Genomic DNA, 60,696 nt, shown 5'->3' with positions numbered 1-60,696 from the left:
AACATGAGAAAAATAGAGCCTTTAATGTGACGCAGTCAGTTTTCTTCAAAAAATGATTTATCGGTATAAAAATAACGAATTAATGCGCAAAATGACCTAAAGCAGTTGAACATAAGGATTTGCAAACTGTTCTCAGAATTGAATTATTAGTTTTTTTTGTAATAAATTCCGGTAATTCAGGTTATTTTCCCTTCGGACGGTTAAGAGGACGTCATCCTCGTTCCTAGCACCTGTTGTCTCTTCTCTATAACCGGTAGCGATGTCAGAAAAGATGCCCTGGGGGCAAGGTCGAGAGGACGGAGCAGTTAGGCTCATATAAACTTGTAAGGTCGTTTTATCTGTCGTTGAACAGGCGAAGGCTTTTTGAGAAACCTGGTAATTAGCCAAAGTTGCATCTAAATTTTTTTCGAAACCGTAGTGTACGCTCTCTTGGTGAAACTCCAAATTTAGTAATTGTGTTTCGCCTCAGTACAATTTTATTTTTGTTCACCCCTAAATAGTAAATGTGACCGCAAATTCTTCAAAAACCTGGCGCTTTTTCGACCCAAAAGTTCTTTGAGATAAACCTCGGGATTTTGTCTCAAAGAGATCAGCACAAGGCCTTTTTACCTGGTACGGCAAGTGAAAATTATTAGAAGTTTTACTACCTCGCCATTAAGATTACATGTTTGGATGTTACTTAGGTTAAATGTTGTTACTTGCAGGATAAGTTTTACTTAAAAAAAGCTTAGTGAGTTACTTTCTTTGTTAACTACAAGAGTCTTGTCGGTTAAGGTAAAATATGCAGGCGGTATGCGATCTGTGTGGAACTGTTATGGCATAAGGCAACCTCCCATTATAAAAAAGAGACAACGAGCCCGGGGATCGAGGTTGGGCATAAGGTAGTGAGACTTGATCGTTTAAAAAGTAATTATTTCAGAATGGTTAGGTGAATGTATAATGCTAGTTTGAAAGAGCGGATTGAAAGTTCAGATGAGCTAAGAAGCGTTAAGTATTCGTAGTGTTAGAAGTGTTAACAAGAAGATTGAGATGGTCCGGGACTCTTGGAAACAATTTGGAAGATAACTGGGTAGAAAAAGTGTAGAGACTTCAAATTTCCTGTCAACAAGCCCAGGATTAAACCGCTTGGCAGGATGTAATAAAGACAAACTTGATATAGAGGAATCTGAGTTTAGAACTAACACGGTTTAGATAAGGTTTGAGTAGGTCATTAATATACCCCCGTCCAACCCGCGAAGATATAATAGATACACACTTCTGAATGAAATCTAAACTATTTTTAGATGCACTTTTCATACTCGTCGTTCTTGTTAAAGACGGTAACGAACCCACCGTCAAGTAGCGGTTTTTACAAGGTAGGGAGAAGAGGATTGTTGTTGAACGCGAACGAAGATGTATATATAAAAAACACTACCGAACCTGAATTTGATGTAGTGTAATGGAATTAAATTGTAATGCTTTGTGTCACCTAGGAATATAGAAAGAGAGAAGGAGACAAAACTCGAATTTAAAGCGCCACGAATCTTTTGAATTCTCCATTGTTTTTCAAAACAATAAACACATGAGCGCGAGGTGCTCGGCCTATTGTCCGAGCAAAATTGATAAAAGTAAGTAAGATTCTCTTGTTTAGATGGACATATTAAGCTGTGATGCTTTTTTCTTCTTTATTTTTTCCTTCTTCCAACCCCATCCCAAGGGCATCTTGTATCATCTTGTACTATTTTGAAGACAATACATCACCGTCCGGATGTTGTCTTTTTTCGACTCGGCCGGCCGCGGGCGCGGAGACACAGGATAAAAGCCCTGTCCTAATGGAAGCAATGTTATGATTTTTGCCGACACACCAATTAAATCTCTCAAGAGGAGGCCATCTTGATTGATGTATTTGCGTAAAGAAAGATCAGACACTTAAAAATGGACAAGAAATGAAGAAGATTCGTTGCTCGCTAGCTATCTACAAATTGACATTAGATTATAAATATATAACTAGCTAACTAATCTTTTCACTTATTAAACAGAAGGATTTAGCGTTATGTTGTTGCTAATTACTTCTTAACTTAAGAAATCAATGCTTGTATGATTATAAATTGTTGGCCAAATTGTTTGACATAATGGGCTGATATATCGTTGCTAACTAGCTGGAACAGGTTAAGATATTATGTAGCAAGATACTTCTTAAGCCAGATTTGCTATGAAGAAATGAAATTCGTAATCTTTTGGCTGATATAAGTGAAAAGGAAGGATTGAAAACTTTATATTAGTTAGCAAGCTTGCTAAAATTATTTAAACAGAAGAATAGGAATAAATAACATCTGACCATTAGCTTGATCTAAAATATTATGTTACAATATGGTACATTCTTTTTATTGAAAATGTAGCTTTAGGTGTTTTAAAGCTTTTTTGTCCCATTAAAAAAATGTATATAGCGTATGATCCGCCAACTCCATGAATCCGATAACTCCCTGAAACTGCTTTCAAAGCCTACAACAACTTACCACAGCTCTGTCTACCATTTTTAATGAATAAATTCAATTCGGAGGGTTTGATACTACAACTTAATCATTTTAGGGGTGTTGGAACTCGCGCATGACGAAAATATGGCGGTAAGTTCAGCCAGCTATACCTTTTTGTGATTTTCAAGTCAAGCACAATGGTGGTCATTTTTGATATATTTTGTTATCTCAGTTAATTGATTATAATTATGGTCATGTTATACCTTTTCTGAGGGCCCAATGAGAATTTTTAAATTATTTTTGCTAGTCATCAGAAAGCAAGAAAACGCGTTTTATAAATTTCACCGAGTTGAAGGATCCATCACAGCTTTACCGGATGATAGTACATGTCGGATCCGGGTTATTTGTCCACTAATAAATGTTTTTTTTTTCTTGTCATACCCCCAAACAGTTCGCGACAGATAGCACTACGATAATAAAAGTTTAAAATAACCGATATGTTGACGATATGGATATAAGGACGTTAAATGTGTTTTTTTTTACGGAGTTGGCGGATTATACGCTAAACATACTGTGTTCACAGTAATTATTTGATATTGAGATAGATTCCAAAACTACCAAAAAAATAGTTGAATTTTATTGTGATGTGATGTTGTTTACATTCCCAGACCCCTTTCATAAATTAACTTGCAGAAAATGACTAATAAGTCTGCAAATCCATCCACGTTTAAGGTTATTGTTTACATCAGTTTGTAATAGATGAATCTAAAGAATACACCTTTACGATAATTCAATTTTATATGCGCTCCTACGGCTCTCCATCGTTTTACAATATCGGAAAAAAGGAGGTAAAAACCGTGTTTTTATGTGAGTTTGTTAGAGACGAAAGCGTGTTTTCTCCAGTTTTTCAACTTTCGTCGTATCAATTTCCTTCAAATTTTCAGGAAACGTTAATAATAATAAGATACAACTTATGTGTACTTTTCATTAAAAACAAAACGCGGCAAGAAAAGTTATCACAAAAAAAATGTGTTTTCTCCTTAAACTCTTATAAAAGTGTGATGTTTACCTCCTCTGATCGCAAAATAAGCTGCGATGGAGTGTTATTTTTTCCGAATACTCGTAAAGGTGTATTAAGTGCAGATTTTTTTATTTATCATTAAATTATTATGCAAGTTTTGTTCTGTGTGCTTTCTATTAGAAATCAATTACTTTATATTGCTTACCTGTCTCTGTGTTCCAGTTGACATTTGCCAGTTTGTCATTTTGTTCAATATACTCAACTTATCTTAGTTTATAAATTCATTTTATAACAGATGTTTTTATTTATATTTCTATATATTTGAATAAAAGCAAAACAATTCTATTTTTCCTCACTCCAAGACAATATATGTCACTTGCCCATGCAATATTGCGTCCAGAACACACTGCAGTACTGCTAATGCAGAAACCCCAGGAAATGTTTCATCAAATCGAAGATGAAACCGTTTGATCTATTAACATGAAGCACGTGAGATCTTTGTTTTTATACGATTCATTATACATTCATTATCAACGGAAAGGGGCATCTAAAATTTTTCACTTATAGGGGACTCAGTCCTACGCTCCGCAACAAAAATGTTAAGTATATATATAGTTACTGATTAAAATTATATATATAGTCCATATATATAGTAAATTGGAATATCAGTAAAATGATGCTACTAGCCAGTGCAAAGAAAGTTCTTAACAAAAATTTGGCTTATTTCACCTAAAGTATATGTTTATACTGGAGGTTTAGTTGTTTGTCAATGTTTTTTATATTTTTCATGTGCGTACAAATCCCATTAAAACATTAAAACTTAATTATTCATCTATACTGAAAAATTTTTGCAATATGTCATGATAGAAATTTTTTGCACTGGGTAATTTCATATGGCAAGTAGAGTGTGAATACTGTGCTTTAGATTAACATCAATGGTATTATTAAGATTTCTAAAGCTTAACAACAACGGATAGAAAAACCTGAAACTTGCCTAAAAATAAATAGTGGAATTTCAATATGGGCGAGTGAATGTTTCCATAGCCCCAGGTTAACCCAAGACGTGAGGAAAATTAAGAAGATGGCACACTGTGTGGGCCATTGGATGTTGCATGAAGTTGTCTGGTAGAGCGTGGACCCTAATTGGGTATGCGTATAGCTTAAAATAAGCGTTATATACTCTAGGACTCCCCCATCTAAGTCATGGCCCTTCCTGGAAATAATAGACAGAGTATATTCCTCCATATTTGTGAAGTTGTCATGTAAAATATGCAAATCTGTCATAATATGATGCCATCAAACGCTTTTTGTAAGAGAGATGCAGTAGCATGCCTTTATGCTCACATGCAGGTAGGATGTTTGCATCAGCTTGCCTCCCTGCTTGGTTAACACATCGGTATTTGCATTGTCAGTTACCTATTGCTGACATGGGTCAGAAACGCTGCTGTATGTATATAATAAGTGCAAATTATATTGTTATATATTTAAAATCATTTTCTAGGGAAATGATGAACTTGTTCTAGGATGATATATTTGATTTTTTTGTGTTCTTTGCACATAATTGCTTTTTCAGTTTGATTAGTATCATCTTTATTAGGTACAATTGATTTCTAAATATATCCAATTTTTATTCCGATGTGTCACTGTATGTTGTTAAAAAAACTGTTGAACTACATTACTCAAAGGTGAATAGGGACAGAATTCTATAAAGCTAAACTATTAGTGTTATCTATATAAGAATTATTCTAGTCATTTTAAGAATACTAGTACTATCTTAAGGATAGGAGAAGATAATTTTTGTTATTAGCATTTTATTGGATAAATAAAAGTTTTTTATTGTAATTTTTGAAATATGCTACGCACAACACAAAAACTTTCTTAGGAATTTTACAAGTTCAGTCATCCACCTTGTAAGATTTTCGTAAAAAGAAATGGTTAATGAAAAATAACCAAATAGTGTACGCTAACTTTAACCTATACGTTTTATCAGTGCCATAGTACAGCGGCGATATGTTTTTTATATGCATAAACTAATGTTTAGGCCTTGTATAAAAGCAGTCTTAAACTTGCAAAATGCTTAACCTCTTTGTAGGAAGGATAGGTAACAAAGCATTTTTAAAGACAGCATTTTTGTTTTTTTGTTGTACTAGATGAAAAGTTATAAAAGGAGATGAAGATTCCTATAATTATGGATAGTGATCAGGAAAAAATCGAAACATTGGAAGCTGGCAATGGTAAAGTGAACAATGAAGTAAATGATCTTAGCAGTAAAGGTGTGTTCTTAGTTATCCTAAGTTACAACACTTATATCATTCTTATTTTACTGCAGTTTTACATGTTGTTAATTTTCTCTTATAACTCATATTTCTTTCTTTTTGTTCTTTTAAACTTCTATTTTGCTTTTTTATGAAAATTGAATTTTTTGTTACTTTAATTTAAATGATATCATATTCAACAAAATATAAAAGAAAGCTGCAAATTATAGTAAATGTAACAATAAAAAACGTTATTTGTTTAATTTTGAATTGAAATTATATAAACAGCAATCTTCTTTTAACCGTATCCTGTGTTGCATTTATAGGGTAGCTTTTCTGTCTTTATTTTTGTTGATCTCTGGTCAATGTTGATTTTATTTTATTTTTCCATCATTGTCTGAGTTCTATAAATGGCTAGTGTCTCATTTTATTATTACATCTCCTGAAGCTAGTATTACATATTTCCCCTTGTGTGAAAGATATCCTATATTCCCTTTTTTAATAATTTGTTTACTGCTGCATTGAATTTATAGAGATAAGTGAAACTATAACCAAAGATAAAATTTGGGGTTGAAGATTTTAATATTATATCTTAATGACCACTTTTAATGATCTGTCTAAAGTACTGTTAATCTATTTGGCTTGGAACAGATGGTGAAGTATTATTTCTTATCTCATGTTACGAAAACTAAAATCTGGAGCAGATTAAAATTTCTGTTTGATATTGTAAACAACATACACATCTTATATGGTCTTATCTTCTCTCTTTGGATTGGTGAAAAAAATTAATGAAACTTTTACTCTCAATACTTTTTACATTATGGTAAATTTCAATATCTTGTTAACCGTTTGTGGAAAAGTGTAAACTTAATTCACCAGGGCATACATTTTTAGGAAAAATAAAGGTATGTCTAGTCTCACAACATGAATTGATTGAGCATTCTAAATTAAATAACATCTTGGTGAGGCTAAATATTGTAACATCAGAGTTTAAGATCGTAAAATATTCATTTTTGAATAACATTAAACCGAACATAGGCATAATTTAAACGTTAAGCAATTTTTATTTGGTTTTAGATGAATTTTCAGTATCATTTACACCAAAACAAGCCCATATATTTGTAAGTATTTCATGCTTTCTTAATTTCTTTACATAAACTATAGGTTCTTGTAGCCTAACATTACAAATATATATTCTAAGACTAAGTTTACATTTTAAAGTTTTATGGTTGTCGTTGATGAATGTGTTTTTTACTGGGATTCATTATGTATATGACACTTTTTTGTTATGTTTTTTTTACCTCACCAGTTCTTTAATCCACAGTGATCAAAAATGAGAATGCATAGTTAGAATTTTGGTACTAATTAACACAAGAACAACTTGAGACTAAAAGTTAAAACGGACAGTAGCTACCGCATAACATGCAGTTAGGAGGTATTACGTAATCTGGTGCTGTCTTAAAAGGTTGACTATACATCATTTATGTACCTTTTTTTTTAGGGTGGTCTAAGTTTATTTTTTTCCTTCGTAAATGTTGACACACCATTGAGTGAAGAAACGCTATATTATGTCATATTTGAAGGTTCAAAGCTTCGCCACATAACATCTGCTAAAGTTCTTAATCCATACACTTTGCAAGTTGTTATTCCAGGTACGTGTTTCAAAATTTTATTATGGTATAGTTGCTCAGTTATATTTTAAATTTCTTTAAAAGCCTAATCTGTATCTGCTGATAATTTATTCTGCTGGGATGAAGGCAACTTTATTTAGTTGTTGTAGGGGCAGCGAATTAATTTTTTTGTTGGGTTCGCAAACTAAAAATAATAATAAAAAAAAGCTAAAAAATACTTGCATGTGTAAATGCTATGCAGCACAAGTTATTCTCATAGTATTTTGAAAGTTATTCTTGTCCTAATAAAAAATGATGGAAATATAAAATGTTTAATATTATTTTATCTGCATTGTGCAAATATAAAACATGCACATGCAAAATCTAAGAACTATTTTTGAAGCTGAAGTCTTCCCTAACATTGAAAAAATTAGTTATCATAATGGAAGAGGGTGTTAGGAAGAACGTATTAAATAGTATATTCTGCCTTGTTTTTGACATGTTTTATGGTTTTAGGGTGTATTACATTTTAATTAGCATTTTGTTTTCCGAAACAACAGATAAAAATCTTATCACCAGAAGGCCTTTTTTTTGGATGTACTATACTATTAAACAATGGTGTATATTTTTCAATGGTACATATTGTGATTTTCTTTTCAACTTCAAAAAAATCTGTATCTATTATTATTTTATGGTTTTTCGAAAATGTATATACAAACATTTAAATTGAATTACAGAAAGTTAAATGGTAATAGACCTATTTCCATATTCATTTTCTTTCCGTGAAATTTACATACCAAAATATCGGATAACATGAAAATAAGATTAGTTATGAGCAAATTTTTAGTTTGCAGCAAAGTAGTGCATTATAATGATTTGTTTATGTGCATTGTTTGCCGAAATAATGTGTCATACAATCTAATTATTAACATTTGGTAATAATATAGGATAATATCGTTAAGATGCTGGGCCATTCTAATGGTTTGTTTTTTATTCTTGGTTTGATATAAACGAAATTGGGTGATGTTGCTTGCATTATATCCTTTGTCTCCAGTTACTGACTGTATCTTTTTTTTAAAAAAATAACATCTATAAAATAACATTTACTAGGCTTGGTGGCAGTGCTTTAAAAATAACGGATATTTCTTCCACAATAGCTATAAGTCAAAGCTATTATGGAAGAAATATCTTACCGGTTTATCTTTTTCAAGTGAAAAAACTCACATTTTACACATTTGTGATTTCAGGATTAGGATACTAATTTGAGTTTTTTTATTGTGGTTGGACAAATTGGACTTTAAACCCCTTATTCTCAGTATTTTCTAAGTGATTCACAGCTTTCCTTTGGATGTTCTTGCGTCGTATTTTGTAAAAAAAATTACAATTTAAAGTATATAATTTGTAAATTATAACACAACATGAGGTTGACAGCAGGAATGATATCCTAATTCTATAATTTTGTATTAAAAATGAGTTATCATCATAAGTATTTTTTGGGAAAATTTTGCAGTGATTTTTTCTCAGTCAAAACAATTTTTTTCTTTGCAAGCTCACTTCACAAAGCATGTTTGCATTCTCTTATTCAATTTAAAAGTTTCTCCTTGAAAAAGAAACACGGGTGAGGCGGAAAGAAAGAAAGAGGTGGTTACTCAAACAGTTTTGACATACCGCCTAGCAGGAAAAAAGGACAATAAAATTTTGTCCATTTTGGTTTGACATTTTCATAAATTCCACAAAGATTATTTTTTGTTAACAAACAGTTAACTTAAGGGGGAAAAGAAATAACACATGAACCTAGTTTCCAAGAACATTGAGCCTAAGATTCTTCTAAAAATTGAGCATGTTCTTAGCCGAAATTCAGACGTTCATACAAGAAAAAGGTGTGTACAGGTCAAGTTATTTTTCATCTTATTTTCCCTTTATGGGATAAAAACAGTGTCATTTAAAAAGTACTTTTTCTATACAGGGGATTTATAATAAGATATGCACACAATCAATTCATATTACATTACACAAACTAACTGGGTTAGTTATAACAATGCTTGATACATATGTATGTTGTTATTAGCCAATTAGAGAGTAATGACAAAGGAAATATGCCAGATTACTTATCACAACAGCCAATCTGGAAATAATAAATTTTAAATATTATATTAATTATTCATGCAACTAAACTATAGTTACAACCCTAAAAAATGAGTTTTTGGAAAAATGTGATAAGAAAATAAAATCTGGCCTTTTCATTATTTTTGATGTTGGAACATTCTTTAGTGTTTCCTGTCCTTCCCCAAAGTCAATGTTTTTACCCCTACCACTGGAGTTCTGTTAGCATCAGCTAAGCACATTCAATTTCAACATTGATTTTTGGGAAAGGAGGAGCTCAGAATGGAATATATTTTTGCCAGAGTTTTAGCCTAGCTGGATACCTTCTATTTTGCCTTACTAGCTAATTTTTTATCAAAATGATCAGAGTGATGTAAAGTGCCACTGAAAGTTAGTAAACTCTACATAAAGTTTTAGTTCTAAGTTTACTATCAAACATTCAAATAAAAATGTATTTGTGTCATTCTTAAAACATAGGAAGGTTACGAAGGTTTTAGCTAGCATAGCTATACCAAAAGATTTTGACCCCTTTTTTGCACCACTACCAATACCATCTTTATAACTGTGATAACTACGATTTTGTGTAACTTCCAGTTAAAAGCTGTAAAAGTCAACATTTTGTTGATACATTCTTCAAACTTTCATGTGAACAACTAGCATCCTGAAGTTTGCTCATAATTAATCTTGTATTTATGTTATGCATTTTTGCATGTGTATTTCATGTGACAAAAACGGATGTGGAAATTATGGAGAGTAAAGTAACTTCTCCATCTTGCTGTTAGTCACCCAACCTGTCACCCTCACCTAAAACTTACCTAATTTATATTGCCAAATATTGTTCTTTCATTAAAAATAATATATCTTTTTCTTAGACCACGATGAAGCTGAATTGGTTATGTTGTCAGTTTGTTACGATGACGATAATTGCAAGGATGTCTCTGATAGAATAATGGCAACTGATACTTTTGTCTTTACAAGTGATTCGTCACAGTTTCTAGCTCAACAACTAGCTTCCAACTCCTTAAACTCATCCAGCTTGCAGCATATAGAAAACGTTTATTCATCCTTGCTGGATACTCCAGCCAATGAAAGGCCAATGCTGGATAAAAAAATAACAACCTCTTTTAGAAATATTGGTTTACCATTGAATTGGTCAATAGCTGTTGACACTGACACTGAGGAAGGTAAAGCTAAAATTGTAGCTATATGCAAACCTAAATGTTATCGACAAAGCTTTAATCCTGTCATTTTTTGTTGTTGCTAATATCTGGATATTAATTCTATTTTAGAGAATAAAAAGAGCTGGACTCTTTTGCATTTCTGTGCTAAACACACATTACCACAGCTGGCTGAATTCTTACTGACGAAACCAGGAGTCAAAAAAGCATTACAAACTGTAGATATCAATGGTCACACTCCCCTAGAAATATCTATCTTAAAAAACAATAAAAGAATGGTTGAAATCTTCTCAAGGTATGTTTCTTTAGTTAAGGGAGAACCTGGAGCTGTACCCTAAAAAAGAAGATTCTTTCCAAGTCCAAATTCATATTATTTAATTCTGATAAAATAAGGAATTTTTGAAAGTATCGTAATAATTTTTGACATATATGTAAATAGAACAGTTTGTGGGGTATTTAGTTCTAATGTTATGAAAATTTGTAAATTTTACTGCTTGTGATTTTTATCATAAGCGCAGCCTGCATGGGACACTTTTTATTATTACTTGATTTATATGCATTTGTGCTAAGCTACTTTAAGTTTAATTCTGTGAACTACACTAGGCAAAGGAAAGTTAATCTTCTGGTTAGTGTATCATGCTGTGAAAGACATTATAGATGTGATTAATTTTTTTCAATGTTATTTGTTATCATAAATCTTTCATCCTTCATTTTTCAATCATTCCATCTAATGTTGGCATTGACATATAATATTCTATCAAACTCTAAAGTCCTTTGGTGTAAGGCGTTAGAATTAGAAATTATTAAATTGCTAGTCATAGTGCATGATTATTGAACAATGAGGTGTGTGAAGATCATCTTCCTTTGGTCTTATCGAAACTTTCCAGTAACCTGAATTTTTTTATTTGACAATAAAAAATTCTTTAAGGTAGAAAAACATTATCTTTAAAGAAAAAAATCTACAGATTTTTAAAAGTACAAAAATAAATAGGATACTATTGTGAAAAATGAACATAGTGGGTACTGTATGGAAGATCTATTTGTTATAAATTTTACACATTTTTATCACCTACATTTGAAAAAATGAAATTGTTGAAAAGTTAAAAATGTGATGTTTTTGAACATCAAAACCTTTTTTTTTTTATATTTTTATAGTTAGTTAGTCTTGCCAAAAAGTTGGCTTGCACTCTTATCAATCATTCTGAAGTCATGTGTTAAAATTTATAAGCAAGTAGCATTTTTAATGATCTCTCACAAGAGAATATTGTGTGTTGAAATAAAAATATTGAAATATAAAGACAGAATTTGCAAGTTTATAACCACAATGAGTCTTTTGTTGTTGAAAATATGTTGTTTAAGTTTGAATGGAAAATGTGTTAAGAAAATTTTTAAGTAGACTTTTTTTCAATATTTTTTTTTCTTATGGATAGTGTAATTTCAAGTTAACATTTAAAAAGAAGTTTGTTTTGTTATAGTTTCCTTTTGTATTATATTTTGCAATTTATTTAGTATTTAAAAGGAAAGAAGAATGAAGAATAGGGAAATGATATAACAATTAAAAGGTTAGAAAGTTTTTAGCAGCAAGAACTTAAGAAAATATGTCTAGCTAGAAGTTTAACCTTAAATTTCAGGTAGTGGTTTAGCATTTGAGTTAGTTTTAAGTCTTGTAGAGACAACAAAAGAATAATTTTTGTAGTACATAAGAATTTTGGTTGAGTAGATGTTTAGATACTGGATTATTTGGGCACCATGTTGAAAGAATTTTGCTAATTAAATCATGGACATTTTATTCTATCCTGGAGTAATCTTAGTTAACCTATATTAATGACAGAAGAAGGCATAGGTCTGGTTGCACTTAAAAAGAACTTTACCCTTTTTACTGATTTTCTTGTTAGTTCATAACTTTTATTAAGTCTTTGTGTGAAACTGACAAATCCTGAAAAACCGTAAGATGGTTACTGGTTCACAAGATTTGAAAAGAAGCTTGTAAAAAGTTTAGAAAACAAATCATGCTAACTTTTTTTTATCCACAACAAAGAATATCTGATTAATTCTGATACCTTTTAACTTGCAGAAAAGGGAATTCTCAAACAGTTTTTCGGTTTTGTTTGTATATAACAATTTTGTTTTGCATACTTCTGGTATCTTATAATCATGTCACAAATAAAAATCTTAAAGAAAGACCTGTGTACTTAGTCAGGGTTATTTTACTTAAGAAAAGCCTTTGTCATAGTTAGATATATTAGAGTGGGTGAATTCAGGGAAAAATATATTACTGTTATGTCAACCTAAATGTTTAATTTTCAAGTGTCTTTAGGGCAATTGTTACCTTTCAAATATTACACAACCTTTGAAATGTATTACTGGATTTGTCAATGATTCTACGATGATCATTTTTTTGTGCACGAAACTTTAAAACTATGTGCAAAAAAGGTTTGTTGATCATGTCATGATGTAACGATATATTGGAAACCTCATATATGGAAACGTTTTGTTTTTATAGTTAAGAGCTTTTAATAGCATGTTTTAACCAAAATTATAAATGTAACTAGATTAGTGTTAACTAGTTGCATTTTAAAGCAAACAATATGGTAGAAGGTATATTTTTTTACTTATTTTTTGTGGCAGACAATAAGGCATTTTTAAACAGTCCCCTTCTCTATGTGCCTATTTGTTTTCTCGACATATATTAAAGCTAGTAGGTTTGTATTCTGTTGTTTTATGCTTTTATCTGTCTTAATGTTTTTGTATCACAACCAAAACTATCACAGGTTTGACTCTGTTGCATGTCTAGTTGGTGGCTAGGTTGTTAAACAATCTACTTTTAGTAGCAGCTTTTCTTGAGATGCTGAAGTACCTAGCATATTGTTGTTGTTTGTCTTTTTAAGAGAGTTAAAATGTGTCTTGCAAGAGCATTCAATAATTTGACGAGGAATAAGTAAATGTTTAGTCAACTAATAATATTTTAAATTACAAATTCAAATTTTAGGAATGATTCGTGGGATCACTTTTAGAAGCACTTTTAATTCAAACCTGAAAATTAATTAGCATATTGCATTTCTTTGAAAGAAGAATAGTTCAACAAGTGATCTCAATTCTATGAGTCTATTCTGGAATTAGTGGTCTGAGGGGTAAAAGTGTCTCTTTAAAAGTTTTTCGATAATAATACAACCAAATTAGTTTGTAAAATTATTTTTATTTTGTAATTAGTGGTAGCATACAACGGTTTTGCTTGCACGACTTTCATAGCTCAAATGGGAGCTTTAAATTCACTATGACCCCCTCCGTTGATAGCAGTACTAATAGGAATTAAATAGGCTATCCTGGGTAAATAATTTCAATAATAATGAAAATAATAATTGTCAAATGACTCCTCGCCCTTAAAGTCTAAAAATAAGCAGTTTCGGATCCTTAGTAGAGTAATTGCTGTATTTTTAATGTTACTAATCAGCTGTTAATGTTGGAATAAAAATCTCAACTTAAACTGCAAAATCAGAAAAAATCCTTTATAGACACTTCACATAAGCTGAGCATCGTATTTAGCACAAGTGCCTTAGGTTCTAAAATAGTGTGTAATAAAGTTGTTGTGAAGTGTTGTTGTTGTTTTTGTTGGGTGATGTTCAGCAAAATAGTATTAGGAAAAAGAGACTGAAGTTCAGACACAGTTGATTCGAGTGTACTGGTCAGTTTTGCTTTACGAGTCAATAATTCACTTTTTTTCTTCACATTTTAAGATTTGTTATTAACTGCATATATAAGGTATGAAGAGTATTTAAAAAGAAAAGTTCATCTGAGTACTATTTTTACAGTTTTTGCTTCAAAAATATGATGGCTTCATATGTAACCATATGTAAAAACATGGATTAAGTTTTGTTGGTTAGTTTTTAGGCTGTATATACTGTATGTGGTTAAAGTAAGATAAAATATACATATGTACCAGATAAGATAAGATAACAGTACATATGTTTTGTTTTGTCATGGAAACGTTATTTTATGCAATCTTGGATGGCATACCCCATGTTGGAGATGAAGATTGGCATTTAGATTCTGGGTAATTTTAAATTTAGCTCTCTTAGTATTATCCTTTACCATATAGCTTGTTTTTTTTCTGACCCTAAGTTTTTTACTTGTTCCAATTTTACATCAGGTTTTTTCATTGTGTTAATGTTTTCTGTGGATACCCATAGATATGTAAACTAACATTGGTCCTAGTGGGGCCCATAGTCACTCCTTCGATTTGATTATAAAGAGTCCATGAAAAACAAAGTGTGTTTGTGATGTGGAAAATTTAAAAAGTTTCGTCATTTCTGATTTGATGTGTGTTCTTCTAATAAGTTCCCTTCCTTACACCTCCAAATTTAAATGAGCAGCACAGACGCTCATTCCAATAAATAAAGTATATAAATTTTCTGTCTTCCCACTTAACTACATGTTTCATAAACAAATGTTTATAATGACTTTATGCTGCTTCATGGCCTTATTCCATACAAACTTATTTTTTTTGTTTATATTGAATTCAGTTACTTTATTTAAATTAGACAATTAATCTTAATGAGCCAATTATGATATGTATATATTCAATGTTAATTGAGGATTTATATTCTTAATGTGGCTACTTCCTCTATCAGTTATGATTTTAATGTTGTTTAACAATTTAAGGAAGCAATCTCACACAGAATCTATATATAGGTTGTGTGATGTTGTCATTTGTAGTTCTGTGGGTAGAAGTATTTTTTCTTTTTTCTTTTCTTTTTTCTAATCTTTGTAAGCATTTATATACATTGTCAGAAAACTAGGATAGGTATTATATATTTAAATTTCATGCTGTAGTATTTTCATAACTTATTCGTTGATTTTTTGCTTTGCCTAAATATCTCTATCATATATACAATAGTGCTTTTTTAAAATAAACAAGGTTTTAAATTAGATATTTTAGATCTTAAGAACGTATTCATGTATACATTTATAAAACTCAAAAAATCAGGTATTAAAAAACCTTCAGGGTAAAATCTTATAAAAAGAACAAGCTAGAAGTGATTGAACAAGGTGTTATAAAACTGTGGCGTTGATGTAACAATTATTTCCTTTAACATGTACACATAGTATTTGTGCACAGTTGAGGATTATGGACAATAACAACATTTTTTATTGTTTAATTTTAAAAGTTATTTTTCTTGCATGCTGAAGTCCTTGAATACGATATCCTTAATACACGTCAAGTACTCTTACAAAATAAATAAGTTATACTTCAAGATAAAAGAAACTTTAAAAGTTTTTTTGCGTAAATCTTTTTTGATAATCAAGAAACTTGAGCTAAATTTTACTGCCGTCGCTGCTACTACTTCATTTTTTTTCGTTAAGTCATGTATACATCTGGGCAGGGAACTTTCTTTATGTTGTGTGAGGAAAGGTGAAAATTTCTTTGTTTTTACTAAACACAATTTCAGAGAAAGCATCTAGCTAAAACATAAATACGGACAATGTTTACATTATAGTGTTGGTTATTATAATACGTTATTGTTAAAGCCTTCGGAGAAGAAAGAGGGTTGAAGTTTAAAGAAGATAAATTTTAAATTATAGTTACCAAATTTTTGCTTTGGAACTAGAAATTGAAAATTGTATATTAGCATTCATATTGCATATGTAAGGGATCGAGGGAGACTTCGACCCATGACATTTTTTTCGATGGGCAACTGTTTCACCAACACATTTCAATAGATGTTATATGCTTTAATGATGACATAACTTTTGCATTTGGTATATTTGTTAGGGTTCCATGTGAAGAAGAAATCAATCAAGAATCAAAACCAGATGACGAAAGCAAACGGCCAAGCGTGAAACGACACAAACTTGGAACAACTACAATCACCAACACTGTTACGGATAACAAAGAAGATTTAAGTAAGCTTTGCTTTTTTTTTCTGCAATAACTGTAATAAACCAGTTATTGTTACGTATTTCTTATCACACAGGATACATAAGTAATAATTAATGAAGCTGCTTTTGATAAAAGATTTTGATCCTGTGCAATATGTGCATACTCTCAAACTCATACCCTTCTTAAACTGAGATTTTTAGGGATCTTTACAACTCAAGGTGATAAAACTTCATCTTAAGACCCATTGTTGTGTGGCTTCTGTGTTGCTATAAAAACGTTACAGTGTTCTGTATTTGTAAATTTTTGTCATTTCTTTTTTGTTAGCAAAAGACCTTATGCTTCTCAAAGAGCTTGACAAACTTGCTGCAGCTTCAAGAGGTTAGTTTACGCACATGTTAGCGGCATTTGAAGGCATTTACTAGACTATGGTCAATCCATGCCAAAAAAGCAGGTTTATTTCAGAATTTTAGATAGGCACGAATAACAGACTGAATACATCCATTATATAGCATTATAAAAAGTATTCCTTTAGCATCTCTGATGATTTGTGATTAAAGGCCAACACACTATTCACTGTGTGAATAGGTTCATGCAATCATGATTTTTAAGACATGTTTCATATTGTGAAATTGTGAAAGGGCTTTGTTTTTTAGACTCAGTTCATGGAAATGGTGTCATTTCTTCATCTGAGGATCCATCACCATTGGGTAAGTTGTGTCACAATGTGGAGTAAAGTAAAAGATGTCCAATCATTCAGGAAAATTCTAAACCTTTCATTTTATCAGTACTATATATTTTGAAGGATTTCAAACCTCATTTCTACTATCATTTCTTGTTGTTAAATTATATTTACGAAAAATTATTTAGCTGAGAGCCTGAAGAAGCTGCAAGAAATAAATGAAGAAATACGACGACTCCGAAGCTTAAGTTGCAAAGAAAATATGGAGCCAGTAAGGCTGCTTTTTTATTTTCATATCATTCACATGTTTCACAGTATTAACATAAAACTTTATTAACATGTGCAATTTGTTTACATTATCTCAAGATATTATCCAAGGACTGGTCTTGAAAATGATCTATACACTAAGTCTGCATGTCTGTAACATGCAAAGTAGATATACTCAAGTTAGTCAAATGTATTTTGACGTGAAAACAATGCAATAAAGTGGATTAATATCAATAGCATTTTTAAAGTTAGTGAAGCTTTTATTTGACTAATCTCTTTAATAACAGGTGGAAATAACTAATGTCTCCTCTATTTTTTGTGTATTTCTATGGGTCATTTGTTTGTGGTTAGGTCATCAATATTTGCTTTCTTAAGGAAGTAGATAGTGATTTTTGCTGTCACAAATTGATAATTTAAATAGCTTAGAGTGTGTATGAAGTTTCACTAGTTTTCTATTTTTGAATCACTATTTTTCACGAACGGAGATGGCAAGTAGATTGCTGTAATTTTGAATAGATTTACCCAATTCATATTTAAAAAAATGCATAGGGAAATTTAATAATTAATGTCTAGTGTAGCTGCATTGTATGGCTTTTAATCAAGAATAAGGATCTACTGTTACATATATTCTCATCCTACATATTTTTTTGATGAAAGATGAAACTTATAACTCTTTACTGAATTTCTTGAAAATCTTCAAACGATATACAGCTTTCTTGAGGTATAGATTAAAACATATTGTACACTCTGTCAAGAAGTTTCAAAATATAGGCAAAATGGTCTTTTCATGAAATCTCAGGAAAAATGACAGGAATTTTACACTTTCTACTAAGTCTTATGTTTTCATTGTAATATAATGTTTTCATTTTTTTTTTCTTCATGCGTATTGCATTTTTTCTTCTAACTTGAACAGCCCCTTGATCATCATTATTGGACAAGTTAAGGAAGAGATTTTAAAAATTTCACGATTTTTAGAAAATCAAGAAAATGTCGGAATGTCAAGAAAATCGAGGTCAACATTTTAGTAAACACTGTTTAAAAGTTTCTATAAAAAAAAAGAATTATGTTATATATGTTGCACCCGATATTGCATACATTTTGTGTTAAATCATATGTTGTTATTATGTAAAACTTCTAAAAAATCTTTCACTGTTTGTATTCTAGTTCCGCGTAAGGTAAATATAAATTCTAAATTGATAGTACCATTGTTATAACCAAGTGAGTCACTAATGGCTAAGGCTGAGATTTGGATCAAAACCAAGCAAGTTGGATAAACTGACAAAAATTCTACAAAAAGGTTCTTTAAACCAATAAACAGTTTTTAAATTATAATATAAGTGCAAAAATAGCAAGTGTTAACTTAATCTTGTAAAATGTTACTCTAGAGTAATCTCACAATCATGTCGCTGAAATGAAAAATTAAGTTGCTTATAACAAAAAATTGTTGTATTTTATAACCCACTGGTTCGTAATGGATTTGGCCCAAACGTTCCAACGTTTTGCATAGGACAGCCCTGCTTATTTCCTGTAAAATACATATATATATACATTTCAAACACAAATCACATTTGCAGAAACAATGTTTACATTGTACCAGAATGTTTTAAATGATAATTCCACAGCAAGTTTTTTTTCCTTTTATGGCTCTATTTAATATTTACTTCTAGTTCTACCATCTTTATTTATATCTCCTTAATTGTGTTTATTTTACTGTGTGGTGTCCTGCAAAATCAACTTCAGCTAAGTTATCATGTAAGATCTTTTGTAATGTAAACAGTATCTTGGGATTGACTTTAATAAAGTGTTTAATGTGTGACACAAATGTGTTTTTATGCTGCAGTGTTGTATCAGTAAAGTGTTGATGGTAAGAAATTAACACTTTCTTCTAGTGTCAACAACATTGTGCGTCGTAAAAACAAAAAAAATATAAAATGTCAAGTCGGTTATATCATGAGTAACTAGTGGTTTTGCTATGTTATACAATATTATGAAGAGATAATTATGTCAAGATTTTTTTTAGTTTTTTTTCAAAATGTTATTCTGAAATGTGTCAGCCATGATAAGGTCCAGACAGTTTATATGAAGATGACTAGATGGTTCAGTCCTGGATATGACGTTAAAACACTTGGACGAAGCTTTGGTTATGATGTTGAAATAGTCAGGATTTTAGGCCTAAAAATGTCACAGTCAGAATTTTGATTTTTTCTACTAAAACAGCAATCCTGTTTGTAATGTCGTAACCTCTTTATGCAGAGGTAGATTTTATTATGTTAGCTCCACGATTACACTCCCTTTATGAATTAATAGAATTTGTCCGAATTTTGGTCCCTTCTCCTAAAACAGTAATCCTGTTTGTGACGTTGTAACTTCTACATGCAGTGTAATATTTTGTGTAGTTTCACCAACGTAATGTGTTGTTTAACTGTGTTTTGTAACACACAATGTGTGAGGATAAGGTGTGATGTTTTACACCTTTCGACAGGTAGCTAACCAATTCTGTATGAGTATAAACATTCAGAAAGTACGAAAAAAATAGTGTTTGTGAGCTTCCACTATACAAGGTATCTTGGAGTTTTATTTTTGTGTGTCGTATAAACTTTCTTTGTCATCTTTTTATATGAACATCCAAAAAGTACAAAAAACAGTTTCAAAAGTTTTTTCTCAACGATATCTTGGAACGTAGGTTACTTTAAACGTACTTCTGTGGTATAAATTTTCTCCACCATCTTTCTATCGCTCAGTAGGAAGAGATTTATTTTTGTCACCATAATTAGTTTCTTGGTATACATTAAGAATTAAAGTTATCCTTCAGTTGTTTGTTTATGGTAATTACTTCTTTACATAAATTTGGATAATTGGGTTTTTTTATAATGGTACCTATTCTTCTTGAAATTTCTATATAAGAAGATATTTTAATTGTTAAATTTCTGATTTGTATGTTCATTTTTGTTTCGTTTTTGTCATTTTTGCTTTTGTTTTTTATTCTAAAATTTCTTCACGTTACCCTTTAGTTTTATTGAATTACTGTTTCTCATTTAAATTTAATTCTTACAGTTAGATATCTTATGGATACTAACTGTGTTACTTATGAAGTATTGCATTTCAAAACTGGTCTACTATGAAAACTTCTTTGTAGACTTCTGTGTGGTTTGTGATAACAAACTTATCAATTTTAGTAAAACTAGTCATCAGCATGTTGGGAAATACATGTAGAATGTAGCCATCACTACTCGCAGCTGCCATTTTTGGCTTACCCAAGGAAATTTGAAAATTACAATATAGACTAGTTGTTAACCCGTGGAAAAATCCACGGGGTCGCCCGTCCTTTATATATTGAATTTTGTGTTTCCCTAACAAAAAGTCACAGACAGACGCAATACGGCTATTATTAAAGAGATAGTCGTTAGCCCGTGGAAAAATCCACCCGTACTTCAAATTCACCTGTCGCAACAAAGTGGACAAAAATATATCGCATTTGGTATTGGTGCGCATTATAAAAATTTCGTGATTCCGTTACGGGACGCGGCTCTCGCGGACACACAGACAAAATACGTCTATTATTAAAGAGATGGTAGAATTTTCTAAAAGCAAAGCAAGCCTGGGAACACTAACCAACAATAAACGGTCTAAAGATTGTTTTACTGTCAATTTTTTATCATAAACTTTACAATAAAAAAAAAAGACAAAAGGAAGGAAATTTTATAGTAATGTAGCTTTGTACATGGTAAAACAATCCATTACAAGGTAACCATCGTGCTCTTCATAGTGTGTGATTGCAAAGCCTGTTGAATGAGATCTTTTTGTTATTTTTATTTCAGCGCTACCAGATACAACTGCAAACATTGAGCATTTCTTATAATGGCAATTCGAACACTTCCTGCATTAAGTTTCCAGTTATGCAGTCTTAACATTTTTGACTCCTCTAACTACGATATGTGTCAACGCCTCGCTCATACGTATATATGTATTACATCAACTTGAATTGCTGTAGCTGCTAATAAAATCGTCCATTATGTAGTGTTCGCATCCCATTTCGTCGTCTATACTTTTTAAGAATTGCACTTTTACTTGATCTAAAAAAGAATTGGCCTTATCAATGGCCGAGAGTTTGCCTGTATTAAAAAAGTACTCGTAGGAGAAACTACTACGAATCTACTAAAATAGTCTTGTTAAGTTATTGCATGAAATGAACCAGTTGTGTTGCTTGTTCCAATTAAGTGCTATGTTCACACAGTTTGTGTACAGTATACTACAGTTAAGTTCTATAGATTCCTTCACAAGGTTGTTCATGTATGTACTTCTTAAAGCAGTTCCATTGTTACTATTGGGACTGTCATTCGTTGGCTTAATCATTTATATTCATCAAATCTTTACGCATTATCTTTTCTTCGTCGTTACTGTTGTACTACAGACGGACCTGTAGCCTTTAGCAAGATTTTTGTTCTTTAATTTTACGGACAGGGAAGTTATGACAAGCCGATATCACTAAATTGTGATGTCATAAAAGATGGACGCTGATTCTATAGTTAGCTTTCTTTGAAGGAATCCCGGTATTTATGTTCTACAGGCGCTTAGAATCAAATTTCTATCACTTCGTTCTTTCCACGTGTCTCTCTCACGTTGATTAGAATGATTTCACAGTGTAGGTTTTTTAAAATAAACAATATTAAATGTTTTGACTGTGTTAACACAGTGTGCTGTCCAGCTCAGTGTTCGATGTTGTGTTATATCAAAACATGTAAATAGTGTATATGTTTTTTTGATTCCATTTAAAACGAAAGTGAGCATCACAACACTACCGCCAGTTTGTTTACTAAAGTTATTATTGATATCGCCATCTCGAAAAGGTGTATTAATGGATGAATATCTTATATTAGAGGTGTGTCTATGTTGTCGGTGTTTTTTCTGCGTCATCGTATTAAATTCGCCGTCGTTGTTTTTGCCTTCGCTGCTGCTAATGATGATTTGTTATTGTTGTTGGTGTTGTTGTTATGGCTGTTTTTGTTGTTATTATTTGTTTTTGTTATTGTTATTGTTATTGATGTTGTTGTGTGTTATCATATTGCTTCCATAAACAAATCTCGTATTTTACTGGACGCAACCATCGTAATAGCTTGTTGCTTATATATTTTACTCGTGGCTGTTCTTTTTGCAGTGTTGTTTTTGCGGTTCTCCCTACCGCATGACGTTATGCACATTCCCTGCGTCACTTCCGCAATGTTAAAGATAATTTTGGAGGGAGACTTAATAATGTAATAACCTAATAACGCTTTCCATATCTAAGGTGTTTTGACAAATCGTTTTTTATTGGTAAAAATAACCTTTTTGTGATGTATTGCGTTTTTCTTGTATAAATTGGTGGACTCAAAGACTTGTGCATCGTTTTTAGGAATCCTTGCACTAAGAAAACATTTATACGTGGTGGACTTAATGCAAACGCAAATCTCAGCGTCCACACGTTTAATGTCTTTTTTCTTCGTAGTGTGTATATGTTGTGAAAGAAAACGTTTGACAGTTTTACTTTTATATGTTTACATAACTGTTATTCGAATAAATCATTCGATCACAAGATTTAAAGCTTATTGAAATTCCATCTATTTTGTGTCACCTAGAAAATTTAAATTTAAAATTTTTTTAACACAACTTTAAAATGATCTACGAATAATTTTATATGAGAGTAAATTATTTTAAACTAACTACCTACAACATTTCTATTTGTCTGAAGATAATTTGTTACAATTTATCTTGCAATGCATAAGAACCATGGAAATAGCCTTTTTCAATTCACTTTAATTCTGTTTTAATTGCATAGCTCTTCGTGTCGTATTTAGCTGCTCAAAGAAATTGAATGTAGAATTTGAAGTTACTGGAATGATTTTATAGGTTTTAATTCTGACTGAAAAAAAATAGTTTTGAAACATCGAATACGAGGCTACCTTAAAGTGAGGCCATTTGTTGTTTTACAAAGGAAGCCACGTTAGAGTTAAGAATATTACTTTCAATATTAAACACTAGTTCTTAGGAACAAGGTTTCTTGCTTCGTATCCAAAGCAAGACATAATTTTATTATAGTTCGAAAAAGAGGTTGCTGATTATACAGATACGAATGGGAATGTGATAACAGATGAAAAAGAAGGTAAGAATTGCTTTTATGTGGGGATGAAGTAGAAGGGCGTGTGGCCATTGATTGTTGCTTACATTGTTATGCGGATGAAGTTTAAGATTGTGTGACCATTATTTGTTGCTTATATTGTCATGTGGATGCAGTCTAAGGTTGTGTGACCATTAATTGTTGCCAAATTGTCACGCGGGTTGTTTTCAGGTTGTCTGGAAAATGATTATTGCCTACACTGTCGTGTGAATGAAGTTTGCCAATAATATCATGTGAATGAAGTTTAAGGTTTTGTGAACAATGATTGTTGCTTAAATTGTGACGTATGTAGATAAAGATAGAGGTTGCGCGTGACCTATGATTGTTGCGTGAATTTCAATCAATGTAGATAAAGTTAGAGGGTGTGTTTGACCATTGGTTCTTGCCTGAATTACTGATATTTCCTGAATTACTACGAATGTTGTAGAAAAGTTAGAGGGTCTGTATGACTATATGAAAGATTTTCGTTCACTGTTTAATTTTTTAGATCAACTGCCAGAAGACAGTTACGTTGAGGTGAGCATAAACGATTCTTCGAGTGAAGATTTACTCGATAAAACACTCGATTCGAGTCAAGAAAATAAAATAGAAGAAAAAGAACTTGCTAAGGATACCGAATATATTCCCGAAAAAACTGAAAACGAAATCGATGAAAAGAAAGAAGAAGACAAGTGTGTAGAAGACTCTGAGAATACCGAGTCCGAGCCAATCCAAAATCAAGAATCTGTTTTTTCCGAAGAACCACAACAGACACAGTCAGTGGAGCAGAAAGAAGTTTCGGAAGAAGATTCTAAGGTAGATTATTCACGTCGGTTAAGCAATGTTTCAGTGAGCACAATTGAGGTGACGGAAGCTGAGGTCATCGAGATCTTACCCACTTCATTTGAGGAAGCTATACCTGTTACTGAAATTGTTATCGAAAACAGTGAGGAGAGTGTGGCCACGGTAGAAGGTGATCCTGACGTAGCGGATTCTGCAAATTATTTCAAACTTGAATCTGTAACAGAGGAAACTGAAGAAGAACTAAAAGCTGATGTTTCGCCTGTAATGCGTCGGCCTAAACACGACGGTTTAGTGTCGTCGACTCAAACACGTTCATTGTCGGATTTACCTCCTCATCCACCGAAACGGGTCGGTATATTAAAAAGAAGCGGCGCGAAAAAAGACAGGCCGTTATCAGATAGTTTTGAAAATTTAAAAATGGTCGAACGGCAAGGTATTGTTGAAATGTACCAAGGTGGCTCTAATGCGCTAGTCAATACACCTGAGAGCAGTCTAACTAGAGGTCATAGTCTGGATGCACTTATGACGGAGGTTGACGGAGACGGGTTAAATTCCGAAATGTCTTCGACCAGTCAGCTAAGCGTGAACGGTACAAATGGAAGTGAAGAATCGTTAACGTCTGAATGTGACTCGACCAAATCGCGTTCGCGCTCAGGTAGCGAGAAATTCTCGAACGGTTCTTATCGTGCGTCTTCGTTATTATCGTTAAACGACGTTCAAATATCCCGATGTTCGTCGACGTCAAGTCAGGAGGAATTTGTGCGCATTACGAAGAAGCCATCTTTGTTGAGTCGCATTTCGTTTAAAAAAGCAAAGTCGATGTCTTCGCTGGAGATGGAGAAGAAGGACAAAAACACACTCGACGAAGGTAAGTCGTTTTTACTTTTTACTTTCACTTTTGGTGTTTGATTGGTGTATTCTACCTGGTTTGTTTGGTATTTTCTTTCCACTTTTATTACCTTTTTTGAACCCTTTTTAAGGAGATGAAAAAAGTTGTATTTTTGCGGAATTGCTCTATGTCCTAAAGATTTTTTCGGGAATAGCAAAACTAATCAACTTTTCGTTAGATTCCTGAAAAGCGTACGCGTCCGAAACAAAATTTTCCCGCGGACGTTTTTGCCTCCTGTCGCAAATTTCGTTACTTTTTCCCAACGAAGTTTCTGCTTAAAAAAGTATTTAATTTTTCGTTTAGATCGCCGAAAAACTATTACAGGTGGCATTGATCTGGATTATCTGCCGACAAAATCAGCAGTACACGACGACAGGTATGTAATGTAGTAGCACTCCATGGAGGAGACCGGTAGTAACACTCTGTCGTAAAAAATTTGCATTGCAAGCCCGTTTTCTCTCCATGCACTCGACGATCCAAATCATTATATGCATCATACAGTACAACTGCACACAACCTCGTCCCTAGGGCATTTTGCACACAACCTCGTTCTTATGGTATTTTTTCTTAGGGTAGTCATCAGGGTTTCTTATATCTTTTCTGGTATTGGAACGGCGTTCAATTTAGGTGAGGACCCTGGAAACGAGGTTGAACTGCACACATACCGTTGACTGCTATTAACATCGCACTAGCACTTATTAGCAAAATGACATGTAAATTTACTGCTTAACCAACGCAAAAGTTCTTACTCAGAACACGACTTCTAATTGCATGCGGGGGAAATTTAAGGACGTAAAAACGATACACACGAAAAATTATCGCACGACACTTTTTAATTAATACAACACACTACACCTCTTCCTTCTCTTTGATAAAATTTCAAGTAGATATGTGTAAAACACAGAACAATTACTTTCTTCAGTGAGAGCAACTTTGATGTGATCACACATGAAGATATGTGCGGCGATATGTAAGTTGCTCTTTGTCATTCCTTTAATTAACTCTCTAGATGAGTCTCAAATTTTTATGGAAAATGGTGCCAAACTTTAAAAGAAAGTACAATAACTCTGCTTTATGATTTTTCAAGACTGCTTTTGTAATTCAAATACTTAAATGTAAGCATTTAACTTTCGCGAATCATTTCGAATTGATTATTTTCGCGCAAATTGTCCTTTATTCAAATTTTATTTCCCGATTTCTGGTTGCGTAGCATCATCAATGTCTTTACAGAAAATTGGCATTTGTCTAGGACTTGGAGAATGTCGTGACATCATTACGTATTAAGCTTATTTTGTGCAACATTAGATATTTAAACATGTGTGAATATGAATTTAGAATTGTGCGCGTGTGTAACTCAAGCCTTAGTTAAGCATTGTTTATCTGCACTGTAGACGGAACATGAAGAAAATCACGGCCATTATATCACCGTTTATTCATCAATTTTCTGCTTATTTCCTCTCTCCACCACATATGATGATACGTAGTATATTAGTTCAATAATGTAAACACCAAGAAGGAGTTTTCATGTCACTAGCATTTATTCCGGGATGTTCCATACCATTTCGTTAGATATGTACTTTAAATTTCAGTTGTGTAAAAAAGTCGTTCTCCGCTGAGAGGATTATTACGCGCGGGGTAATTTTAAGCATTTTAGTTGGCTAATGTAATTTCGCGCGAACAAAAGCAGGATTGTATTCTGTTTTGGCAAGTTAATCAGAACGTTCTATTTTACCCTCTTGCGTGGAATATCTCGCGTTTTGGAACATAACTAAATGTAAATTTATAAACGCTACCCCTACCACCTACCCTCCAACCACTTTCCCTCCCCCTGCTGCCCCCCCCCCCCCTTTCTCCCGGTCCCTCCCATGATTGATAATAATGTTTATTTTTTTTATTTAGTCTCGTTCGTTGCGTGTCTTACGATACCGAAGTGAAGAAATCGCAATCAAGTGTTTCAATTGAAAAGCTGGGAAAAAATCTTGAAACAGAAAAGTAAGTTGATTTCCTAACCACCTGAGATGACGCACGATTTGTGACGAACTTTTCGAAAGTTTTCGCACTCTAGTAGTATTTTGAATTTTGAAGTGAATCAGGATTTTGTGGAGGAGAGTCAAGAAGAGTTACTAAATACTAACCTGCGCAACAAGTAATTTTGAAAACTGAATTTGAAAACCATTCTACTAATGACTGCGTTAAACAAAACACTATCATAACATTCACACAAGTGTAACGTAGAATAGTACCATGCACGTATTAACCTGCACATAGCATTCGAATAATTCATCTTTTCATCAACTACATTTTACAGGGAACAAGCACGTAGAAGAGTATCGACTAGTGCACTTCCACCAAGGTATCATAATTCCTCTTATCACACTCCTCCTTTTGGGGTGCTCATTCGGTCGGTGAAGGTCGGCAAAATTGGTAAAAAATCTGTTAAATCAACCTATCTAGTGCCAACGAAGTCAAAATTTTGTCAGGTCAAGAGATTTCATAGGAATTTTATTGGTGCATTTGTTTTTATGGCTTTGTAGTATAAAACTCTTCGTATATAAATATTTGCGAAACAAGCATTAAATTTGCTCGTTAAATTTATTTTTTGTCTGATTGGAAAAAACAGAGTATAACAAATGAGATCTTCACCTTCCGACAGAATGAACATTCTCCTCTGTGGCGTCTTTTTTGTGTCCCTTAAAGCTTCTATTGCGAGAAACTATAGGACATTCACAGAAGAGCACCACGACTTGATATCAACTAATGAACATACATCTGTCTCCCACACAGTGCTGCGCTACATGCATGATTTTAGTAATTTTTTGTCATTATAAAGTGCAGATGGTAAAGAATATTCACGTAAAATAATACCTTAGGTGTTGTGAAGCATTACAGTCATTTTTATGGAAACGGTATTGATTCATAATAATGACAATTACAGGATCTTGTTTTTACTATTTTTGACGCAAATCTCAAATTATTTTTTCACCTTTACAGGACCGGCTTCAGTTTTCGTTTCAGAATGGTACAAAATTAAACCTTCCTTTTTCTTCTTTTTCGTTTTTTCACGCGGTAGTTTTAATTGGGTAGCGTTGGAAGCGTCGCCGTTCGATGTGTCTATGAGAGTTTGACCGTAAAAAAAAGCCAGTACCGCCTTGAAATGAGCGGGCGTTAATTTAGGACCTGTATAATTAGGGTCAACAAGTTTCATATGAGGTAATATTAGACATGTTAATTAATGTTCTTATATCTTAGTTATGGCCGAAAATTTGCAAATCAAGAAGATGAAGACACCGATGAAGGAACTTCTTTCGAGATCGCCGAACGTCACGCTGAACATGATGTGCGTAGATTCCTAACCCTCGCCCTGCATAGATTCTGAACCCTGGCTCCTATATAGGTTCTTAAGCTTGACTGTGCGTAGTTTCTTGTACCTGACGCGCTCTATTATTTAGAAACTCCTCTCTCCTTATATATTCGTCTTCAATATTTTTACGAATTTTTTTTCTGTTTTTACATGATGTAAACAACATTACCGTTCAAGTTGATAGGACTTTCTCATCAGCCTTTCTCATTTAAATTTGTTTGTATCGGCAACCATTGTAAACACGTTAGCACTCACATTGGTAACCATCAGAAAATTCTTTTCTTGTCTGTTCCACTCCCCAGAAAATTTTCTTGGGTGAAAAACAGCCCTTCTGTTGTGTGGTGTTTAAATTTCTGTATTTGTTTACTTAGGCATGCAATGTTTCAGTTTCGATGTTACTTTCGAAAGTTTTAAATACTTGATGAAGTAACCACTTTAATTAGGCAATGATGTAATGACGGATTAATTTAATAACCTTTCTTGACTTTATGTTTTAATAAATTGCTCATACGTTTTTGTTCTTGTAGCGAAAATCCAGTCAGGACGAAAAACAAAAGAAACGCTATGGTTTATTTCGTGGTAAACCAAAAGAGAAAAAAGTAAGATATGAATCGCCTTTGTTTTTTTCTATAAATAAACATGACGTCATTTCTCGGAGTCATAGCAATGCGTGTATTTTCAGTCTCAAAAAGAGAAGAAAGACCATCGTGAACGGAAAGACTCAGACGCGAAGGTGACTGCTCATGTTTGTCACTGTTACCTGCCTCCCCCATTCAGTCAATTTTAACGCTTTTTGTTTTCCTTTTAGAACAAAAAGAAAGCACAACCATCCAAACCAGATTGTAAGTATGCTGATGCGCGACTATAAACCAAATCATATCTATTTTCGCTAGCCGTGACGTTAATCGGCCCTTACAACTCCGGCCTTAAGTCGGTGTTATTTTTGCGACTGGCAGAAATAAGAGCCAGTCTTAAAAAAAGGCCAAAATAAAATTAAAAAAAAGCTGGCGTTAATTTACAAAATGTTCACACTTAAGGTAAAAAAAATTGATTATCGGATATCAAAGAATAACTTTTCCTTTTTTCTTTTTTCAAATGTTCCGTCGAATTCCGTAAAACAAAGCATTCATTCCTTCATTCTCGGCTTAACGTCCATTTTCCATGCTAGCATGGGTTGGACGGGACATAATAATGACCCTCTTTCAATCTGATTTAGACTGTGTTAGATCTAAACTCAACTTCCTCTGTATCAAGTCTATCCTTATAACCTCCTGCCAAGTCTTTCTCGGTCTGCCTCTGGGCTTTGCCCCAGGAACTATCAAGTCTCTACACTTTCTTACCCAATTATCCTCCTCCATTCTTTCCAAGTGCCCCAGCCAATTCAATCTTCTTATCTGGATAACATCTTTAATTCTACGGAGACTTAGCCTGCTTCTTAGCTCATCTGAACTCTTTCTGTCTCTCAGACTGGCATTACACATCCACCTAACCATTCTCATATCGTTCCTTTCTAAACGGTCAAGATCTTCCTGCTTCACTGCCCATGTCTCACTACCGTACAACATAACACTTCTTACACAGGCCTCATACAACCTACTTTTTGCCTCAATTGACAAGACTCTGCTAGTCAACAAAGGAAGTAACTCTCTGAACTTTTGGTATTGGTGTCCTTTTAGAATGCGTAGGATTTCCAAAGTGCAACCCTTGAAATCAGCGTAATTAGGGCCGCCGTAAACTTAGGCCGGCGAGTTGAAAATAATTCAAGAAAAAAATACTTGCACTGTCGAGTGGAGTTAATTTGTTCACGTTGGTTAGGCTTGATAACAATCGAAGGTATCAACGGTCAAATACGAAGTTTCTTTTAGAAAACCGGTAACTAAGTTCGGCGTGTCCAGGTCATATCGTCAATAATTTGTTGCAATTATTGATATCAAACAAGAATGAGCCATATTCACAATATGCCCGATTTTATTCCTAGTCTTATTGCAACACGGGGTTTTGTTTTTAAATGCAGCGCTAGCGCTATTGGGAGACAAATTTTTCTGTGAACGATGTTGCTAAGATAGACTAAGGAAAAGGTTGCGATTTATCTAAATTTCTTTGCCAAATAACTGGACAAAACCTTGTCTTAAACCTTGAATTTTAAATAGGCCGAAAATATAAACGGCGTTTAACATTTTTTTTCCCCCACGTAGTTAAGTCGTTCAAATTTGAATGTAATTCATTGCTGTCGTATAGTTGTTTCTCCGAATATTACCCTGATCCTTTTGGCAAGTCGACCAAGTAATGGGACAGGTTTTGCGTAATAATTTGAAAAGGTTCAGCATCGCACTTAAGGGCTACCTTACGTAGTAGAAAATGTTACGCAATTTGAATTAAAGGTCTTATATTTCGTGCTTACTCAAACAACAACACGCAGGATCAAGCGGTCGAGTTGGTGGCATTAAGTGGCTACGGGTCTGTAAATTTAGTGTTTGTTTATCGCTATTCTGTTCTGTAGTTTATTTCTTTTATAACAACAAAGTCGATCTTGTGCACCCGGGGCGATTTTTAATGGCTGCCTAGCGGGATGGTAAAACATTGATTTGTTTTGTGTATCTCTTACCAAGATTGCTTTGTTTTTGAATAAATTTTTGTGTTTATTTTTGTGTGTTTTTATTCATAAGGCTCTGAATATTCTGACTTGCTTTTAACCTCGTACTGTTTAGTCCTTCAGCCTATGAATTTATTGAAAAAGAGCTGAGCTAGCTAAAACTAATCTAGAAAGAGGAGAGAGAGAGAGTTCTACTTGAGCTAGCAATGGTAAAGATCCATCATTCAAATTTAAGACATTTGTTTACCTTTGATTGTGAAGAGTTAAATGTTGATCAAGAAAACGTATAGGATTATGTGCTTTGTAGGAGCAGTTAAAGAAACATTGGGTTTAGAGGCATTTCAACGATGTCATGTGACTCATTTTTGTCCCAGGTGGCCCCAGCAGCATTTGTAATTTATGACGGCACTGTGCATTTGCGCACTCAATGGCCAACATATTTTCACAACATATAATCTAAATTAAAAAAACTGCATTGAGAGCAAGGTGTTATGTTAAGTGATAACGCTATAAATATGTTGCTAAATGTTTAAAATATAAATTGATAACAAAAGTAGTAAGTAAAATTTTGTCGACATTTTGTAATTCAAATAAGTGCAGAAATTATGGAAGCAATTACTTGCTGACGCTTAATATGCTAAATCACAAGTGTTGCATCAGTATTACCAGCCATTTACAGATATTAGGTCTCAAACCTAAAGTACAATGCAATGGCTTTACTAATTTTATTTAACGCATTGACATCTGTCTGGTATGCATCCCATATGACTTGTGTAAATAAAGTTGAAAAATTGTTTTTGGGCAACTTTAAAGAAAAATAAGATGTCCACTTTCATAACAGTCAGAATTACTGTATTATGATATATTTTTGTCTCAAAAGTTTTGAAACTTAATTCTTTAAGAATGATGTACTAAAGGTCCTCTAAAAAATTTCTTAAAACAAAATAAAAAAATTTAAAATAAAAGTCCAGGGAGCATTTGTTATAAGTCTTTGTCTTGTCTTTTAAACCTCCATGATTGAAGAGCAAGAGGAAAGAGGTTTTCAAAATAAAATTAAGAATAAAAAACATGACACCTGATTGAAGTAAAATGATTCTTTTTTTAAAACGTCAATTTAAATGGGAATTTAGAGGGGGGAGTATTTATATAGTGCTTTTAGCTTGTGTTTTTTCACAGAAATTTTGCTAAAAGCCTATAAACTGTAAGCATCAGTAAATACAATTGAAATTTTCAGAGATGTTTCTTAAACATCTCTGAAGATTTGACTAACTAAAATTTCTAAAAAAAAATTGTCAAAATATACTACTATTCAGACATTTCTCATTAGATTAGATTTTGATAAATATATTGATTAATATACCAGTTAATATTTCAGATTTTTTTTCACTACTCCATTTTATTTTCTGTGGCTGAAGGAGTCACAACCAGAAAAAAGATTAAAATCGTTGTATTTTGAGTAATTGACATTTTAATTTACTTTTTTTTTGTGTTTATCTAAGAATTTATTCCATGTTGTTATTTGACAGTGTAAACAAAATAAAAACAAAGCAAGCTTCTTACTTCATTTTTTGACACTTTTTTGTTAAAAGTTTTGTACAGATATAAATTTTGTTTACTAATTCTTATAATTTTTGCATCATGTTGTTATATTGTTTTTTATTATAATCTTATTTTCATTTAGTTGGATTACCAAATAAATTAGAGAAAGCCACTTTTCTAACGAAAAGAGGGACATCATTTCGAACTTTTACTAAATCTGTAAGTGATATGAAATATAATCTAAAACTACGGAAATGTGAAATTTTTATAATATTATATTCTCTAAGGGATGCTCTACAATACTGTAAACACATTATTGAAGCACATATAAATGCTTATTTGCCATTTTTTAATTTTTTCTTCTGTAATTCTTAAACTAACGCTTTCTATTTACATTTGCTATTTTACTCATTTTGCTAAGTTTTAATTTTCAGAGTGGTGAATCAAAGGTCAATGAGAAGCCTGTATTCAGAGGCTCTTCTATCAGTGCCAACAACAAACACGATGCAAATAATAAACTACGGGCTGACAGAAAATCACCAAAAATGAACAGAAAGTAAGATTTTTCTTGTTTTTTTTTTTATTCCTTCATTTTGGTGATGGTGAAATTTGTTAATTACAAAAATGTTTTTTAATTTTTTTTTATTCTTTTTTCATTTTCTTATATTCTTTCAGGGTCAGTAATACATTACACGAAGAACCCCATGAATCTGATACACAACCAATGCTATCTTCAAGGTATACATTTTATACATTATTTTTGTAGAAGGGTTCCACATCAAACCACCCAGTAAATATTCGTCCTCTTTATTTCTGTTACGTGGTGTGATTTTTTTACAAAAAAATTTGAAGAATGCTGGCTAAATTTATGTTCATATTATGTTTATGTTGTTTTTGTACATACCTCAAAACCACATTTATTACATTGGAAAGCTCTATACAGCATTGTGTAAATGCTTTTAAGAGTTGTAAAGTTGTTATTTGTAAATGTGTTCACAAAAAATTTTTTTTTTAATTTAGAATGTTTTGTACTGTATGAACATATAGTGAATACACTTTAATTATTTGCTTTTGAAGAAAAAGTAATAAATATGAAATCTACAACACCCTCCTCCCTTTTGTTACTTTTCTTTTACTTTTGTTAAAATATTTCACTTAAACAAGTCCTCACAATAATAAAATTCTATTTCTGAGGAATAGCATTTTTAAAAATAGCTTGTGTCTTGTTTTGCGAGTATTCTGCTGTCCCAACATGATCAATAATTGATGTTTAAATAAACCATTTGAAGTTAGGAAGAAAACACATGTCTCCTACCAATATCTACTGTTCACATGCTGTTGATATAAATTTCAACTTTTGTGTTTGCACAAGATATCATCTGCACTTTGAAACTGAGAATAAAAATAGTTTAACGATCATCACGAAATAGCTTGTGTTTTTTGTTGATGGTTTTGATGTTACAGCTGTTATTTTTAATAAGTTTTTATAAGAAGACAGGATATTTTAGCAGAGGCTTTGCCTTTAAGAATCTTTTAAGTGGTGCAAGAAAATGTTTGTTTTGACATTTTGGATATGAAAAGACAACGTTCTATATCAGTTAGCTATGAGTTTGGATTTAGATTTCAAAGAAAATTGAACCGGCAAGCTTCGGTGTAAGTAGGGATGTATTTTTTCAGTAAATAATTTTTCTAAAATGGTTAACTGTGAGAAGATTATGCTATGTTTGGTATGAAAAAGAACTTTATAACCGTAGAAATAGATTTATAAAGAGTACATTTTGTGGTGCCAAGAATTTTTTTTCAATTTAGAATAATTGTTTAATTAAAAATCTGTTAATATTTAATTTAAACTGTTATAATCCTACTTCACTATTCATATTGTGCATGGAGATGCATATGCCTTTCTTATTTCCTCAGAATATACCCATATCATGATGAATCTAAAGATTGCTTGGACAGAGATGTTTGAAATGCTTTTTTCCATTAGTTGTATTGTAGGAAAAGGCAGTGTAGTACTAAGTTTATGAATTAAATTAGTTTGGTTATTAGAAATAAGACTGCTAAATATCTTTCGCATTCGTACTTCTATTAATTGCAACAGCATTAAACTATAATAGTTTTTATAAGGACCCTGGAAGAATAAAAAAATAAGGACAATGTCACATCAATTTGAAACACAGTAGTATCTATAACAAAGTGCTAAAAAAAACTATGGATGCTACCAAGTGTGATATTTGTGATTTCGTCAGGTCTGCAATCTTTTTGTTATGATGGGTTTTTGTAAGTTTTTTAAATACAGTATAATTTTACAACTTCAGTTTTTGTATAAACTTCTGGATGCTAATTTTTAAACTGATTTTGTAATTGTTGTTAAAATGAGAAGCAGAAGTTGTTAGTAATAATTAAATAAATAAGAATGATGTCAACACAAAAACATTTTTTTTTAAATTATTGTAAAAAATTATGGATGTTGTTGCATTGTTTTTATAATCAAGCAATGCAATGTTTGTATTTAGGGTTAATTATTAACAGGGAACATCAAGTTTTCACCATCATCAAATATTTTTACATAAACAAGTCCAAGTTTACATTTAGTTTCAAGTTTCAAGACACTTTATTTTGATTGTCAATTTTCTTTCGCTTTTTAAATATAGATTTGTAAATAAAGTGTTGGCTAAGGGGACTGTTGAAAGTTGTCCAAAAATGTTGCAAAAAAAAATTTCTAACAACTTTTCAGGTGTTTTATTATTTCAGGTCTTGTGCTTTGCAGGTGTACAGCACAAGTGTGCTCTTATTTATATTTAGTCAATATTTGTTGCTTTTGTTGTTCATTGACATAGCTGTGTTCAGTACGCAATATGTTTATAAAATTGTTGTTATTTTATAAGTCCCTACTTAACATATTTTTTTTGTTATTTGTGTAGAATTTCTTGCCACAGTTATTCATAATTTTGCGATTTTAAACCGATCACCTATTTGCGCACTTTCTAAAGAATTATGGTGTTGATTAATAAATATCTATTTTTTCGCTTTTTTGATGCTTCATTGTATGTTTGCTTTTTTTTCCAGATATTATTAATGCTAGTACTTATTTAGAAATTTGGCTGGGTCATGTACATCGCTTGATTCTATCCATAAATCTAGTTACGATGATGACATTGATGCAGGTAGAATAATTTTTAAACTTTTGATGTTTGATTAACTTCATAGAATTTTGTTTACTTTTTTTTCCTAATATTGTATGTATTATGCACCATTAGTTTTAAACAAACAATTTAAGTTTTGTGAATTTTAGGTCCCTCCTTCACCGCCAAAAAAGGTTTAAAAAAACCTACCCCCTAATTTAAAAGAGGCCTAATCCCGTTTTTATCAGTAATAAAATTGAGCTTGTGTGGAATGTTTGTTGCTTGTGCAATTGCATAAATCGTAATAAAATTTTGACAATTTATCCTCAAAAGGTACACTAGAAGAACCTTCATTATTTTGTACAATACGCAAAGCTATAGCTATTTTAAAAGGATAGGAGATGTTCACAAAGCAAGGTTCATGAGCAGTGAACCCCAAACACGGAGACACTATCAAATTATTAAAAATCATTTTTATTATTATTGCAATCAGCGTAGTCTTTCTGTAACATTAAAAAAAAGCATAACAGAGGAGGTTGTTATAACAGTATGTAGATATGTGTATGTCCATAATGAAATTAAAATTTAAAAAAAAAAAACCTATTAAACCAAAATGAATTCCTACGCAGTCAATTAGTATTTTGAATTCTACTGCGTGAGCTCAAGAGATGGCATGACCTGAGAATTATAAAAATCACCCTTAAATTTGATCACAAAATGGATGATAAATTTTTAAAAAGTCCATATTAAGCTATAGGGCCTAAGTCCTCTTGTGTAAAAATTCGTTATTTTTAAAATATGCATAAAATAAGTTTTGGCATAACTGTGGCACAACTGAAAGTTTTGCTTTTGTTTTAAGGTTACTGTAAAGGAAAAAAATGACTTTATGAGTAGGCTCAGAAAAACCCTTATAATTTATCAATACTTTTTATTTATTTATATTTTTTTATTTACTTTTTTTTTTTTTGTTTATATATTATTTTTTTTTATTTTGAATATGCGTGCAGGCGTTCAGAATTATTCAGGGAGAAAGCTCATATGCATAATCGTTAACTTTGGTTTTTTTAACGATTTTTTCTACGACAACATTTATATATCAATGGTGAAAGTAAATTATCTAAAAATTATTATGCATATTTTTATACGGGAGTTACAGTAACCTTAAGATAAAAAGAATGTAATATAGGGTAATTATAAAACCAAAGTTGAACAGTGCTTCTCAAGAGCCAGAAAAATGGACTTAGGTCTGTTTAAAACTAAGGCTGTGATTCACGCTGAAATATTGTTTCTTTTCGTTGTAAATTTTTTGGTATTTTTTTTAGCCTATATTGCTGAAGAAAATTCAGAGGTAGGTAAAAATTTAAGAAGCTTAAAGTAGAATTGTATGAAGGCTAGTTTTAGCAGGGTTCCCACGCCTCCTCATGACTCCTCATATCTCTTCAAATTCCAAAGGTTTCCTCAATTCTTCTTGAATGTCCTCAGTTTTTTTGAAATTTAGGTTTTCGTCTTTGCAAACATTGATGTGCTTGTATTTAAAGCAAAAAAATATTGTAAAAAAATATTGAGATGCCAGTCTGTGTGTTCCTTCATTTTTAAAAGGGCAAATTTCTCTCCTAAACTCTCCTCAATTTTGTTAACAAAAGCTCCTCAAAAATCACCAAAAATCTTCTTAAAAACCCTCAAATCTTCTCAAATTTTGTGTTGAAGAAAGAGTAGGAACCCTGTTTAGGAAAGGCTCACATATTGAAAAGTGCATGCCAAACATTTGAACTTAGATTAATTTTTAGCATACACTTTTTATTTTGTGTGTCACCTAAACTGACTAAACTATGAAGAAATTAAAGCTCACTTAGTTGAAAACTAAAAAAATATATTTTGCATACTATCCACATATGTTCAAATTTTTTATGTTTTTGTCACAACCAATTTTTCTAGTATGATTCCGACTTGGATGCTAGGGATGAACCTGAAACGTGGAGTGAACTCGTGGATAAAAAGGTGCAGCGGAAAATGCATGCTAAAGACATAAAACGTCAGGATGTGATATATGGTAATTCTATAGTTTTACTTTCAAAAAAACATTTACAGATACCTTTGTGTTTAAATTTTAAATCTGAGTAAATGTCTTTGTGTTTAGAATTAATTCAAACAGAAGCACAATATGTCCGTGTACTGCAAATAATGAGGAAGGTAAGCCAGCATAAATGTTCATCTAGAATAAAATTATTGGGTGAGAAAGAACGCGGACAACACTTAAATACAATGTGGTCTGACCTTGACTTGTAATGTAAACTGCATACCTGCTATGTTCTCACGTATTATTTTCCTGTCTATGTCCACTTGTATTTTATCCTATTTAACATAATCTTTTTATCAGGCACTTATGTGTCTACGTATCGTACCAAGTTTTGTAATTTTTTGTTCTAGATCTATGCTTATGGAATGGTCCGTTCACTTAATATGGACCCTGACGTTGTTAGTCAGATATTTCCACTAATAGATGATTTAATTGAGCTAAATGGTAAGTGATTTTTTTCTAATTGTAACATTGTATATTTTAATCTAGATTTCTTACATTTATTCGCATACTATCAGGCCATTTCGTGAGAGGCGTGCGATCGCACGCGCACGTCCCCACACACGGCTTTGCGAGTTTTATTTTAATGATTTTATAAAAAAATGCAACAGTATTTTAATCTTTGTAAGGTCGCCTTTTGAAGAATTTAAAAGAAATTCAGCATTATTTAAGTTAAAATAACTAAAAGATAATATCATTAATAAGAAAAAAAAACTTCTTTAATAACGAAATATTCTTTTAGATAATAATTTTTATGATTCATCGAAGGTTTATTAAATATTATTATTAGCGGCCGTTCGACTTTCCGTAATTTAATTTAATTTAAATATCTGTTTGCCCCACAAGTAATAACAAAGTTTAATTAACGAGTCTGCTTACGACTTCTTCGTATTCAGGTTGAAATTCCTTGCCGTACATTGTTGGAACTTGCACTTTGTATGTTCCTTACGCCAAAACAGCAGCCCCTGTGCGGTGTACAGGGGTAAAGGAAATGTTTTTGTAAAAAATTTTTTTTTGATCGCACGCTTATCGCACGTGCAGAATTTTTGAGGCATGTGATCTACCGCACGCCTGCCTAAATTCTTACGAAATGGCCTGTACTATTAAAACATTATACTTCATAAACTCCCTTTGAGATTATTCACCTAGTTTAAAAATATCAACTACGTACCATACTGTGCACTTTGCTTTGCTTTACTAAACATTTTTTTATGCTTTGCTGTGCTTTATCATACCAAACTAGCTATTCTCTCATATCTCTCATTGATTTACATTTTTATTTCAGGTGGCTTCTATGCTGCTATGAAAACGAGACAGGTGGAAAGTGTCAATTATATCATTGAAAACATAGGAGATACATTAGAAAAATTTGTAAGAATCATCGTTTTATTTCTTAAATGTGTCCTTTTTTATTATTTACTATTTCCTAAATCTAACCAGAAAAAAAATGGAAAAATAAGCTTTTTCATGGCTTTTTTGGAGGTGTGTGAGTGAAATCACAAATGCTGGAATGATAAGACTGACCAGTAATCTTGGTTTCTTATTCTAGAAAAACTTACCATAAATGCTTAATTAAACGCCCACTCTTTAATAAGTGACCATTCTCTTTTGTAATTTTGTTAAAAGCTTTCCTAATTGAAATATAGTAAAGGGGCCAAAAGGGGCACTTGTTCGAAAAATGCTTAATCGAGCAATATGGTATCCAAAATAGCAATTACCAAATTTATATGTTTTTGGATGTCCTAGTAAAACCTTGCATCCCTGTACTAAAAGTACCTTATAGAAAGAGCTAGATTATAATGATGACAGATAACACAACATCTTATGTATGTTTTATTGTTTTGCTTTGCGTTTTTATGCTAACCATTCTTTGCTTTAAAATATATTCTCGTGGATTGTCACTTCTATTTTTTTAGTTTGGTGGTGAGAGTGGAGAAATGTTAAAGCAAGTTTACGGTCATTTCTGCAGTCATCATCTTGAAGCAGTATCGATATATAAAGAATATTTAAAAAGTGATAAAAAATATGCCAATTTTATGAAGGTGAGTTAGTAAAAATAATTTTTAAAAAGACCACTCGCTGTAAATAACAGTTGTGTAGCCTGAAAGAAGTTGTTTGTGTTATGGATTTTTTTCCGTGACCCAAAATTTATTTTGTTACAGAACTGTTTACTCAATGACCGCACCAGGCGTTTATCTATACCAGAATGCATCACGTACGTTACTATTCGAATGACAAAATACCCATTACTAATTGAAGCTATCATAAAAGCAACCAAAGGTAAACTGTTTATTTGTTTAATTTCTAAAGTATGTTCAACACTTCACAGAAAGATGTTTTTCATGTTTTGTCTTCTTCTTTTTAGAATCCAAGGAGGACTGGCCTAAATTAAAAAACTCTCTCAAACTAGTGAAGGTAAAGCAAAAATAACTTATAAATATAAAATATTTACAGTTTTCATTGTTACCCATCTTATCTTTTCACAATTACCAAGTTTTTTTAAAGCATTTATTTAATTGCGGGAAATCATTTTAAGGATAGTGTTATTGTTTTTACATAACTTTGTTTGTTTGTTTTGGAAAATGTTATAAACTATTTATCAGCTATACCTACAAAAATTGATTTTTATTTTAGCATTTTTTAGCTGCAACTCACAACATTTAGTGTTAAAGCGTTCAAATTTGAGTTTTGTTAAGAACAGTGAACATTTAAAGCGTTTTCAGTAGATATCTTGGAGATTGCAGAGGAACATTTTGTTGCTTTCTGGGTTATATTCATAGCTCATAGTGAAACTTAAAACAACTTAAATTAGGACAAGCAAAGCTAGCAGGCTACCAGTAATTTCCATTATGATGACTCAGAGACATTCTATTATACAACTTGATAATATACATATAATTGTTTATATAAATAAATACTGATGCTGCTCTCTGGCTCTGAACAAAAAGTACCTCTGTTTCTTGGCCTTTATTCTTCTCTTGTTGCCTTGATTCGACACATTATTACTGTATGTCTTTAGGAAGTACTAAAAGCTGTTGATGAAGCTGTGAATATATATGAACAACAAAAGGTACGTTAACAACCAATACTTTCCAACAGAGTACTTAATAGCCCTAGGCGCCATTATGTAAAGCATGTTTTCGTCTTTCTTTATGACCAGGGTTGCATTTAAATAAAACAAAGAAAGCTATGTACCCTCAAACTATACATGTAACATAATACATGGATTTATTATGGTAATTAGGACCAACATTGTACTACTGTTTGCATATTGTGAATAATTTGGTTGTTATTTCTTAGGAACTTGCACTACTCAAAAAGAATCTAGATCGGAAACACGTGGTAGAAATTAAAGGTGCAAATAACACAAAAAAGACTTATAAAACTACTTATTTATTTCATAAACGTAGTCGATTATTATACGATAAAAAGACGGTACTGCGTGGCAAAAGCAAAAGTCATGGTGAGCATATTTTTATTATATTTTTTTGTTTATAAAAGTATTTCATTTGTATGTAGGTTCTCCATTTTTGTGTTGTTTATTGTTTTGGTATCAGTAAATTTTATTTCTATTTTTTCTTTTTTTTTCTTTGTATTTCTATCTCTTTGCTTTATCCTTTTAAAAATATATTATTTTCCTTTCCGTAGATACTAGAATGATTGTTTTAGCAGAAAAAATTATATTCTTCCAAGATAACGGTGGTAAATTACAGTTGTTATCTGCAGATAATAAGGTAGGAGATTATTTTTTAAGCAGATATGATACTTACAGAAACTACCCTTAATTTTGAAAATGGATAATCTTCTAAATGTTTCATCTAACTCATTTTCCCAGACAATGTCTGAAAATTTAACAGCCTTTGTAATTCGTGATGGCACTCTGCATTTGCGGACGTAATTGCCGACATATTTTTAAAACATATAGTTGAATTGAGTATAGCTCAGTTTCCTCCTACAAAAATGCATTAACATTAAAAGCTAAAAAATTCATTAGCATAATTTTTGCACTTCAACTACAAAAAAAGCTAACATTTATTTTTAGGTGTTATTTTATAGTTTTTATTAACTATAAATATATTTCTTCATTAAATTTTTATTTTAATTCAAGGGGGTAGCTAAAACATAACACACACAGACAAAAGAAAATATAAGAATAAAGCGTTGTGCAATGTAATGCTATAAATATGTTTGTATAAGATATATATTAAATCATAAATTACTGATGAAAGTAGAGAGAAACTTTTTCCTACGTAAATTACAAAACTGCCACAGTTTCCTAAATAAGTGCAGAAAGTGTGACAACATATATTTGCCGACTTAAAATGCTGAATTACAAGGGCTAAGTATTTCATTTCATTGACTTCTAACTTGGCCAACTATTGCTATCCTAACTATGACACCATTACAAATATTGATTTATCATTCCTTCCAGGCTCCTGTTTTGCCACTAAAGAATTTAATGGTACGGGAAGTAGCAACAGATAACAAAGCTTTGTTCTTAGTTAGTACAAGTAAAGATGCGGCACAGATCTATGAAATTGTTTGTGATAGTTACAAAGACAAAAAAGAGTAAGTTATTATTTGGCAGTATTGTAAATTTTCCTTGTTGGTTTTATGCCTTCTCTCTCATATTCAGATTTTGTACTGTGTAGAGTGCTTTTTCTCGTATTCCGTCAAACTTGAACAGGCATGGGTAGCACCGTACAATCTTCTCGTTTGTTTCATGTTCAGAAAGGTTTTCTAAAAATATATGACTATGCTTATTTATAGTTATAAAATAATAATGAAAAGAGATATGGGTTCAAATTAACAGGTCACAATTTAAAATCACTCTATAAAAAAATTATTAAAATTGTGAATCCCATTTTTTCATCAATCGTTTTTATCACTATTATTATTATTTCTATAATAGTTGTTGCAACAAAATGACCATTATTAAAGGGGAAGTGGCCTACAGTGCTCGGACCATTATCCATTTATACACATGCAAATTTCATTTTCTAGTAAATGACTGATTAGTTTTATATTAGTTACTCTCAAATATTGTTGTGTTAAAATTTGTGTCACCTACACGTAAAATCTTTGACACAAAAATGTCCTTATTATGTCAATTTTAGATTCATGCCCAAGCTTCAAGGTTTTATAAAGGCTTGCCCTGAAGAAGAAGGTATGATGACATAAAAATTTAACTTTCTAATCATTGTATTTTCACCGTCATATGTTTAGTTCCTTTTTTTGTGTTTTTTTTTTCTACCAGTGTAAGTGCTGATTGTTTTTTGTTTTGCTTTTCAGAGGATAACTTAACTGACTTAGAGGAAGAAGCAAGGAGAGAAGAAGAAGAAAGAATGACAAAACTAAAAGAAATAATTGGTATTATATTTTTCTATGTTTTCTGGACTTCAAATCAGAAAAATCCAGAAATTTTCAGACTTTTTCTGTTCACATGAATGTGTTCACATAAGTCAAATACTGGTTTGTTTTGCATATGTCAGTATTTTCAGGATGTATGCAATATAATTTTTGGTTGTTTACAATGCTTAAAATTAAAACTGCTGCACCAAGGATGTTGAGAAATTTTGTTACTTAATCCAAAAGTTCTTTTGAGAATTAAAAATCCAAAGAGTTTTGGTTGGACATGTGCAGCTATGTGCAAGAAATTGCAACTAAAAATTTAGCACTAATGCATTTCTTTTTCCTGTAATTAAATATCTCTCCCTTGTGTTATTTAGATAATTTGCAGGCAGCTGATTATAATATAGCCCGCAAGCTATCTGAAAAAACCTCGCTTGTCAACGAAATGAGAGTAAGTGACATAAATGGCATTGGCAACTCTTTTTGTCTCTGGATATGCAGATAAAAAATATTGATTTAAATACTTGTTAAATGTTTTTATAGGACATCATAGAATCAATGGATGATGTTGGCCCTATAAAGGTATTTTTGTTTGTTTTTATTTAAGTTAATTTTTTAGACATTTTAACCTATTTTTGATCAGTTTTATTAGCAACTTTTATTATTGTGATCCTACTTTTTTTGTTTTTATCCAGGGCTCACCATGTAGTGAATTAAAACCAACAGATGTAGCCAATGCCAGGTTAGCGCTTAAAACTCTCTTTTTTTAAAAAAAAAAACAAGAGAATGTACTAGTAACTTCGAACACGTTCTTCTTATTTTTTTTCTGTTTTAAGGGACACGCTGGAAGCATGTTTAACTGAAGGTATGTGTTGCAGTCTCTGATGTGTAGCAATGACACGCCTCCTCAAAATTTCACAACTCTCTACAAAGTTCCATAAAATTTTTCTAACCAGCTTATCGCACTTTTGTGTTAGTATTGAAATAAAACTTTTTACATATCCTCAATAAGGAAAAAATAAAAGTCATAAAAGTTCTGGCTTATGTGTGAAACAAAAGTTAGTAGAAATATAATGATCGGGTGGTAAAGTAACCCCTCTCCCCTAAAAAAGAAAAAAGGGCCAAATCTTCTTGCCAAAAAATCTTTGTGACAGAAACTTAAATATTTTTTATTAATTTATTTTTCTTTTCTACCGCACGATACAACACGTGGTATAGTGTAAACAAGCACGAAACAAAATATTTTCATTTCACCATACCTGATATATTTTGTCTGGTCGGCCTAAAAAGCTATCTGTTATAGTGAAAACAAAGTTCTGAAGTCCTTAGATCTCTTTAAATTTAAAGCTATAAAAACCTGCAGCCTTATATGAGGAAATTCATTTCAAAGCTTACCTAATTCTAGCTTGAATTATTATATATATTCGCATTATACAATATTTATACATAATTTACATATATATTTTACTTATTATTATTATAGTCAACCGGCTAGAATCCACACTATGCAACTCACAAGTCGATTTACCAATAGCTAGCCCCTCTCCTTCACCTGGTGCAAGCAACACATCAATCAATAACACAAAAAAATCCGATGTATTTACTGGTTATGACCAAAGGATTAAACCCTCGGTTTCTTCTGGAAGCGTAAATCGTTCCGTTTCGACCAATCGTATGTCAGTATCGAGTAAATCTTCAGAGACAGACTTATTGTTAGGCAAAACGCGTAAAAATAATGCTATCTTAACAGTTATTGGGCGGACGAAAACAATCGGCTCAACGGAAGATTTACAATCTATTTCTTCTTCTACTTCCAATACAAGTATATCAACAATAGGGACTACAATATCACAGGTAAACACTTACCTGAATGGATAACGTGATTTTCATTTAAACATCTTTTTTGGATTGTTTGACCCCCTTTTAAGTATAATCTTTACCTTCATACTTTTATATAGTTACGTTTTTTGCTTGTATTTAGATAAGCTTGTTCCAAAATTTAAAGGATAATTTATCGGCCCTAGTGGTAAGTATTTCATGCAGTGTTTTTTTTCTATGTATTTGTAATTGTAACAGCTAGAAATTTTCTTCGCTATTGTGTCACTTTACTTAATATCTTTTTAAGCCCTTAGCAGTGTTTTTTTTACCTTTAGTTTTTGGTTTGAAGTTCTATTTATACAATTTATATGTAGTCTATTTATTTATCTCTTTAATTTACAAATTGTAATTCATACACAGGTCTCTTGTTGATACCAGATATCGTATAACTAGTTATATATTTACCGAACAGACTAACTATGTGTGATAATAATCAGCTGGGCGGTGTGAATTGATTTAATAAGAAGTTCACTAACAAAAGTTGAAATTTTTTTCAGGAAGTGACTGGTAAACAAGACGTGGAGATTGGGAAGTAAGTTGTCGTTTTACTTTTACTTATTGTCTTAAATAAACGGAGAGTATACCTCCTGTTCAAATCACGACACGATCTTTAATACTGTACCGCTGTTATAACTGTGACACAAAATGGTAACTAAAAACTTAGCTGTGTTGCATATTTCTTTAGAAAGTCACTAAAAACACGAGCGTTTATTTTATGTTACTCTTTTGCTTTTCTTTTTTTACGTAGAATAGCTACAATAATAAATTACAATAATATAAGAGATAAGAGTTCTAGCTCATATGAGCCAGTTTCTCAACTAGCACAAATAAAATTTGTATAAAAAAAAATTAAGATAATAAGCTTGGCTTAAATTAACCTGAAATAGTTTTCTAGCTTACTGAAACTGCTAGTATGACATCTATTTATACTCTAATGCTTCCACCTCGACCTTTCATAAGTTTTGTTCAAGTAATGCATTGTTAAGTAGCGCAAATATGATGCGTGGCGTCTAAAAAATGATCGTAATTTAAAAAATTTTGACATTACTATTTTTTCTCTGATGCCAGTTTACCACAAGTTTCCAAGTTGTTTCGTAAGCGAAATGCTTTGATGTAACGAAACTCGTAACTTGTTTACACATTTACCGAAAGTATGCGCTGTGCATACATTTATTAAAAAATTATTTTTAAAATTTCCTATTGATGGGATAACCATAAAAACTGACTTGGCTGTGACCAAAAAAGGTACCTGCAAGTAGCGACAGCCTAAATCTCGCGGATCTCCTTATAGACTGACGACTTGTATTACACAAGACTCCCTTTAAAATAAAAACAGAAGTAATGATATGTAATAAAAGTCTGTTCTTAGCTCGTTTTATAACTTCCCGAACAAATTTTGTTATAAGTTAATACACCTGCTCCACATTTTACTTTTCTTATATGTTGTAAAATATCCTGGTCTTAAAAATTTGCACGGGTCTGAGTAGTTTTTTATGTAAGGCGTAGTGTCCAAAGGGAATTCAAAATTTCGGACATTTTTAACTAGTAAAACACATCTTAATTTAACTTTGTCACGATAGCCACTTAACGTATAACTCTCCAGAAAAACCTCGAGTCTCCATAGCTTCGTCTAAAGCTGTTTTCCCTTGTTTATTTTTTATCGAAATATCTGCGCCATTATCTGCAATTAAACCGAATGTTTTAACTTGTCCAGTCCTTGCTGCAATGTGCAGTGCTGTATCGCCATATCTGTTCTGCAAAATAACCTTACAGTTATTTTCCAGTAACTTCACAACAATGTCCGTATGATTTTTCTGCACTGCAAGATGTAGTGGTGTATTTCCATTTTTACTTTGAACGTTCGTGTCAGCTCTGTTGCTAAGCAACACTTTCACGACATCTGTATGGTTTTTGTAAACAGCTTTATGCAGTGCCGTGTCATCAAAAACAGTTTTGTTTACATCAGCACCGTATCTTAACAGCAACTCTACCATTTCGAAATGCCCATTTGTGGCTGCCCGTGTTAAAAGCGTTGTCCCTATGGTGAAAAATAGTTTGTGTTTTCTTAAATGTTCTTCACAAGCAAATTTTTGTAATTAGACTAATAATCAACAAAAGTTGGCTGATGGGAAGATTTAAGGAGAGAAAATCAAGTATTTCTCAGAAACATTGTTGTTACAGCTTATCAGACTATTTATGTGAAATAGCGCATTATTTGCAAATTTGATTATACAAGTTTGCCACTACTCCTTAGAATTAAGTTTTCCTCATGTTTGAAATCTCTAAAAGTAGAGTTTTTCTCACCTTTTTTCATCAAATGTTCTCAGTTGCAGTTTTACGGGACTGCGTGGTGGAATGCATAGAACAATAAAGAAATGCATAGAACCGTGAATTTGAGCTCATGACATTACCTTTAAAATCTCCTTAATGTTCTCCGGCCACTAATGTTCTCCGGAACATTTCGAAAGATGTTTTCAATTTTTCAAGTCTTTTTATAAAAATGCCCTCAATTTCTCAAAAAAAAAAAAAAACGTTAAAAATTGTCATCAAAAGGCTAAAAATCTCAAAAAAATTTATGAGAACACCGTCGTCTTGTCAAAAATAGATAAAACCTCATCAAATGTCTTTAAATCTCCTCATTCAGAAAAGAGTGGCAACCAAATATCGAGTTTTAAGATATCTCGCAAATATTGATTGACTTGTTCAAGGAATAATGAAAAATTGTAACAGGTTAGAATAACATTTTCTTTCATATATCACGCTTTTTGGCAATAATAAACTTAGTTAAAATGGTGTATTGAGAAACGTATTGAAAGATATCAGTGTGTTATATAATGTCTTTACCTAAAACGTTCTGATCCACATCAAAGTCTGTACTCAACATTCGTTCAACTTCGTCAAAATTATTACTATCCACAGCACTCAATAAGTCAATAAAATTAACCGGTTCTAATTTCTTAAGCCGTTCTCTCTTCGATCTTTGCTTGGAAAAACTTTTCAGCATGTTGTCTCGGCGTGTTTTGTTTTAGATTAAGTAACTTAAATTCGTTTTTAAAATCGTTATAAAGTGATTTTCTCTATTTCTTGTTATCATCGTAATATATTTTTAAGACCTGGTTTCTACCACCTTGGTACTAAGTAAATAAACCTTTAATGCAACTTTTATAGTTAATTATGATGACTTTGCAGGTTTTTTAAGTGTCAATAAAAACCAACTTACAATGATATTTATTACGAAACGACAACTGGTTTCCACGTAAAATGCGTTTGTTTAAACAATGACGTCATCATGTAATCACAGTTGGCAAAATAAGCTTGATTTGACTAGCGAACAGCGATTTAAATATAAGACCCGGTTTTCATTGTCTTGTATGCGTTCATCTCTTACGAACGTCCGGTTTGATTTCCGCTGAAGAAAAATACTTATAACGTGAAGAGCTTTTTAGGCCATGTTCTCACGTTGAGAATAGAAGTCGTTTTAAAACAATTTCGTAGCGGATAGTGTCCGTTTACACGAAATCCAATTTATCCTAAATGGAATGATTTCGTTCCGATACGAAATGATTGTGCTTCTTGTGAACAAAAAAGCACAATGGCGACTTTAAATGTAAACAAATATAACTGCAATTCTTCAATTAAATTTCTGAAACGATTTTTCCATGGAATCATTCATATCCGCAATGTGTAAGAATGGATCTGGTATTCAGACTGTTACCACACTTAATTTTTGTATTAGCAGGAAATGTGAAATATGTTTCTATTTTACAGGATGCGTCTCGAGCTTCAAGAGAATCGAGCGGAAATATCGAAACTGAAATTAGAACGGAAGGAACTACAAGATAAATTAGTCACGCAACAAAAAGACAGTGAGCGATCAACTCGCCATGACAAAGAACAACTCGCCAAAATAGCGCGTGATTTCAAGCGCTCCTCTGATAAAGTAAAGCAACAATTAGAGGAGAAGAATATGAAATATTTACAACTCGTCGAAGACTTGAAACCTCTTGGTATATACGTGTTGGGAGGGAAACCAACGACGAGATCAGACGCTGAAGATGGCATGTTTGTGTAAATCATAAAATAAATACGCTCACGCACAGTCAGCCATACTTAATTTCCTGCGGTGGAGTTTGCTTTATTACCTCCACAATTTAATGTGGGTATTCTCCGCTATAATAGGACGAAGAGCTGTGAGCGGTAAATGGAGCATTAGAGTGATCATAGCGCAGGAGGACATTTTAAAAACAGATCTGCGTTTAACTCTTCTGTTTTTATTTTTATACTTTCCAACAAAGTAGTTTATATTCAGATCGTGCATGTGGGAGAAGTTCTTTCTTTTTTTATTTTTCTTTAACTTCATCTTATTTTGCGAAATCTTCCCGAGATAAATTTAGACAACCTCTCCTGAAATGTTAGTAATTCGTTAAGGAAAAAGAAAGGATTTTATTGTTTTTGCTAATGAGAATCCAAATTGATAATAATGTTTTCTCGGGATAAACAAAATAACTAGTTCTACATACTATATTTTTTTGAAATATAGACTAGCTTCTGCGCGTGCACATATACTTTTATACTGATTTTATATACTGATACAGAAACAATCAGCCCCCTGCTATACATCATATTTGCGATATAAATTAACAAAAATTATGTTTATATCAGGGGGGTTATTTTGTGACTGCTTTTGTATTAGTTCGGTAAAGGTGATATTTCAAATAACCGAAATATTTTGATGACAATTTAGTAATGGATATTAATAATTATTATTATTACGAACCTCTTTCCCGCGTTCTTTTTTATCATCAATCTAAAAATTAGCAAAAAGGGCGTGGTAACGAGGTTGTATTAAATGTTTATAAGTTTATTTTAATTAGTCTCTTGTGGAAACCAGTGAACTTATGTGAAACCACCACGAAACTAAGATGCATTGAAATTACTGTAATTCGGTCTACCGCGCAATACGCTAACACATTTATGGGTTTTTTAAAAAGGTTCGCCTGTTCAGGAGTATAAAAATCAAAGTACTACGTCGCAATAAATTGTATGTAGTATATATTATATACCAAGACGCCCTTCTATTTAATAAACAAAATTGTCCTTTGTAGTGTGGAAATATGCTAAAATACTTTCTGGCTTTTATGCGCGCTATTTCAATGGGGTGCGGTAACTGGAATAATTACAGTAATCGTTTTAGATCTCTCCAGTTCGTGAAAAAAACTTTCTCTAGGAATTTATTAATAGACTTTCTATCTCCAACGCTGTGAATATCTCCACCGTTGTGGATGTCTGTATTACACCATTTGTTATGATATGATTATGCTGTATTATGTGGGTACATAGCTTATGCAAAGGTGATTTTTATATGTTCTTTTTTCAAGTGTATGTTTGTATCTTCCCATATTTACTCTCCTTCGCAGAGTTTTTACAAGAAAAAGCGAAAGAAGAAATACTCTGCGATAGAGAATGGAAATGACGATAGAGTATTTTAGTAAGTTATTTTGTAGACTACTACATATATCGACTTTGAATTTTATATTTCGTTTATCTTTTACATGAGACTGCTGACTAATACAAAATATTGAAAATCTTGAATCTTGTGGTAGTTTTTTTAAAAGCGTCAGGAGTTGCACTATATGAACTTCATTTGACATCTCAGACGTACAATTACTTTTTAGGCTTAGTATTCTAAGCGGACAGTTTTTAAGACAAGGAGACAGTTTTCTGATTATTACTACTTGTATATAATGATTTCAATACCAGAAGAAATGATATCATAAACCTCGTACCCAACTCTTTTATTAGTTTCAGGTGGGTTTTATTCGAAGTGCATGGTTATATACAAGTAACCGGTACACCAGTAAATAATTTAAACCACAGGTAACTCGAGCAGGAATTAGTTTAAACTGTTATACCGCTATTTTTTGCAATAGTGGGAGGGACTTAGCAATTTCAAAGTATTAATTATAGGGCGGTTAGAATACACGGCTGCAAAATTTCCTAAATGTGAATAGGGGTAGACGGGTAGACTATTGAGACCAATAAAATTGATGAACGTAGGATAAAAATGATCGCTTCAATGTTTTTTTAGTGTACTTTAGTATTAACAAAAAAAATGAAGACCTGCCATTCTTTCTTTAGGGATAAAAAGTTCTCTTCCGTGTCCGCACACACTTATTTGGCATACACTTCACTTTTTCTCCTTTACAAACGATTGTCTTGTGCCAGTTGCATTCGTCTTTCTTGTGCCTTGTCAGATGGCATGATCTTGTAAATAGCTGACTGCAGTCATCACACTCCAGTGTCTTTCTCAAAGAGTAATGCCTTTCATGCCCTCCATTTATTTGTTTTTGTGCGTAGACGAGTCTCGCTGTTTTTCGTTTGTTCGTACACTCTGATGTTGAGGTTGAAGTGCCTGGTGTCGTTATTTTTTTTCGTAATTTTATTAAGAAAAGTTTCTTATGTGGTTTTTCAAAAAAGAAGGCGAAATTTTATCAAATTAAGAACATTGTGTTTGTAAGTGTCCAATCTCTACGCACAAGCAACGATGTGGACGAACTACACATTACAGTAATTCAACGTCAAGCACGTGCAGTAGAAAATGCAATATATACAGTGCTTCATCTCAAGCGCCCTAAAAAGCTGTAGTAGATTTTAGACAGCCTAATAATGTTCTTTTTTATATATACAAATTTCTTTCAAGCATTTGTATAAAATTTTAATGCAACCTCGTTCCCAGGGCTTGTTTCTCTTTCTTGATTTTTGAGGGCGAGACACAAATTTGAACAAGGAGACGTTAACTGTTTTTTTCGGCTATTTATTTCGCCCCTTTAAAATGTTAAATATTCTATGGGATGTTTTTTTAGACGAAAATTGACCAGATTGAACCAATTTACAAGATTTCAATTCGCAGTCGTATTTTTCACATGTTAACGTTACTCACCTGCGCCTATATAGAGAACTTGTGTGTAGGAAGGAAGCGAAGCGTTTTGTCGTTTATGAAGACACACGTCTACTCATGTTACGGACAGAAACACAAAATACTTTGTAATTAGTTCACTGTTTATTACGCAGCTTGTACCCCGAGACACGAGTATATGTTTTTTCAAGTAAAAAACCTCATTCACCGGGGGACGCGGATGCGACGTGAGATGAAGTAACTAAAAAATGTTTGAGAGCGCACTACTTTCAATGAGCAGACAAATTTTTTTGTCTTCCTGTCATTAAAAAAAATTAAATCGATTTCAACTTTTACTTCGGATTTGAACAAATGTGGTTATAAACAAATCCATTTTGAAAAAATAATTTGCACAACCAATCAGATTAGAGAAAATAGTTTGCGCTTCTCCGTTCAATGTGTTGATACGAGTTTTCTGGTCGACCTCGCTGACGGCTTTCTTACACCTTTCTCGTCGCAATATTGTACTACCTGAGAAAAACATCTTAGGGAAAAGCCTTTTCTGTCCAGTGAATTTTCTCGACTAATATTTCACGACTCCTGTGCTTAACTGAAAGGACTATTCAACCTCATCCCGTGTGAATATCATAGACTGAAAAAGACCTAGGGACGGGGCTGGAGACAATTTTGTGGCTATTTTCGTATTCCAATTTCAGCATTCATCTTAATTATGGGGTCCCAATTATCTTTTGTTTTTCAAGAGAAATTGATTGTACTGAAGAGATTGTTCATTTTTTGAGAGACTAGGCCTAACTTTTGTCGTATATCTATTTTTAAACGAAATTTATTTTACTGTAGAGAATACTCTTCTTCTCGGAGACTATACTAACACCTTTTTTAAAAACTAATAAGAAAAATGAGAATTTAATATGGAGAGTTATGAAATTGACATGACTGTTTAAGTTGGCGGCAATTTCTGAACAAGTGGCTTGTAACGAAGTGGTGCTTCGAGAAGTTGGTTTATGACACGAGGTAGAAACATAACAAAAGGCTCAAAGGTTGAAAAAAGTTAAGGTTAGTAGCAAAAAAATTGTGTAAATACTTTGCAGGAAAAAATATTGTTGTAAGGAAAAAAATAAAATTATGTATAAGAAATTTCTGGGAAAAATATTTTGTAAAAATAAAAGGACGCATTTTTTTTTTGATTTCTTTATTAGTTGTGTTTGATAATCCGAGAAAAATGTTTTGCTGGAAAAAAGGACGTATAGAAATATTTTTGTGAAAAATATACCTTAAAGAATTAATTTTAGCGAGAACTAATGTTCGCGAGATATTTCTTTGTCAAAAAAAAGTATTTTCCCAAATAAGCATATTACGCGAGAATAAAATGTCGTGAAATAATGCCCTTAAGTATTAATTTTAACTACTTGCATTTGAATCTATCTAGGTAGTAAAAGTGCATGACTTGATCGCCTACAGAGATTACAATACAAATAAGAAGAAAAGAATGAATGACTAGAGAAATGAATAAACGGACGCTGAAATAATTTTTTAAAAAATCGACACTGCGTAAAAATTTGAAAACACGATGTCATTTTGAAACATTAAAACTAATGAGGTAGGAACCAAAATCAAACACCTTTTCAAATTTTTTGCAAATAAAAAATTTGTTTTGTGTGATTGTCGAGCCTTCGGATTAATCTTGACAATAAATCGGATTATTATGACAATATTTTTCAAATTTCATTGAGAGAAATTGAAAAAAAAATAGAATTTCGCGGTAATTGAACTTTTGCAAATTTACGAATAGCAAGATTTCCAATAAATTTCCCAAGATTTAAAAAAAAAATACGAAATTGTTTCCCGCGCTAACAAATCCCAGCTAACATGATAGCACGTTAGTTGCTTTTTCTAGCTCAAAAATTTTAATTTCAGATTTATGAACAGTACAATAAAACAGACGAACAACCCACTGCAACATTTCGATGTCATGTTTTAGTAAGAACGCACAGGTATGTGTATTATTTACTCTTATTTTTGTTGTTTATTTCTGTTATTTATTTATTTATTTGTGAACCTTAAGTCATAGTTTTGTAAACTTTGTAATTTTTATTCATAATTGATAGAGAAATTAATTTACAAAAATTAGAGAAAGTCACATTTGACCTCGTCTCCATGGTCTTTTCTTTTTCCGATAATCTTGCACAGCAATTGGTTGCTAGTTGGTTTAACTTTCTTGTGGGTTGGTAGGTTGGTTGGTTTGATTTTTTTGTTAATTACTTCTTTGGTTAGTAGGTTGGTTGGTATGTTAGTTGTTTTTTGTTGGTTATTCAGTTGGTCAGTTGGTCCAATTTGTTTATTGGTTAATTGGTTTGATTTTTTTGGTTAGTTGCTTGGTTGGCTAGCAAGTTGGCTGGTTGGTTTGTTGGTTTTTTCTTGCAGTTGGATGGTTTGATTTTTTGGTTAGTTGCTTGGTTGGTTAGCAAATTGGTTGTTGGTTGGTTGGTTTGTTGGTTTTAGCTCCTAGGTTGATTGGTTTATTTAATTTGTTGGTTGGTTGGTTGGTTGGTAAGCTGGTTGCTTGGTTGGTAAACTTGTTAGTTGATAAGTTGGTTAGTTAGATTGGTTTAAATTTTTTTTAGGTTTTTCATTGGTTTGTAAGTTGGTTGGTTCGTCGATTTGTTGGTTGATTGTCTGGTTAGTTTATTAGTTTTGTAACCGTAGTTAGTTGATTTGTTTGTTGGTTAGTTATTGGTTGATTAGTTTAATTTGTTTGTAGGTTTAATGACTGATTGGTTGGTTTGTTCATTGCTTAGTAAGTTGGTTAGTTAATTGGTTTGTTTTCATTTAGTTAAGTGGTTTAGTTTATTCGATGGTTGGTGGGTTGAAGATGAGATTCTTTACTTTCTTGTTTGTCTTTGTCTTGTTGTTTCTTTGTTGTTGTTGTTTTTATTTGTTTGTTTGATTTGTTTTGTTTTATCTTGTTTGTTTTTGTTGTTGTTGTTGTTTTTATTTGTTTGTTTGTTTGTTGTTTGTTTGTTTTCTCATGTGTCCTTGTTGTTTTCTTGCTTCTTTTCCATTAATTGGTTAAGTAGTTAGATTGTTTGTTTGCTTGCTTTGTATGCCCGTTTGATTATTTTATAAGTTTGGTGATTTGTTGTTTTTTGTTGTTTTGTTTTATTTCTTATTTTTTGCCATATAATATGCAATTCTATTTTGTTTTTCGTATATTTGTTACTTTAATATTACGAACTAAGGATATGTGCCAATCACCAATTATGTTTAGATCGTTTTGGAAGGAACATTTTTGTTGATGCAAGAAACAGGAAGGAGGATGAATAGTAAACACATTATCCAGTGAAGATGAAAAAGAAGAAACATCGCGAAAGGAAGATTGATGCTGACAACACCAAGACATGAACCAATGAGGATGAAAATGAAGTAAAAAGAAAGAAGCTGTATATCAAGTACAATTTGTTTCTCCTTTGTTTCTGTTTCGCGCTTAAGGTAAGTTTTTAAGTAAGTAGGCAGGTAGGCAGGATTGCGCGCTTAAGGTAGGGAGGTCTCTAAGTAAGTAGGCAGGTAGGCAGGTTTGATAAGGGACGCGTCTTTCATTTTTTCTTCTATCTCTACTGCTTACTTTTCACGATAAGTTAGGTGGTCTCAAAGGACAAGCAGTTAAGCAATCAGATCTGTTTTGTTTATTTGTTTATTTTATTTGCTTATTTGTTTATAATTTATGGCTATGTCGTAAAATGATCTTGCCATAAACATCGTTTTGCTTTTCCTAATACATATAACGCGCACGTGTTTTTAAGTGTTGTTTTGAAATCATACTTAGTCTTAAGTTTACCCTACAAACGAAGGTAGTCCGAATAAGCTGTTATTGTATTTATTAAAAAGATAAAAATTATATTACCAAAAACATATTCTTGTCAAAGAAAGATAATCAAAATGTATTATTTAAAAAGCTTACTCGGACTTTTGGCAACTGACAGCAACCTTCGAACGCCCAAGTTTGTTTCAAAAACATGTTTTTTGAAACAAACTTATTTTTTGTTTTACTCACACACACCAAATGTCAGTTGTCAACACATTTAGTGTACTGGTAAGTCATACATTTTTCTACATCAAGAAAGAAGAAAGAAGACAAGGAAGGGACGGTCGGACGAAAGGAAAAAGGAAAAGAAAGAAAAAAAGACAGAAAGAGGACAAAGAAGGCGAAGAAGGAAAAAAGAGAGCTTCGCCTGACTGACATTTAAAGAATTACTTTGTGGTTAACAGAAGAAACAATGTATTTAATTCTCGGCATTCATTGATCGCACTGTAATGTGCACTTAAATAAATACAAAATAACAAATGCACAATATAAGGCTGCCTTGTCATCAGACCTAGAACACATAAATATAAATGTAAAGGCTGTCCCGACTTGCAACCTAAAACAAGTAAATATATATTTGAAGGCTGTCTCGTCTTGAGACCTAAAACAAGTAAATATACATTTGAAGGTTGTCTCACCTTGGGACCTAAAACACATAAATATACATTTGAAGGCTGTCCCGTCTTGGGATCTAAAACAAGTAACTATATATTTGAAGGCTGTCTCGTCTTGAGACCTAAAACACATTAATATACATTTGAAGGCTGTCCCGTCTTGGGACCTAAAACAAGTAAATATATATTTGAAGCTTGTCCCGTCTTAGGACCTAAAAGAAGTAAATATACATTTGAAGGCTGTCCCGACTTGGGACCTAAAACACATAAATATACATTTGTCTTGGGACCTAAAAAAAGGTCACGACTGGGGACCTAAGACACATAAATACACAATTAAAGGCTGTCACGACTTGGGACCTAAAACAAGTAAATATATATTTAAAGGCTTTCCCGCCTTGGGATCTAAAACAAGTAAATATGTATTTGAAGGTTGTCTCGTCTTGAGACCTAGAAGAAGTAAATATGTATTTGAAGGCTGTCTCGTCTTGAGACTTAAAACAAGTAAATATACATTTGAAGGCTGTCTCGTCTTGAGACCTAAAACAAGTAAATATACATTTGAAGGCTGTCCCGACTTGGGACCTAAAACAAATAAATATACATTTGAAGGCTGTCCCATCTTGGGATCTAAAACAAGTAACTATACATTTGAAGGCCGTCCCGACTTGGGACCTAAAACAACTTAAAACAAGTAAATATATATTTGAAGCTTGTCCCGTCTTGTTATCTAAAACAAGTAAATATACATTTGAAGGCTGTCTCGTCTTGAGACCTAAAACACATTAATATACATTTGAAGGCTGTCCCGTCTTGGGACCTAAAACAAGTAAATATATATTTGAAGCTTGTCCCGTCTTAGGACCTAAAAGAAGTAAATATATATTTGAAGCTTGTCCCGTCTTAGGACCTAAAAGAAGTAAATATACATTTAAAGGCTGTCCCGACTTGGGACCTAAAACACATAAATATACATTTGTCTTGGGACCTAAAAAAAGGTCACGACTGGGGACCTAAAACACATGAATACACATTTAAAGGCTGTCACGACTTGGGACCTAAAACAAGTAAATATATATTTAAAGGCTTTCCCGCCTTGGGATCTAAAACAAGTAAATATGTATTTGAAGGCTGTCTCGTCTTGAGACCTAGAAGAAGTAAATATGTATTTGAAGGCTGTCTCGTCTTGAGACTTAAAACAAGTAAATATACATTTGAAGGCTGTCTCGTCTTGAGACCTAAAACAAGTAAATATACATTTGAAGGCTGTCCCGACTTGGGACCTAAAACAAATAAATATACATTTGAAGGCTGTCCCATCTTGGGATCTAAAACAAGTAACTATACATTTGAAGGCTGTCCCGACTTGGGACCTAAAACACATAGTATACATTTAAAGGCTGTCCCGACTTGGGACCTAAAACAAGTAAATATATATTTGAAAGCTGTCCCGTCTTGTTATCTAAAACAAGTAAATATACATTTGAAGGCTGTCTCGTCTTGAGACCTAAAACACATTAATATACATTTGAAGGCTGTCCCGTCTTGGGACCTAAAACAAGTAAATATATATTTGAAGCTTGTCCCGTCTTAGGACCTAAAAAAAGTAAATATGCATTTGAAGGCTGTCCCGACTTGGGACCTAAAATAAGTAAATATATATTTGAAGGCTGTCCCGACTTGGGACCTAAAACACATAAATATACATTTGTCTTGGGACCTAAAACAAGGTCACGACTGGGGACCCAAAACACATAAATACACATTTAAAGGCTGTCACGACTTGAGGCCTAAAACAAGTAAATATATATTTAAAGGCTGTCCCGACTTGGGACCTATAACACATAAATATACATTTGTCTTGGGACCTAAAACAAGGTCACGACTGGGGACCCAAAACACATAAATACACATTTAAAGGCTGTCACGACTTGAGGCCTAAAACAAGTAAATATATATTTAAAGGCTTTTCCGCCTTGGGATCTAAAACAAGTAAATATGTATTTGAAGGCTGTCTCGTCTTGAGACCTAGAAGAAGTAAATATGTATTTGAAGGCTGTCTCGTCTTGAGACTTAAAACAAGTAAATATACATTTAAAGGCTGTCTCGTCTTGAGACCTAAAACAAGTAAATATACATTTGAAGGCTGTCGCGAATTGGGACCTAAAACAAATAAATATTCATTTGAAGGCTGTCCCATCTTGGGATCTAAAACAAGTAACTATACATTTGAAGGCTGTCCCGACTTGGGACCTAAAACACATAGTATACATTTAAAGGCTGTCCCGACTTGGGACCTAAAACAAGTAAATATATATTTGAAAGCTGTCCCGTCTTGTTATCTAAAACAAGTAAATATACATTTGAAGGCTGTCTCGTCTTGAGACCTAAAACACATTAATATACATTTGAAGGCTGTCCCGTCTTGGGACCTAAAACAAGTAAATATATATTTGAAGCTTGTCCCGTCTTAGGACCTAAAAGAAGTAAATATGCATTTGAAGGCTGTCCCGACTTGGGACCTAAAATAAGTAAATATATATTTGAAGGCTGTCCCGACTTGGGACCTAAAACACATAAATATACATTTGTCTTGGGACCTAAAACAAGGTCACGACTGGGGACCCAAAACACATAAATACACATTTAAAGGCTGTCACGACTTGAGGCCTAAAACAAGTAAATATATATTTAAAGGCTTTCCCGCCTTGGGATCTAAAACAAGTAAATATGTATTTGAAGGCTGTCTCGTCTTGAGACCTAGAAGAAGTAAATATGTATTTGAAGGCTGTCTCGTCTTGAGACTTAAAACAAGTAAATATACATTTGAAGGCTGTCTCGTCTTGAGACCTAAAACAAGTAAATATACATTTGAAGGCTGTCCCGAATTGGGACCTAAAACAAATAAATATACATTTGAAGGCTGTCCCATCTTGGGATCTAAAACAAGTAACTATACATTTGAAGGCTGTCCCGACTTGGGACCTAAAACACATAGTATACATTTAAAGGCTGTCCCGACTTGGGACCTAAGACACATAAGTATACATTTAAAGGGTGTCACGACTTGTGACCTAAAACACGTGAATATATATTTAAACAAGCAAATATATATTTAAAGGCTGTCACGCCTTGGGATCTAAAACAAGTAAGTATGTATTTGAAGGCTGTCTCGTCTTCAGACCTAAAAAAGTAAATATGTATTTGAAGGCTGTCTCGTCTTGAGACCTAAAACAAGTAAATATACATTTGAAGGCTGTCCCGATTTGGGACCTAAAACACATAAATATACATTTGAAGGCTGTCTTGTCTTGGGATCTAAAACAAGTAACTATGTATTTGAAGGCTGTGTCGTCTTGAGACCTAAAACACATAAATATACATTTGAAGGCTGTCCCGTCTTGAGACCTAAAACAAGTAAATATATATTTTAAGGTTGTCCCGTCTTGGGACCTAAAACAAGCAAATATATATTTGAAGGCTGTCCTGACTTGGGACCTAAAGGAAGTTATGTTTAAAGGCTGTCCCGTCTTGGGACCTAAAAGAAATAAATACATATTTGAAGGCTGTCCCGACTTGGGACCTAGAACAAGAAGAGCGGAAATGTTTTATTATGTTCGAACTTAAAGCAGTTATTAGAATGGTATGTTTATGGTTTGTTTGTAAAAGATAGTTTGACAAAAGTAGGAAGATTTTAATTTATGGTTTATTTGATGGTAGAAAGATTTTAATTTATGGTTTATTTGATGAGATGAATGGCAATATTCAAGGTACCTTACATTTATATCACAAACCACAACCCGAGAGCTAAAATAAAATGTGAGTCAATAATAACCGTTTTTGAATTGGTTTTTGCCTAACGCATTGTGGTCGCCTCGGGTTGTGTGTTTTTTATTCTATTGAGGTTCTCCGTGCGCTTTTGTGTTTGTGTTTATTTATAATTCTATTGATTAACTTATGCGGCGTTTAAATAAGTAGAGTGGGTGGGGGGGTCGGGAGAACCCGGGGTGGGGGGACAGGAGTCGAAGCGCGTTTATTTAATTTTATGAATTGTTATTATTATTATTTTGTGTATGCGCGAAAGGTTTTCGTTGTTTTTATTCTTTTGTATTATA

The 60,696-nt window shown here is 32.4% G+C and overlaps 2 protein-coding genes across 5 annotated transcripts; one reads left to right on the top strand and one right to left on the bottom strand.

Annotated features, from left to right (window-relative positions):
- The first annotated feature begins 1,951 nt into the window (after window positions 1-1,951).
- Window positions 1,952-50,977, top strand: LOC130636485 (rho guanine nucleotide exchange factor 28-like). Of its 4 annotated transcripts, XM_057446226.1 has the most exons (47): window positions 1,954-2,147; window positions 2,569-2,603; window positions 5,625-5,747; window positions 6,807-6,850; window positions 7,231-7,381; window positions 10,315-10,626; window positions 10,732-10,915; window positions 16,391-16,521; window positions 16,823-16,876; window positions 17,152-17,205; window positions 17,366-17,448; window positions 23,517-23,580; window positions 24,083-25,246; window positions 25,571-25,643; window positions 26,190-26,237; window positions 27,167-27,259; window positions 27,576-27,620; window positions 28,517-28,604; window positions 29,156-29,227; window positions 29,311-29,361; window positions 29,437-29,470; window positions 32,903-32,979; window positions 33,195-33,316; window positions 33,436-33,498; window positions 35,857-35,927; window positions 37,208-37,233; window positions 37,821-37,935; window positions 38,023-38,075; window positions 38,313-38,406; window positions 39,248-39,333; window positions 39,879-40,004; window positions 40,125-40,242; window positions 40,328-40,377; window positions 40,982-41,032; window positions 41,263-41,425; window positions 41,611-41,696; window positions 42,395-42,531; window positions 43,080-43,129; window positions 43,255-43,332; window positions 43,692-43,765; window positions 43,858-43,896; window positions 44,010-44,056; window positions 44,151-44,179; window positions 44,798-45,168; window positions 45,296-45,340; window positions 45,690-45,724; window positions 48,961-50,977. In XM_057446226.1, exons 3-47 carry the CDS (start codon window positions 5,645-5,647, stop codon window positions 49,262-49,264), a joined length of 5,358 nt encoding a protein of 1,785 aa, XP_057302209.1. In that variant the 5' UTR covers window positions 1,954-2,147; window positions 2,569-2,603; window positions 5,625-5,644; the 3' UTR covers window positions 49,265-50,977. The 4 variants fall into 4 exon arrangements, with proteins under 4 accessions (XP_057302231.1, XP_057302224.1, XP_057302216.1 ...); XM_057446241.1 differs by lacking the exon at window positions 26,190-26,237 and having other exon boundaries at window positions 1,953-2,147; XM_057446233.1 differs by lacking the exon at window positions 27,576-27,620 and having other exon boundaries at window positions 1,953-2,147.
- Window positions 45,902-48,278, bottom strand: LOC130636514 (ankyrin repeat domain-containing protein 2-like). Its single transcript, XM_057446261.1, has 2 exons — window positions 48,037-48,278; window positions 45,902-47,230 (listed from the first exon to the last, which is right to left on the bottom strand). The coding sequence occupies exons 1-2, from the start codon at window positions 48,194-48,196 to the stop codon at window positions 46,764-46,766; spliced, it is 627 nt and encodes a 208-aa protein (XP_057302244.1). The 5' UTR covers window positions 48,197-48,278; the 3' UTR covers window positions 45,902-46,763.
- Window positions 50,978-60,696: the final 9,719 nt, after the last annotated feature.

Source organism: Hydractinia symbiolongicarpus, chromosome 1 (assembly GCF_029227915.1).
Source record: "Hydractinia symbiolongicarpus strain clone_291-10 chromosome 1, HSymV2.1, whole genome shotgun sequence".
Lineage (NCBI taxonomy): Eukaryota > Metazoa > Cnidaria > Hydrozoa > Anthoathecata > Hydractiniidae > Hydractinia > Hydractinia symbiolongicarpus.
Note: the sequence above shows the minus strand (reverse complement) of the source record. Positions and strands in the feature narration are given on the sequence as shown.

Bases quoted from the DNA above. Each gene is read 5' to 3' on its own strand.
- LOC130636485 (XM_057446226.1), top strand. From the start codon at position 5,645: ATGAAGATTCCTATAATTATGGATAGTGATCAGGAAAAAATCGAAACA. The intron at 10,916-16,390 runs GTATGTTTCTTT...TATATTTGTTAG, and splicing joins ATGGTTGAAATCTTCTCAAG to GGTTCCATGTGAAGAAGAAA. The intron at 16,522-16,822 runs GTAAGCTTTGCT...CTTTTTTGTTAG, and splicing joins GGATAACAAAGAAGATTTAA to CAAAAGACCTTATGCTTCTC.
- LOC130636514 (XM_057446261.1), bottom strand. From the start codon at position 48,196: ATGCTGAAAAGTTTTTCCAAGCAAAGATCGAAGAGAGAACGGCTTAAG. The intron at 47,231-48,036 runs GTAAAGACATTA...TTTTCACCATAG, and splicing joins TGTGGATCAGAACGTTTTAG to GGACAACGCTTTTAACACGG.